Source organism: Myotis daubentonii, chromosome 10 (genome assembly GCF_963259705.1).
Source record: "Myotis daubentonii chromosome 10, mMyoDau2.1, whole genome shotgun sequence".
NCBI lineage: Eukaryota > Metazoa > Chordata > Mammalia > Chiroptera > Vespertilionidae > Myotis > Myotis daubentonii.
In genome coordinates, this window is record NC_081849.1 from 18,921,630 (window position 1) to 18,993,718 (window position 72,089).

At 41.8% G+C, this 72,089-nt stretch overlaps 2 protein-coding genes and 1 pseudogene across 2 annotated transcripts; all 3 read left to right on the top strand.

Annotated features, from left to right (window-relative positions):
* The first annotated feature begins 23,957 nt into the window (after positions 1 to 23,957).
* On the top strand, positions 23,958 to 34,967 carry HYAL4 (hyaluronidase 4). Its single transcript, XM_059656101.1, has 3 exons — positions 23,958 to 24,908; positions 32,560 to 32,649; positions 34,572 to 34,967. Exons 1-3 carry the CDS (start codon positions 23,958 to 23,960, stop codon positions 34,965 to 34,967), a joined length of 1,437 nt encoding a protein of 478 aa, XP_059512084.1.
* Positions 34,968 to 41,797: 6,830 nt separating this feature from the next.
* LOC132211646 (U2 spliceosomal RNA) lies at positions 41,798 to 41,933 on the top strand (annotated as a pseudogene).
* Positions 41,934 to 66,136: 24,203 nt separating this feature from the next.
* Positions 66,137 to 69,855, top strand: SPAM1 (sperm adhesion molecule 1). Its single transcript, XM_059656054.1, has 3 exons — positions 66,137 to 67,090; positions 67,707 to 67,796; positions 69,388 to 69,855. The coding sequence occupies exons 1-3, from the start codon at positions 66,137 to 66,139 to the stop codon at positions 69,853 to 69,855; spliced, it is 1,512 nt and encodes a 503-aa protein (XP_059512037.1).
* Positions 69,856 to 72,089: the final 2,234 nt, after the last annotated feature.

The window sequence follows — 72,089 nt, forward strand, 5'->3', positions numbered from 1 at the left end:
TCCCACCCAGTCTCTTCTTCCACAGTTTATAAAGCCTGCAGTTTTTTTGTGCCTCAATATCTCCTTTGATTGGCCACCATCCCCCTTTGATTTGGTCACTTTAGCAACTCCTGAGCTCAAAGATCAAACCTCACATGGGACATGTGAGGTCCCCCTTCTTTATTTTATAAATATAGACCTTTTGCTACTCCCAGTTTCCTTGTCTTATGGAAATGTAACTTCTGCCTCTCCCAACTCCCTTGTCTTATGGAAATGTAACTGCTGCTGGCTCCCTGCTCCCTGTCTTATGGAAATGTAACTTTTGCTGGCTCCCTGCTCCCTGTCTTATGGAAATGTAACCTTTTGCAACTGTGTAGCCCTGTGTTTTTTTCCATGGATCCCCCTGAATTTTAAAAATTCCCTAAACCTACCATATTTACTCCTAAAAATTCCTATTTCACTATGATAGAAATGTTCTGGGAGGAAAAACATATGCATACAGAGGCTTACTAATAACCTACTGTTGAACCTAGTGCACATATGAAATAACTATTATTTTTCCACAACTGACTTTGGACACGTCCTCTTGGTTGCCTGACGCACTGCCTAACTGAAATCCTGATACCACACAGGGGTCTACCCCCTGCTTTTGTGTGGGTATCCTTACTCAACAGAATTCTTGTGTTGAATGCAAGGAGGAACTGTAAACTGTGAAAGAGATTCCGTCTGGAACATGTGAGCAGAAAACAGGCAGGTTGGTGAGAATCCTCACAATTACCAAAGTAAGGGGGGAATTGTCATGGGAGAGGAATGCAATTCCCTCAAGAATTGAACAGACTTTCCTTTTGTATTCCCTCCATGCCCTCTGGGGAGATCCGGATAAATATCAGCTCAGCTCTTTCCTATTTTGTCCAACAGCCAAACTGTGAACCTCAGCTAGAAAGATCTTTCTCTGTATTTCAATGTCCTCGGGTCAAATGTCTCTGTTACTTGTCATTCTACAAACTTTTGGAAGTTGGATGGTCTGACTGGTTCTCCTGACTGAAAGCAATATTTTAATTGATTGCTCTGATAATTGGCCCTCCACGCACTTGCGGTTTTTTGGATCTGTTTTCTCTGGGCTTATTAAGGTAGCTATCTCCACTGGAAGGGACAGTTCATACCTCTGGAGTAAGTTTCTATTATTTAAAAATTTCTGATTCAATTTTATCTCTTTTCAGTCTTAGAATTGTGTCACCCTTCTTGTTTTCAGGATTATATTATACTAGAGGACCAGTGCACAAAAATTTGTGCACTCGCGGGGGAGAGGGGTACCTCAGCCCGGCCTGTGCCCTCTCGCAGTCTGGGACCCCTCGGGAGATAACGACCTGCTGGCTTAGGCCTGCTCCTGGGTGGCAGAGGGCAGGCCAAATCCCTAGGTGCAGCCCCTGGTCGGGCTCAGAGCAGGGCCGATTGGGGAGTTGGGGCGCCTTCCCCTGTCATGCACAGAGCAGGGCAGATTGGGAGGTTGCGATGCCACCCTCAGTCATGCTCAGGGTAGGGCCGATTGGGGGGTTGGGGCACCGCCCCCTGTCACACTCGAGGCAGGGTCCATGGGGAGGTTGCGGTGCCACCCCCTGTCACGCACAGAGCAGGGCCCATCAGGGGGGTTGGGGCTCCGTACCCTGTCACGCACAGAGCACGGTCAATCAGGGGGTTGAGGAGCTCCCCCCTGTCACGCACAGAGCAGGGCCGATCAGGGGGTTGAGGAGCTCCCCCCTGTCACTTACAGAGTAGGGCCGATAGGGGAGTTGGGGCACTGCCCCCTGTCACACTCAGGGTAGGGCAGATCAGGGGGTTGGGGCGCCACCCTCTATCACCCACAGAGCAGGGCCAATCAGGGGGTTGGGGTGCCGCCACTGTCACACTCAGGGCAGGGCCGATGGGGAGGTTATGGCTCTACCCTGTCACACACAGAGCAGGTCCCGTGGGGAGCAGGGGGGTTGGGGCGCCACACCCTGTCACACACAGAGCCACAGGGCAATCAGGGGGTTGGGGAGCTCCCCCCATCAGGCACAGAGCAGGGCAGATCAGGGGGTTGGGGCGCCTTCCCCTGTCAGGAACAGAGCAGGGTAGATAGGGAGGTTGTGGCCCCACCCCCTGTCACACACAGAGCCGCAGGGCGATCAGGGGGTTTGGGCGCTGCCCCCTGTCATGCTGATCCCGGTGCCAGGAGGCCTTGCGGCTCCTTTGATCCTGGTGCTGGGAGGCCTCGCGGCCCTGCTGATCCCGGTGCTGGGAGGCATATTACCCTTTTACTATATAGGGTAGAGGCCTGGTGCATGGGTGGGTGCCGGCTGGTGTGCCCTGAAGGGTGTCCTGGATCAGGGTGGGGGTCCCCACTGGGGTGCCTGGCCAGCCTGGGTGAGGGGATGATGGTTGTTTGCAGCTGGTCACACACCCTTCAGGGTGGGGGTCCCCACTGGGGTGCCTGGCCAGTCTGGGTGAGGGGCTGAGGGCTGTTTTCAGGCTGGGGGTGACTGAAGCTCCCAACCGCTCCTTTTTTTCTTTTTTGTTTTTTTATTCTGGGCCAGCTTTAGCTTTGAGGCTTGGCTCCAGCTCTTAGGCCTCCGCTGCTGAAAGTAGGTTTCTGGCCTTTGCTTACAATGTTGCGATCCTGCTGGCTGAAGCCCGGCAGACTAAAGCAGGTTTCTGGGGTTTTGTTTAGCTTCTATATTTGTTACATAGTTGCTTAGAGTTGCAGCTCAGAGGCCTGCAGCGTCAGGCGGGGAACGTTGGAGTCCTCCGTCACTGAAGCAAGCAAGCCTCATGTTAGTTTCAAGCTGCCTGGCTGCCGGCCACCATCTTGGCTGGCAGTTAATTTGCATATCGCCCTGATTAGCCAATGGGAAGGGTAGCAGAGGTATGGGTAATTACCATGTTTCTCTTTCATTAGATAGGATTATATTATATTATATTATATTTTATTATATTATACTAGAGGCCTGGTGCATAAAAATTTGTGCACTCAGGGGGTGGAGGTCCCTCAGCCCGGCCTGTGCCCTCTCAGTCTGGGACCCCTCGGGGGAAGACTAACTGCTGGCTTAGGCCTGCTCCCCAGGGAATTCGGCCTAAGCTGGCAATCAGACATCCCTCTGGCAACCCGGCAGCCCTCGGGGGATGTCCACTTGCCAGCGGGGAGCAGACCTAAGCTGCAGTCGGACATCCTTAGCGCTGCTGAGGAGGCAGGAGAGGCTCCCACCACCACTGCTGTACTGGCAGCCATCAGCCTGACTTGTGGCTGATCAGAGCTCCTCCATGTGAGAGCTCACTGACCACCAGAGGGCAGCTCCTGCATTGAGCGTCTGCCCCCTGGTGGTCAGTGTGTGTTGCGATCCTGCTGTTATTCCCAGTCATTCCCAGTCTCTGCTGTTAGGGTCAGTTTGCATATTACCCTTTTACTATATAGGATAGAGGCCTGATGCACGGGTGGGGGCAGGCTGGTTTGCCCTGAAGGGTGTCCCGGATCAGGATGGCGGTCCCTTTTGGGTGCCTGGCCAGCCTGGATTAGGGGCTGATGGCTATTTGCAGCTGGTCACACCCCCTTCAGGGTGGGGGTCCCCACTGGGGTGCCTGGCCAGTCTGGATGAGGGGCTGAGGGTTTTCAGGCTGGCCAAGCCCGCTGGCAACTGAAGCTCCCAGCCTCTCCTTTTTTTCTTTTTTTTATTATTCTGGGATTTATTTACCTTTTATAATTGAAACTTTGTTGCCACTCCAGCACTGAGGCCACGGCCTGCTGAAAGCAGGTATCTGGGGTTTGTTTAGCTTCTATAATTGATACTATGTTGCTTTCGGAGGTCAAAGCCGGACCACGGCAGGCGGTGAACCTTGGCTTCCTCCATCACTGGAGCAAGTAAGCCTCCTGCTCACTTCAGCTGCGTGGCTGCCGGCCGCCATCTTGGTTGGTGGTTAATTTGCATATTTCGCTGATTAGCCAATGGGAAGCATAGCGGAGGTACGGTTAATTTCAATTTTTGTCTATTATTAGATAGGATTATATTGTATTATATTATATTATATTATATTATATTATATTATATTATATTACATTACATTACATTACATTATATTATATTACCAGAGGCCCAGTGCACAAAATTCATGCATGGGTAGGGTCCCTAGGCCTGGCCAGTGATCAGGGCTGATCGAGGTCTTCGGGCTGGTCAGGGCTTCCCTTCCCCAGCTGCCAGCTGCTGGCTGGAGCCTGCCTTTGTTCTGTGCCACCCCTGGTGGTCAATGCACATTATACTGAGCAATCAAACTCCCGGTCTCCTGATCAAACTTGATAATTAGCATAGTATCCTTTTATTATTATAGAATTATTATAGATATAGAATGTATTGAAGATGGTGCAGTAAATACATGTGCTCAGTTCATCATCCTGAACCATTAGTTCTAGTAAATTAATATATATTTATTCAGGATGAGAGCTAATGCCCCATTAAGAGTTAATTATTCTATTACCATCAAGGATAACACATTAGGATCTATTTTAAAAATAATATATGTTATAGTGCTCAAAGACTTGACCCCTTTTTTTCTCTTTAATCTGGAAATCTTTTAAATATACCATTTTCTTTACCTCTCAATTTTCCAACTAAAGTCTTAATCAAAGCTTTCCTTCTTCCTTCTTAAGTCAGTGAATTTAAATTGGGTATTTTCAGGAAGCAATGGTCACTTATACCAACATACTTTTAAGAGAGTATGACTTTGGTTATAAAGAGATTTAATGCAAGCCTCCAGTTTAACTCAGAGGACTGAGTCACCCCTGTAATAACATGTTTCTCTGAACCACCACAAAACATCCTTTGCCACTCAACCTCTGCTTTGCATCAGGTGACTAAAGGACCAGCAGCAAACAAAAGCAAAGGTAAAATATACTTTCTGTTCTGTTTGAAAAATGTTAAGGACTGATTTTAGAAATATGCTTTGTTATATGGCATTGGAAAAAGACTAATTTTGTTAAATGTCTTGGAATGCCCCAATTTCTTTTTGGGCCTAACTTTATTAACTTTTCAAATACAATCATTCAAAATGTGAGCTTGCTTTCTAAACCTATAACCCTCAAAAATATATTAGTTACTGATACTTATGTTAAGTTTTGGTTATTTTTTATTTATTATAAGTTTATATTTGAAAATGATTCTTACTTTTATGACTATTTAAGGCTATTTATCTCTCCTCTACATGCACAATTTCTCTAAAAAAAAAACAAACCTCTTTTGCAGTAGTTGCAGTATGTTATCATAACCTAACACTTCATTTGCAATAGCTTTATAATTTATTTCATGAAGCAGGTTAGTAAATGAACTATAAATCAGTCATAGGGACATATGGCCTCATGAGAGAGCCCATACCTTAATATGTTTTTATAACTTATAATTGTGAAGAATTCCACAAGCTAACTTTATAGACATTAATAATTTTCTGTAGAGTATAAGTGTGTCCTTATTTGATAAAGATTTTTTTTTGCATAATCTTTAATAAAGTTTTTTTTTTAAAGATGTGGTCCATAGTTCTCATACCTACCATAATGGGTAATATTAGAGGACCATTATTTGAAACAAGTATTGCAGATTTCAGAAAACATGGATCCTTTCTTTTCCCATAAAAATAGACTTTAAATTATCATTCCAAATGCTAACAAAAAGACTGAATATTTAGAGATAAGAAAATCTCTTACTAATTGGGAAGAGGATCTGTACAGATAGATACACAAAGGTAGATGGATTTATATTTTCCAGAAAAAAAAGAAAAGTACTAAACAATATAAAAAAGCTAAATCTTAAATAATGTAATCAATTGGAGAGAGAAAATCTTAAAGGCAAGAAAAACAATGGAGAAAAAAAATGTGTCTATTTTAGTGGCTACCTATGTCAAAGATAAAGTGAAAGATTTGAAAATGGTAAGTTTAATAAGATAGTTTAGGCAATAAAACTTGATATCTCTAGCTCCTTTATTGCCAGCTCCTGAGTAATAACTTTATTCTAGAACCTCTTTTAATTGAGATACTTAATTTACTCATATATACTGTGTTATTGAATAAATATCTAAAGAACTTTAGTATATGATTTATTTAATCTTTGTCTAGAAATTAAAATTCAGTTTAATGATGGAAAGACGATCTCTTGTTAAAGTATTCATAGATTCTTAACATTTAAGTAGAGTCACAAGCAAAGGGTTGAAAAGGTGTTAAATGAAGAAAGTTTAAAAAATGTAACAAGTAATAAAAATTCAAAAACAGAGATTCAGGGTTCATATTCTTTTTTTTTTTGGACCCGAGGATATTTTTCCATTGCTCTTTAGGAAGAGTGGAAGAGAGAGGGAAAAAAAAGAGAGAAACATCCATGTGAGAGAAAGACATTGATTGGTTGCTTCCTGCAAGAGCCCCGTTAGAGCCTAGGCCAGGAAGGAGCCTGCAACCAAGGTATGTGCCCTTGACTAGAATCGAACCCGGGACTTTTTGGTCCATAAGCTGACGCTCTATCCACTGAGCCAAACCAGCTAGGGCCAGGGTTCATATTCTTTATAATTTTTTTGAGAATCAATATTATATAACATATTTCTTAACAATGAACTTCTATGAGACTCTGATTCTTTTTTGGGGGAGAGCTTTAGAAAATTCAGGAAAGTTATATTTATACTTACATCATCTTCTACAATTACTGTTTGTTGAAACCTTAGTCTACTTAGTTTAGAACATTCCTTGAATTTTTCTACATGTAATAGAATTGCAGGTGCTGTGAATTTCTATCAGGAATAACCTTTAGTTGTCATTTTCACCTAGACATAGCGCCAACATTTATAATAGATCCAAATTAATGAATCCCATGTCCTCTCTTACTAAATATATTTGAAAAAAACAAATCCCACTCTTCAAGGAACGCAGTTTCTTTGATGTGTTATATTGGGTGGTTCAATAATTGGCTATTATCCGAGGCTGCAATTGCTCTAACTTTATCATAGATATTCCAGAACAAATTTATTGCATCTTTAGTCTACCCAGAAACTACAATTGGGACATTTCTGAATTTCCTTAAAATTGTAAGAGACCTCCCAAGGTTACATTTGGAAATCAAAATCTATTTCAAAATATTGTCACCCTAGCTGGTTTTGCCCAGTGGATAGAGCATCAACCTGCATACTAAACAGTCCCAGGTTCGATTCCGATCAAGGGCACATGCTCTGGTTGCAGGCTTGATCCCCAGTGGGGAGCATGCAGGAGGCAGCCAATCAATGATTCTCTCTCATCATTGATGTTTCTATCTCTCCCTCTTCCTTCCTCTTTGAAATTAATAAAAATATATTAAAAAATGTTTTCAAGTTATATGGTTTACATAATTAGACTGTATGCAACTAATGGTCTCATACAAATAAACTTATTTTTAAGAAATTAAAAAGCCTTTGTAGGAATAAGTATTTACTTCACAGTTATGGTTAATATAACTACTGCAGAAATTCAGCTTTCTGATATCCAAGTGCAACATAGTTCTCATATTGTGTGAATGGGCAACCCAAGTAGAAAACAAGTTATCTAATTATCTGTTAAAAATGCATGCAAATTATTGATTAGTTAGCTACTATATTTGGTGTTTTAATAGTTTATTATAACAAAGCATAATTCATGTAGCTGCACAATGGTGCATACTATTTGTTATCAAAACCTGGTGGGGATTAGCCTAACTGGCAATCAGTTGCAAGATCAAGAACTTCCTTATTCATCCAGCCTAGAGGCATAGGAGGACATATATCTACGTAACTAATCACATATGATCTGTTGAGGAAAGACTGTCTAGCCTATAGAAAAGTTTTGCGAGTTTATTTGAGCCAAAGTTTTGAGGACATGCCTGGAAGCAAAATCTCTGTGGATTGAAAAAATGCTCTGGAGAATGGCATTTTTACAGCTTGTTTTATTAATTACTGAAGGCCTGATGCACGAAATTCATGCATTTGTAGGGTCTGTAGGCCTGGCTGGTGATCAGGGCCAATCAGGGCCTTCCTTCCCCTGGCTGCGGGCTCCTGGCCTGGACCTTTCTTCATTCCACGCCACCTCCTGGTTGTCAGCGCACATGGTAGTGAGCGGTTGAACTCCCAGTCGGTTGAACCCCGAGGGGACAATTTGCACATTAGCCTTTTATTATATAGGATAATCAAAGGAGAAGATATAAGGTGGTAGATTAAGAGTACAGGAGAAAGCAAAGCAGGGAAATCTCTAGGATTAAATAAGAGGCAAAATGGAGAAACATGTACTTCTTTTAGATTGGGGGGGTTCTAGATAGTTAACAATTAACATTTACAGCACATGGAGATGGTATGTGGGGAACAAGATAATAATGAGGGGTTCTATGCTCTCATGCTCTGGTGGCCTTGTGCTCTGGTGCCTGTGGGTTTTGCCCGCCTTTGCCTGCCAGCCAGCTGTCAATCTTCATCACTCAAAAGTCTGTTTCTGAAAGGGCTTTAGTCCAGGGAGGTGCTGTTCAGATTTCAGGGAATGTGGTGAGTGTTTCCCTGTCCCAGAGCTCCTCCTCTGCGAGTGGCCCCAAATATTACTCTGCCCTCGGCTGGGCAGAGATCCTTGTATGCAGCCCAGTGGGATCAGCTGGAATCCTGGAGTTTCTATCAGCTCTTCCATGCGGGGGAAGTACCAGTCATGTTCCCAGGATAGTGGGGGCGGAAAGGTCCTCTCCCAAGAAATCCCCTGAGACTGCTCAAACCCATAGGCTTGGCCTCTGCTTTTGTTTCCTCTGAAAAGGTCAAAATGCAGGTTGCGGCAGGCAGGGCTCCTGACGGTGGGGTGGGCTGTGTCACCTCGGTCAGGTTTTTTTCTCTTCCTTCCCTGCAGCTCCTGGGAGTGGCTAGCTCCTCTCAGGGTAAATGGCCATTTAGGTTTGGGGGCATACGCTTTTCCCTGCAATGCTGCCCACCCCAGCACCTCCAGTCTGCGTTTCCCTCCCTGCACCGAAACCTTGGGTGAGTAGCTGCTAGTGAAAACCCCTGTGCTCTGGGTTTAAAAAAACAAACCAGAGCTGTGACCTTCTCTTCGACCAGCTCCCGTTCTATCAGCTCCGGGGTCCACTTTGCCAGCAGCCCTGCCGCCTTTCACAGCTGAGTGTCACATGGGCTGCGTGTCTGGGCTCTGGCGCTCCGGCTGTGGAGCCCAGCCTGGTTCTGGGCCTCAATCTTCTGCGGTACTTAGGTGCTAACCACCCCATAGCAGGGAGCTTCCTCCTCACTCTCGGGGTGCCGCCCTGCCAGCCCTGGAAGCTGGGTCAGCTCTTCTCACGACCTTGCCCTTCCTACTGGTCTCCAGGTGTTTTCTTTCTTTTCCTGATATGTCTCCTCCTCAGCTGGACCTCAGCTGGTAATTCCAGGTGTATGTTCCCCCCTTTATTTTTATTTCCAGCCCCGGGAGGAGGTACAGGAAAGGTCTGCCTATTAGGCCGCTATTTTCTCTTTCTCTGGATCTAAAACAAATATATGTCCTAAAGAATAATTATATCTAGTGACTATCCTTATCAATATGTAGAGGCAATCTCGTCCTTTGTTACAGCTGCGTAGTATTCCATTGCATGGAAGTCCATGGTTTATTAAGCATTAAACATTCCCTTAATGATGGGCACTTGTTTCCAATATTAGTAATTATAGGCAATGCTTGACTGAATAACATAGAAGCAGAATTTCTAGGTAAAAGGATTTGTGCATTCGTAGTTCAGATAAAAATTTCCAATCTTCTGTTTTGACCAGGAATGCACCATAGTTCTTCACTCTTTCTTCATTACAAACAGTTTGGAGTCAGTGCCCACACATTTCACCTTGCTCAAATTTTGCACCTTGCAAAAATATGTATGCTTGCGCAGAGAGATGGGTATGATTTGCAAGGCCAGGTTAACCTCTTTTCCAAGCAATTGAGGCAGAATTCTAAATTAAGTCATGTTTACTTGAAACAAATCAATGTGATATGGCCACAGTCTTTGGCTTTTAAAGTGCTTGCTTTCCACTGTGTTCTTTTTTTAAATCCTCACCCAAGGATATGTTTTAATTGATTTTTTTTTTCTTAGAAAGAGAGGAAGGGGGAGAGAGAGAGAAATAGCAATGTGAGAGAGAAACATCCATAGGTTGCCTCCTGTACCACTCTGATGGGGGATCAAACCTGCAACTTGGGTATGTGCCCTGACTGGGAATTGAACCCACAACCTTTTGGTGTACGGGCAATGCTCCAGCCAACTGAGCCAACTGGTAAGGGCTCCACTCCATTTTTGTTCTCTGACATAAGATCTATGATCTGGAGAACTGGGTCAAAGAACATTCCAGCTTAGTTAAAAACTAAGGGAACATTTTATTCAAAACATAGTCCTAAGATAGTGTGCTTTTCCAAGAGAGATGTTAATCTTGACTGCAAAAACTTTCAAGTCTTAAAGGAGAAGTAATATTTTTTTTGACAAAGACTAAGTATTGTACTCTTATATAAAGACATTCACGTTTTCTTTCAGAGTGCAATTCTTAAAATGCAATTTTTTACTTATTTTATTATTTTTATTTATTTATTAATGTTTATTTTTAAATTACAGTTGGCATATATTATTATATTAGTTTCAGTTGTATGACATAGTGAATAGACATTTATTGTAACTTATGAAGTGATGACTCCAATGAGTCTACTTACCATCGAAACCATATATACTTACTACATTATTATTAATTATATGCCCTATGCTAACTTCATATCTTATGGCTGTTTTTATAGCTAGCAAAGCCCTACAATCCCATCCCATCTGGAAACCATCAAAATATTCTCTGCATCTATGAGTTTGTTTCTTTTTTGTGTGTTTATTTTGTTTATTAGATTCCTCATATGAGTGAAATCATATGGTATTTTTCTTTGTCTGACTTATTTCACTTAGCCTAGTACCCTCTAATTTATTCATGTTGTTGTATGTGGCAAGATTTGATTCTTTTTTATGGCTGAATAATATTCCATTGTATATATGTACCATCTCTTCTTTATCTATTTGTCTATCAATGGATACTTACATTGCTTCCACATCTTGGCTATTGTAAATAATGCTGCAATGAACTTAGGGTTGCATGTGTCTTTTTGAATTAGTGTTTAGGATTTCTTTGTGTAAATACCCAGAAGTGGAATTGCTAGGTCCTTCTTTGTCTCTTGTATTGCCTTTGTTTTAGTTTATTTTATCAGATGTAAGTATCGCTACCCCAGCTTTTATTGATTTTTACAGAGAGAGAGGAAGGGAGGGGGAGAGAGAAACATCAATACGAGAGCAAAGCATTGATCAGCTGTCCCCTGCATGTCCCCTACCGGGGATCAAGCTTGCAGCCTCAGTATGTGCCCTGACTGGGAATTGAGCCAGAAACCTTTAGGTGCATGGGATGATGTCCAACCAACTGAGCCACACTGGCCAAGGCTCCTTCTTCTTAAAGAAGTTCCTGTAACATTTCTTATAATACTGGTTTGGTGGTGATGAACTCCATTTGCTCTGTTTTGTCTTTATTTCTCCTTCAATTTGAAATTGTAGACTTTGTGTTTAGAGTAATCGTGAGTGTAGATTCTTGCTTTTTATCATTTTGAATATTTTGTGCCAATCCTTTCTATCCTGAAAAGTTTCTGTTGAGAAATAAACTAACATTCTTTTTTTTTTTTTATATCTTATTGATTTTTTACGGAGAGGAAGGGAGAAGGGCAGAGAGCCAGAAACATCGATGAGAGAGAAACATCCATCAGCCACCTCCTGCACACTCCCCAACAGGGATGCGCCTGCAACCAAGATACATGCCCTTGACTGGAATCGAACACGGGACCCTTCAGTCTGAAGGCTGACGCTCTATCCACTGAGCCAAACCAGTCAGGGCTAAACTGACATTCTTATAGAAGTTCCCTTGAAGATAACTAGCTACTTTTCTCTTGTTGCTTTTAAGATTCTCTCTTTGTCTTTAACCTTTGGCATTTAAATTATGATATGTTTTGACGTGGGCCGCTTTGGGTTCATCTTGTTTGGAACTCTCTATGCTTTCTAGACTTGTATGTCTATTTCTTTCACCAGGACAGGGAAGTTTTCCATTATTACTTCTTCATACAAGTTCTCATTTCTTTGCTCTTTCTTCCTTCTGGTATTTCTATTATGCAAATGTTGGTGCACTTGATTTTGTCTCAGGGATTCCTTAAACAAGCCTTATTTTTGAAATTATTTTTTCTTTTTGCTGTTCTGATTGGGTGTTTTCTGCTACTTGTCTTCCAAATATCTGATTCAGTCCTCTGCTTTGTCTAATCTACTGTTGATTTCCTCTAATGTATTCTTCATTTCAGTTGTATTTTTTATTTCTGACTGCTTCTTTTTTATGCTTTCTATCGCCTTTGTTTTTGTTTCTTATTTCTTTGTTAAAGTTCTCACTGATCATCCTTATAACCAATGTTTTGAACTTTGCATCAGGTCGATTGCTTGTCTCTATTTTGCTGAGTTCTTTTTCTAAAGTTTTGTTCTGGTCTTTCATTTGGGACATGTTTTTTTGTCTCCCCATTTTGGCTGCTTTTCTGTTTGTTTCTGTGTATTAGGTAGAACTGCTATGTATCTCGGTCTCAACAGAGTGGACTTACACAGTAGGTGTCCTGTGGAGCCCAGTCTTGCAGTCTCTCTGGGCACCTGAGCTGGGTGCTCCAAGTTTGCCCCTTGTGTGGATTGTGTGTGCGTGTTCCTGTTGTAGTTTTGCCGTGATTGCTTTTGGCCTGCTGGTGGGAGGGATCAAGCCTCAGGCTGATTGACTGTGGGCACTGGCTGTGACGATAGCAGAGGAGCTGACACCATGGAGCAAGGTTTGCTTTAGTGGGGCTCTGGTGCCTGCCGAATCTGCCTTTCAATGTGCCATTTGAAGAGGTGGTTGGGTGGTGCTCTGGTGTGGTCTGAAGCTGGCCCCTAGGTGTGTTAGTTTTGGGCCTCTTGGGAGGGCATCTGTTAGAGGCCGAGGTCAGTCACTGTCTTTGCTGTGTTCAGTGACTCCTGCTACAAAGTAATCTGCAGATCATTGCCCCTCTTGCTTGGCTTGGCGGTAACTGAGAGAGGCTAAGCTGTAAACCAAGGCTGGCTGCCACTAGTGCCCGACTTGGAATCACTTAGCATGATGAGGTCAGGTGCTGCTTGATTGGAGTTTGTGAACCACTGAGAGATTTTTTTGGAAGTCTGGAGCATGAGCCAAATAGACAGTTTGTATGAAAAATCCACTGTAAATGGCTTGGCTGGGCTCACAAGTTGGGTGGGTCAGGGTCTCAAGGATACACTAGGGCCAGGAAAACAGTGCTAGCCGTGTTGATGGAGATTCCAATATGGTACCTGCCTGCCCCTGCAGTAGGAGGGCTCAGCAAAGAAACAATGGCCTTTATGAACACTTCTGCCCGAGAGAAAGCTGTCCCCCCTCCAAGCTTTTATTCTGAAGCCCACAATTTAGCCTTTCCCTGTGTGGCCCTCAGGTTTTTGAGCTGCTGCTCTAGTACTGGAGCTCAGAGTGAGTGAGTCTGTCAGCAAGCAAGTCCATGTGCTGGCCCTTTAAGAGGAACACCTGGGACTCCAGCAGTGCTCTGCCTCACTTAGCTGCAATCCCTGCTGGTTTTCACAGCCAGAAGTTATGGGGACTTCTCCCCCCAGCACTGAAACCATGGGCTGGAAGCCTGGTGTGGGGATGGGGCCCCAGGCTCCTCAAGGGGAACCTTAGAAGCCAAGATAACTACCACACGTGAGTGTGGGCCAGCTTATTCTGCATCTCTGTCCCTCCTACCAGTCTTGACGTGGCTTCTTCTGTAATATATATATATATATATATATATATATATATATATATATATATCCTTAGTTATAGGACTTCTGTTCAGGTAGATTTCAGGTGGTTCTCAATGATGGCTGTTCTGAAGTTTAGTTGTAATTTTGATGTGTTTGTGGGAGGAGGCGAACCTAACATTTACTTATTCCCGTATCTTGACCAAAAGTTGTATATTATGGTTTCTGTGTGTCAGGAGTTCAGGAGAGGTTTTCCTGGGTCTTCTGCTTATGGTCTCACAGGGCTGTAATCCAGGTTTCAGCCAGGCGAGCTGTGTTCTTTTATTGAGCTTGGAGTCCTCTGCCACTCACGTGGCTGTTGGCAGAATTGTGATTAGCTGTGATTACAGGATGGAGACCCCTGTTTCCTTACTGGCTGTCATCTGCAGCCTGCTCTGGGCCTCGAGAGATCCCCCGTGCTTTCTGGCACGTGGCTCCCACTACACGGCAGCTTGCTTCTTCAAGGCCAGCAAGAGAATCTCTCCAAAATGTTCTTGCTTCATAAAAGAGCAAGGCCTTTCATAGTGAGGCGTGAATTTTTCATTAGCACCGTTGACACCGAAATAGTGTTTTTTATTTTATTTTTAAAATACATTTTTTATTGAGTTCAGACAGGAAGGGAGAGGGCGATAGAAACATTAATGATCAGAGAGAATCATTGATCGGCTGCCTCCTGCACACCCCCTGCTGGGGATTGAGCCCACAACCCGGGCATGAGCCCTTGACTGGAATTAAACCCAGGACCCTTCAATCTTCAGGCCAACATTCTATCCATTGAGCCAAACCAGCAAGGGCTGAAAGAGTGTTTTTTATATACTTACTAAACTTAAGCATATTTTTAAGAAGACTGGAAGGGAAATACTTTTGTACAATCACGATAATTCGGCAGTTCTAAAATTTGTTCAGCTGGAGGGACACCAGTGTTCTTTGATAATTAAATGAAACAGTTCTAATAAAGTTCAGTTCCTCATGATGAACTTTCCCCAGAACAAACCTTACTCCTAAGATGAAAAAACTAAACTCCTCACTCATCCTCCCCTCTCCAATATCTTGCCAACTCTTTCTAAAATCCCACTAATTAGGGATTTGTTTAAATAAGCAAACCTTCCTGGAAAGATTATGAGAGGGAGGAGGGAGAAAAAGAAGAAGGTTGCTATTGGTGACTCACAGTTAAGTGTGGGTAATTGCATAGGTTGCTAGGCTGTGGTAACTAGTCAAGATACAGGTACAGCCCTAGCCGGTTTGGCTCAGTGGATAGAGCGTCGGCCTGCAGACTGAAGGCTCCTGGGTTAGATACAGGTCAGGGGCACATGCCTGGGTTGGAGGATCAATCCCCAGTAGGGGCCGTGCATGTGGCAGCCAATCAATGATTCTCTCTGATCATTGATGTTTCTCTCTCTCTTTCTCTCTCTCTCTCTCTCTCTCTCTCTCTCTCTCTCTCTCTCTCTCTCTCCCTTCCTTTTTAAAGGTAGAGCTCAGCAGGCGGGTGGATTTTGATGGAGTGAATGGGATGAGAGAAAAAGGTCTAAGCAGCGGTTCTCAGCCTGTGGGTCGTGACCCCTTTGGCGGTCGAATGACCCTTTCACAGGGGTCGCCTAAGACCATCCTGCATATCAGATATTTACGTGACGATTCATAACAGTAGCAACATTACAGTTATGAAGTAGCAACGAAAATAATTTTATGGTTGGATCACAACATGAGGAACTGTATTTAAAGGGCCAGAAGGTTGAGAACCACGGGGAAAAATTCTGAAGCAAAGAGTACTCTTGGGAAAGGCAGGCCTGGGGAAGGTCCAGGTGAGGGAAAGAGATTAGGAGAAGCAGACAGCTAACGATTGCCTGGTGTGGGGGTGGGACTGAAAAAGGTGTCTGGGAGGTACCAAGTGAAGGGATGTCTTCCAGCGAGGCAGGATTAAGAGAGGGCTAAAGGGTTCACCAGCACTATCACCTGCCTTAAACATGAGATACCCACCAAACAGGAGACATAGGCACAGCATTTGACTTATTTATTTTGCCGGTATTCTTTGTGCAACCTCACATTTTATCAGGAGCTCTGCCTGTCACCTGCTATGGAATGTGTACCCTCCACTAAACAGAATTAGGGGAATAATAATGGCCCAGGAGAGAAGAAAAGAATCACTTGGTAACTTTGTAATAAATGAATGAGGACATTCTGTGGCAGTATGAGGGGGTTGACCAAAGGCAAATGATACTCAATAAAAAGCTATGTGCTGAATAAAACCGAAAGCAGGAAGGATTTTGGAAGAATAGACTTTTTTTTTTTTTTTTTTTTAACACAGGTAGAGCCTTCTCTAACATGACTGAATTTTAACTTGTTAAAAAAAGCTTCCCACCTATTAATGAATATGTATGCAGATTCATTTTTCTTACCCTGAGGCAGAATAAACTAAAAAAATCAAAAACAGTGTTGAAAACCACAATTTCTATTGTATTCATAAAATTATATTTCCTTAAAAATACTGTTCTCTTTTTCATTTATATATTCAGTGGAATATATTTCATGCTACTACGTGAAGCCATCTTATTCATTTTATATTGTGGAAGAGTACATATATTTATTCAATGAATGGATGAAGAAAATATTTACCTTCATAGCTCTTAAAAACTAATATTTTTTTGTATAGCCATTTGCTTAGGACTTTTTAAATGTCTTTGAATAACATTTTATAAATTATTTTATTTTTTCCGTTTAAAATAGTTTTTAAATTTTTTCAATTACAGTTGATAGTCAATATTTTATACAGTGGGGCCTTGACTTACGAATGTCCCGACTAACGAGTTTTTTGAGATACCAGCTGTCTCTCTGCCGATTTTTTGCATTGAGTTGATAGAGTAATTTGAGTTAACGAGCTCCTTAACGAGCTTTGTCTCGGGATGAATTAAACTCGTAAGTCAAGGCCCCGCTGTATTAATTGCAGGTGAACAGCTTAGTGGTAAGGCAAATATATATTTATGAAGTGAGCCCCTCAATAATTCTAGTACTCACCTGGCACCACAGTTATTAAAATATTATTGAATATATTGCCTGTGCTGTACTTTATGTCCCCTTGGCTATTTTATAACTACCAGTTTGTACTTCTTAATCCTCTCACCTTTTTATCCAGCCCAACAACCCCTTCCAGTCTGGCAATCCTCAGTTTGTTATCTGTATCTGAGTATGTTCCTGTTTTGTTTGTTCATTTATTTTATTTTTTAGATTCCACATAAGAATTAAATCCTATGGTATTGGTCTTTTCTGTCTGACTTATTTCACTTAGCATAATACCCTCTAGGTCTGTGCATGTTGTCACAAATGGTAAGATTTCATTCTTTTATATGGCTACATAATATTCCATTGTATATACACACATCTTCTTTATCCAGTCCTCTATTGGTGGGCATTTGGGTTGCTTCCATATCTTGGCTATAGCAAACAATGCTGCAGTGAACACAGGGGTATGTATGTCATTTCAATTTTAGTGTTTTGGGTTTCTTTGAATATACTAGAATACCCAAGAGTGGCACTGCTGGGTCATAGGCAGTTCTCTTTTTAATGTTTTGAGGAACTTCCAAACTGTTTTCTATACTGGCTGCACCAATTTGCCATCCCACCAACAGTGCACAAGGGTTCCATTTCCTGGTCACGGCACATTCTGGGGTTGCTGGCTCTATCCCCAGTAGGAGGTGTATAGGAGGCAGCTGATCAATGTTTCTCTCTCATTGATGTTTCTCTCTCTCCCTCTCCCTTCCACTCTCTCCAAAATCAATAAAAACATACTTAAAAAATAAAATAAAGCTTAGATCACTTTATTTTAAAAAAAGGAGAAGATGTGTGTTACATGAAGCCTATTGGTGATAGATTAGGGAGGTGAGAGAAAGCAAAGTGGGGAAACCTCTGGGATTGAATAAAAAGCAAAATGATAGACATGTGCATCTTTTACATAGGTGGGTACAGGATAGTTAACAGCCAACAATTAACATGATAACAATAGCAATGATAGGACTTATAGTGTCCGCTCTGGCAGGGTCGTTGTGCCCTGAGGGGTCTAGAAAAAGAGAAGTTACCTTTACATTCTGAAAGTATGTTATCATAGATGCAAAAGATAGTAGACAGGGTCAATTAAAATAAAGATTAACTTTCTCAGGGAAGATTCTAGCCTAGGATATGACTACCCATTATAAACCGCTTTCAGTTCCAAAGTTTTTATTTCAGACCATCCTATGTGGTTACTTTAGGTCTCTGAGTTTGTAAGGCCACTACACTGGCCTCCCCTGAGCTTATCAGGTTTAGTATGTGGCCCTTTTTTGTCCACAATCCTATTGTTAACTCATGCATTGTTTAGTAACATGTTATTTAGCCTATGTCTTTGTGTGTTTTTCAGTTTTTTTTCTAGTGACTGATTTCTGGTTTTGTACCATTATGGACTTGATATGATTTTAATTTTCTTAAAATTATTGAGACTTGTTTTGTGTTCTGACATGTGTCTTATTCTAGAAAATGTTTTATGTGTATTTGAAAAGAATATATATTCTGCTGCTTTGGGGTGAAATGCTCTGAAGACATCAATTAAATCCATCTGATCGCATGTGTCATTTAAGACCGCTGTTTCCTTGTTGATTTTCTGTCTGGAAGAGCAGATATCAATGGGGTATTAAAATCCCCTGTTATGACTGTTTTACTCTCTATCTCTCCCTTTATGTCCATCTAGATTTGCTTTATATATTTAGGCGCTTCTATGTTGATTGCATGAATGTTTACAAGGGTTATATCTTCTTGTTGGCTTGCTCTCTTAATCATTATGTAGTATCTGCCTTGTCTCCTATTATAACCTTGGATTTAAAGTCTATTTTTTCAGATATAAGTGTTACTAGCCTAGTTTTTCTTTTTCATTTGCATTTGCATGAAATATCTTTTTCCATCCCTTTGCTTTTAGTCTGTGTGTATCTTTCATTCTGAGGTGGGTCTCTTGTAGATGTTGTAATGTACCCCGCGAATCACAGAAGGACGCCTCATGAAGTCGAATTAAAGAGTCACATTTATTGCAATCCGGGACTATGAAGGGCCATTTTACTTTCCCAAATCTCATAGTGCTAAGATGGCCGCAACACCAGATTTATATAGGCAAAAATCACAAAGGTATTGATTACATCCCAGGGTTTGGAATGAGGAACCTGGTTCGCAAAAAAGCAGTTTACAGAAGCAGACTTAAGCATGTTAATTATAGTTTTGGGTCTCTGGATCACTGAGTTGACAGAAACACATTATCTGGGACCACTGGGTTGACAGGAACACATTATCTAGAGCCCTCGGGTCTTGAGACCACTGAGTTGCCAGGAACACATTATCTAGAGCCCTCGGGTCTTGAGACCACTGAGTTGCCAGGAACACATTATCTAGAGCCATCGAGGCAATTTAGAGTAATTGCGCTGTCCTGGTCTTGGGACCACTGAGTCAACTGGAACCCATTATCTGTGGCCACTAAAACAATTTAGGATAATTGTGTTGTCCTATTTCCCAGGTACAGAAGAATGTGCTTCAATAACCAGTAAGATCACAATCAGTGTGTTATTCACTTTACAGTTAATAAGGTATTCAGTCGAGTGGGATGATTTATACAGTTCAGGAAATCAAAATAACTTTTCTATTGTTAAACAACGCAACTAAGTACAGAAGCCAAACAGCAGGGTTAAAGTTAAACTACAGTTTCTACCTGAGATGACTGTTACCATACTTCATAGACAGCACATATATGGGTACTGTTTTCTTATCCATTCAGCTACCCTATGTTTTTTTATTAGAGCATTTAATCAATTTTAATTTAAAGTAATTATTGATAGGTATGAAATTATTGCCATTTAATTAGTAATATTTATGTTCTCTTCCCCCCTTGCCCCCCTTCTTCTTAAAGAAGTCCCTGAAACATTTCTTATAATACTGGTTTGGTGGTTATAAACTCCTTTAACTCTTTCTTGTCTGGGAAGCTCTTTATCAGTCCTTCAATTTGAAATGATAGCCTTGCTGTTTAGAGTAATCTTGAGTGTAGGTCCTTGCTTTTCATCACTTTGAATGTTTTTTGCCAGTCCCTTCTGTCCTGAAAAGTTTCTGTTGAGAAATCAGCAGACAATCTTATGGGAGTTCTCTTGTAGGTAACTAACTGCTTTTCTCTTGCTGCTTTTACAATTTTCTCTTTGTCTTTAACCTTTGGCATTTTAATTACAAAGTGTCTTGGTTTGGGACTCCTTGGGTTCATCTTGTTTTGGACTCTCTACTTCCTGGATTTGTATGTCTCTTTCCTTCACCAGGGCAGGAAAGTTTTCAGTGATTGTTTCTTCAAATAGGGTTTCAATTCCTTGCTTTCTCTTTTCTCCATCTGGTACCCCTATGATGCAAATGTTGGTATGCTTGATCTTGTCTCAGAGTTCCCTTAATCTATATCTTGTTTTAAAATTGTTTTTTCTTTTTATTGTTTGGATTGGGTTTTTTCTGCTACATTGTGACCTAAATTGCTATTTTGATCTTCTCCTTCATCTAATCTCCTATTGATTTCTTTTAGTCTGTGCGTATCTTTCATTTCGGTTATTGTATTCTTTATTTCTGACTGCCTCTTTTTTATGCACACCACATATTTTTTTCATTCTTAATATCTCTTTGTTAAAGTTCTCACTAAGTTTCTTGAGCATTCTTATAACCAATGTTTTGAAATCCATTTCTAGTGGATTGCTTGTCTCTTTATCATTTTATTCTTTTTCTGGAGATTTCTGCTATTTTTTCATTTGGGACATGTTTCTATCTTCTTATGTTGGCTTCTTTTCTGTGTTTGTTTCTATGTACTAAGTAGATCAGTTACATCCTGCAGTTTGGGCAGGTGGTCTTATGTAGTAGGTGGCCTGTGGGGCTCTGTGGCACAGTCTCACCATTCACCTGAGCCAGGTGCTCCAAGAGTGCCACTCATGTGGATGGTGTGTTTCCTCCTGTTGTAGTTGAGTATCAATGGCTGTTGTCACATCAGTCAGTGGGATTGACCCTCAGGCTGACTGACTGTGAGGTTTGGCCATGACCACAGTGTATGAGCTGCTGTGTAGGGCTGACCCCATGGAGCAGAATTTGCCCTAGTGGGACCTGGTTTCTGCTGAGATTACTCTTTGTTGTGCCACTTGTTGAGCTCATTGGACTGTGCTCTACAGTCAGCTACTGTGTGTGTTGTTTCTGGGATCTCTTGGGAGGGCCTCCAGTGCAGGTCAATGTTAGATGCTGCCTGTGACGGGCCTGGGCTACCTATTAGGCTCTCAGAGCGATCTGTGGTTGGTAGCTGCCTGTGCTTGGCCTGGACATCCACGGAGAGGCCACAGTGAGAACCGAGGCCAGCTACTATTTGTACTGTGCCTGGGACAGGTCAGCAAAGGACTCAAGCACCTGAGACCTGCTGTCACCTGCTGTCACCTGCTGGCTCCCTATAAAGCTCAGCTTCTGAAAAGCCTTGGAGTTTGAGCGAATTGGGTGGGGCCGGGCCTCACGGGGCTGCCAGGGGAAAGCCAGTGGAGTTTACCCAGCTAATGTAGCTTCAGATTTCACGATGATGGGAGAGGGCTCAACACAGGAAATACGGAGTCCATTGGCCATCCAGAATAAGGGCTGAGCACACGGGCTGTGGCAGCCAAACCTCCAGTCCTCACCTTGAAGCCACACCTGGCAGGTTCTCCCTGTGTGTCTGTGGAGCCTCCTGACCTGAGTGGAATTTCCTGAGATTTTTTCAGAAAGACAGTCATGGGCCCAAGCTGGCTGCCCGTACGTCTGGGCCGCTGAGACCCCGTGTAAGGGCACACGCGTTGGGTGAAGCAGGTTTGAGGGAGTAACCAGGATGGGGCAAGTGGTCTTCCCCAGGTTTGTTCAGGTTCACATTGGACACCATTGCTGAGCCCGAGGTCCCTCGGCTAAAGTCTCAGGGCACTCTGCAGCGAGCCACCATCTGCCTTGGGCTTTCAAACCTTCCCGGTGGGGCAGGGTCCCAGGGAGTCAGCAGGGTGGAGCTAGGGGAGGTCAAGCTAATGCAGATTCAGATTTGGATGGGGGAGGACTCAACACAAGAAAGATGGCCCCTGGCTGTCATGAAGAAGGAGGGCTCCACATGGGGACAATGGTGGGTGCATTTCTATCACTCGCCCCGAAGCTGCACAACTCAGTTTTTCTCTGTCTCTGATGCCCCCAGAGCCACTCACTGTCACTCTGACGGAGCCCAGGGGAGTGCCTGTGAGTGAGAGAGTGTGTGTGCAGGCCCTTTAGAGTCCCCCTGGGTGTTCAGCAGCCTTCCTTCAAGCTCAGCTAAACAGATGGAATCCCCTCTGATTTCACAGCCTGATGTTATGTGAGTTCCTCTTCCAGACTGGTGTTCTTGGCTGGGGAGCTCTGCCTGGGGCTCAGACCTTTCTCTCCTTCGAAGGGACTTTCGTAGCTGAGATATCCCTCCAGTTTTGCAACTGACACACATGGGTGTGGGACCAGCCTGTTTGTGTCTCTTTATATCCTTAGTTATAGGACTTCATGTAAGTTATTTTATTTATTTATTTATCCTCACCCAACAATATTTTTCCATCGATTTTTAAGGAAAGTGGAAGAGAGAGGGAAAGACAGAGAGAGACATCAATGTGAGAGAAACGTATTGATTGGTTGCCTCCTGCATGAGCCCCGACTAGGACCCCAGGCCGGGGAGGAGCCTGCAACCAAGGTACATGCCCTTGACCATAATCAAATCCAGGACCCTTAGGTCCACAGGCTGATACTCTATCCACTGAGCCAAATCGGTGAGGCAAAGACCTCTTTTTATTCATTTTTGTTTTCTGGACACAGGGCCCAAGCATAGATGAGGGCCATAGAAATTATTTTAAATTTTTGTTCACTTCAGTGCCCAGGCATGAGAAGGCCATACGGTTTGGCTGGTGACGATGGTATAAAATGATAATGACATATAACGGAGGATCAGCTTGGTTAAAGGAAATGCTCAGACAGCACACATTCCAGGGAAAGATCTGCTGTGAAACAGTTCCCCGTGTTAAGCAACCAGGACAAAACCTCTCTGACTTGAGCAGGAAAGGGCTGCCCCGGGAGGACAATGCTGCCATTTAGCATTAGCACCTTGGATGCAGGTTCAGGAAGCCGGCAGGCACTGCCACTCCCGATCACGGAATTTCTTTCACAACCGGCGCTGCCACCTGTCAGACTCTTGATTCCCAAGATTTCAATTCCAAGTCTGGAATAGGATGCATCTAACTGGCCGGCCACGACACATACCTTCCTAGCTGCAAGGAAGGCTGGAAAAGCAGCTGGACATTTTGGCTTACTTAATGAAATAATCAAAAAGTGTTTGCAAGATTAAATGAGATAAATATAGAGGATTTAAGCACCGTGCCTAGGATTTGATGAGTTTTCCAATGAGAGAGATTATATTTTACATCGTTACTTGATCATGAGCTTTTTTGATGGCAAAGACCTCATTTTATTCATTTTTGTATGCTGGACACAGGGTCTGATCTCAGTGAATGTTTGCTGAATTGCATTGCTTGCCCTTGAATAGAAGCTAGGTTACTACACTTGCTTCTATATCTCAATTTACTTACAGGCCTCTTTAAAACCTTTAAATAAAACATACAGTAGGTCCTCGGGTTACGTCGGAGCTCCGTTCCTAGGCGTTCAACGCGATTTTCACTGTAAGTTGGAACCCACCTACATAAGCACCTATGTCACTCACATGGAGCACACACACAGCAGTAATGAAGTGAAACAGTAAAAAACATTTAAAAGAAAGATAACAATTCCTCACCTTTACTTTTGGTAAATAAATAATAAAAAACATAAAGCACATATATACATACGTTGAAATGACAGAATTTTTTTTTTTTAATAAGTAAATGGGAGATGGCGACGTAACCAGGAAATGATGTACGTCGAGTCCGACGTAACCCAAGAACTGTCTGTACTTTAAAATATAAATATGTAACAACAATAGTAATATCCATCCAACGTTTGAGTCTTTTTCCTCAAAATTACCACTAACAGAATATTAAATTTATCCACAGGTCTTCGAGAGCGCATAAAAGCAGAAGACAACATTTTCATCTTATCATGAAACGATTACCTGAAGGACAATTAAAGTTCTGTGTCCAACCGCTGCATCTCACCTCATGGCTGCTCCTATTTTTCTTTCTGAAGTCTCTCTCTTCTCTAAAGCCAGCCCTGCTTCCAATTTATCAAAGGAAACCTTTTGTAGCAGCTTGGAATGCTCCCATCGATCAGTGTTTGATAAAATATAACATCCGACTAAACCTGAAAATGTTTCAGATGATCGGAAGCCCATTTGCCAAAGCCAGGGGGCAAAATGTTACTATATTTTATGTGGACAGATTGGGATACTATCCATGGTACACGTCACAGGGGGCTCCCGTCAACGGGGGTTTGCCCCAGAATACAAGTCTGCAAGTTCATCTGCAAAAAGTTGACCAGGATATTAATTATTATATCCCCGCTAAAGATTTTAGTGGACTCGCTGTGATAGACTGGGAGCACTGGCGGCCCCAGTGGACCCGGAACTGGGGGGAAAAGAATGTCTACAGACAGAAGTCACGAAAGCTTGTTTCTGACAGCCTGAAGAATGCGTCCGCTACGGACATTGAATGTCTGGCTAAAGCAACCTTTGAGCAAAGTGCAAACGCTTTCATGAAGGAAACCATCGAACTGGGGCTGAAGAGCAGACCCAATGGGCTCTGGGGTTATTATTTATATCCCGATTGCCACAATTACAATGTTGAGGCCCCCAACTATACGGGGTCATGCCCAGAAAAGGAGGTGCTGAGGAACAATGAGCTCTCTTGGCTTTGGAACAGCAGTGCTGCTCTGTACCCTGCCATCGGTGTCAGGAAATCTCTGGGAGACAGCGAAAACCTCTTGCACTTCTCGCAGTTTCGGGTGCATGAATCCATGAGGGTCTCCGCCATGACCTCCCGAGACTATGCGCTGCCTGTGTTCGTCTACACGAGGCTAGACTACAGAGACGAACCTTTATTCTTTCTGTCCAAGGTGAGACCCCCCTCCCCTCCTTGCCAAAGACAGGGGACCTCCTCCCTATCTCTAAAAGAGCCATTTCTTCGTTAATTCAGTTCTTTGAAGAATTCCCAATTCGTGGTCCGCTAGAAAGGAGCATACGTCCTCCTTTGACTAGTCACCCGCCTAAGTTTTTAGGTGAGCGGCATCAATTTTGATGATCTGATTTATTATTATTCTTTTAAGGAATGGAACAAGGAGGGACCAGGGTAAAGTGCAATGTCAGCCACTCGTGCTCCCTGCTCCCCGACTTTGTGCTCCCTTGCGATTGGCCCGTTGGAAAGGGTATTGAAACGGCTGGTGGTAAACAGGTTGAAGATCAGAGAGGATGTGTGAAAATGGAGTCGTTGGCTCACACATGTGGAAGTGCAAGGGAAGGCGCCATCTGAAATGTCAAGAAGGAAGAAAAGTGGGTTTTTTTTTTAATGTATAATGCCAGCTCTGAGGAAAGGTGTAAATGAGGCACAGCAATGTGAATACGCTTAACACTACTGAACTTTATACACTTAGACATGGCTAAGATAGTTAATTGTATGTATGTGTTTTTTAACCACAATTAATTTTCTTATTTAAAGGCATAAGGGAGTTGCAAATCTGCTAAAAGTAGGTGAATTTATAGATTTAGCCATCTGGTTTATTCTCCCCCCCCCCCCCAACTTCCATCATAATTTATTTTTCCTAGAATTTGGATACAATTAACTATAGCAAGACAGTACTCTATACTATTTAAGCCTCACTTTAGATTCTTAAACTACCTCAGAATTTGTAAATGTGAATTCATATTCCAGTAAAACTAGAAAACTAAAAGTTGCCATACCAATAAATTTACTCAGTATTGATGTAACTGAAAAATTTTATATGTAAAGGTGTACTTTATACAATTTAGCCTTTATTTTTAAATATATTTTTATTGGTTTCAGAGAGGAAGGGAGAGGGAGAGAGAGATAGAAACATCAATGATAAGAGAGAATCATTGATGGGCTGCCTCCTGCACGCCCCCTACTGGGGATTGAGCCTGCAACCCGGGCATGTGCCCTTGGCCGGAATCAAACCTGGACCCTTCAGTCTGCAGGCTGACACTCTATCCACTGAGCCAAACTAGGGCTCGATGGTTCTTTTGTCAGCCCCACCACATTTGTAGATCAGGTGGCCAGTAGTGATAGACTTGCCAGAATCTATGTGACCAATGATGACAATGTTGATAGGAGCCGTCTCCTTTCCCATTGTGGGTTTGATTTGGCGGTGGTTTTCACGACACCTGTGTTCTGGTGGCAAACCCTTTGTGAAAAAGCCATCTGGTTTATTCTTGACTTTATGACCACAACTAATGGAAAGTTGGTAAGAGCAGTCTGAGTTTCTAAAATTCAGTCATAAATGTCATAAATTCATTGCAAGTAGATGGTTGTGTGATCCTAGGTTAAAACTTACAAATAGAAGTTTTATTCTGTTTATTTTACTTAAGTCATACATGTCGCCAAAGACCTCACACAAACCATGAGGTTAACTTTTAAAATAGATAAACTTTCAGCCTAATTTCCCCTCCTCTTTTTCCCCTTGGCTACTCTAGTCACTTAAATGAAAAATTCTAGAAATAAAAACTTAAAAGTAAATGACACCCTCACCTTTGGCCTTGAATAATTCTACCCAACTTTTCTGTAATGAGACTTGCTCATGTCTCCCCATTTGTGATACGATACGGTGGTGCTCTAAGATATTACGGGTTCATCACACTTCTTCTCTGTCTACCGTTACAGTTTCAGTTCTCCAGCATGTTTGAAACATACAAATCTATAGAGATGTTCTGAGTGTTAGGCATCGTCCGAAGGCAGAGACTCAGGAAACACTCAGGTGAGGGCTCTACCATAGCCGGTAGGTACCTGTGGAGCACGGAGAGTAGGGCTTACTCCTCAGAGGAATGGAACAAAGGTATGAGGACTTAGTACATGCTATGCCTTTGGCACATGAATGAAATGAGGAAGAAAAAAACCCTCTGTTGTGAATTGATATCTGTATTACCCAGGAAAATTAGCAACAAATGACAGACATCGTATAGGGAGGCTTAAAAAAGTTATCTAAATCTTTACGAAATAGTGTTGACTCTGGGATTGAAAGTTAACTACCACCTTCTTCTCTGAAACTTGTTTTCCTTTTCTGTGTTTGGCTTAAATAAGTTCCTTTCTTTAGTGATAACACATTCACTTTAGGAAGAAACAATAAACTTCAAGGGACAAAGTGTTCATTTCAGTGAGGCTATTTTAGACGACTGGCACATTCTCCACATTATCCAGGCGTAGAGTAAGCTACTGCATGAGCAGCTACAGCCTCAGAAAAGCACATGTTCTCTTGTGGGAAAGAGGAAGCAACAGGCAGGCTTCTTATCTAGAAGCCGTTTTCTTTGACCGTCCCACGGGATCATTCTGTATCATTTGGAAAACTTTCTGAGTGGCAAGCTATTTTCAAATGTTTGAAGCCATCAGCTGAACCACCATTTTACTCTATCCTCCATAAAAACCTGCCCACAAATTTTTAGAAACTTGATAGTTATTTATGCCAACACATAAGTGACCAGGCATGGCTTCCATTTCTGATCTTCTCAAAGATACCTGCATTTTATAAAGTGTGTGTGTGTGTGTGTGTGTGTGTGTGTGTACACACGTGTAGTTAGGATTAGAAAAAGGATTAACCACCCTAGCCAGTTTGGCTCAGTGGATAGTGTTGGCCTGTGGACTAAAGAGTCCCAGCTTTAATTCCAGGCAAGGGCACATACCCGGGGTTGGGGGCTCGATCCCCAGTAGGGGGCATGTAGAAGGCAGCCAATCAATGATTCTCTCTCATCATTGATGTTTCTATCTCTCCCTCTTCCTTCCTCTCTGAAATCAATAAAAATATATTAAAATAAAAAGGATTTACCAACAAGTAGCAAAATGGGGCAATATTACGTGCCCTATCTACATAGCAGAAGTCTTATGAAAGTCAAATGAGAAAATAGATGTGAGAATTTGAAACACTACAGAAATGCATGTGGTAAAGCTACCACTTTTTATCAAGCGTTCAAGCCTTACATTTGGGAGGGGGACACCTAAGAATGGGATCCCTGTCAGTAGCCACAGCTTGGGGGAAGGGTAAAGAGCAGTAACATGTCACATCACACAGAAGACTGCCTGCATTACTTACATATATATACAACCTAGATATCATTTGATGTCTGCATTAAATAATAATGCAAGAAGTTCTCTTGACTGTAGATTTCAAGATGTTTTTTCCCTGTAGACGGTTAATATTCCAGCTGGTAACACACAAAGGAAGCTTATTAGTGATGCTCCAGCTGCCCACAGTGGGTACCTTAAGCACTTGTGCTGTGGTTTACCAGGGACAGAAACCTGAGTGTGGGTTATGAATCCTCTGGGTGCCCATGTGCTCTACTTCCAAAGACCAGGAGCAGGGCAAAACAGTCCTATACTATGCTAGGACCTGGAAGATTTGTTGCTATTATGTCCTTTGCTTTTTCTCTTTGAGAGAGAGAGAGAGAGAGAGAGAGAGAGAGAGAGAGAGAGAGAGAGAGATGAAGGGAGAGGAAAAACATCAATTTGTGTGCATTCATGCATTCATTGGTCGATTCTTGTATGTGCCCTGACTGGAGAGCGAATCTGTAACCTGCATATCAGGACAATGCTCTACCAACTGACCCAAGGCTTTGCTTTTTCTTTATTTCTTTAATTTCTTTATTTCTCCTTTCATGTGACATCACTCAGGTGGTCCCAATCTACTCCCAGAGGCACCTTAACTATGACTTCCCTGAGTAGTGCCCTTGCTTTTTTGATCCCCAAAACAGCTATTCTCTGACTCATTCAGAACCCTGCTCTCCACAAGGTGATGGTAAGCTAATTTGGTACAGAAATTTCCATTAACTTCTGCTACTTCCTCCTCATCTCCAGTCAACATGTGCATGAAGACTTGCCATTTTGAATAAGCCCCAATAAACTCTCTCTGATAATGACACTAAAGAGAGAAGAAATAGTCTCTCCTGATAGCAACTTCTCAAAGTGTGTCTTTCATGACAAACTTCTGCAGCTTCCTTACTTAATATGGATCAATAACCTATAAATACAAAATGTAAATGCTGTGTCTCCCTCCTCCCTCTAACGACAATGCCACAACCCAAAAGGATTCATGGGAGATTTCTGGTTTTTAGTCCAGCATGTAAGAATCTTGAAAGCTATCACTTCATCTTAACAAAATGAAAAATCAACTCCTCTTGGGGTCATAAGGGCTGTGTTCTTGGAGGGCTGTCCTCAAAATTGGAGAGACAGACAGGTGACTGTAGAGAATCACAACCCACCACATCAAAACCTGTGAGCAGAGACTTCTGCAGGCACCCCTGCTGTATGGAATAGGGAAAGCTGAACTGTGACGGATAATTGCTGGGGGTTCTGTGCGGACAGGCCTGAGAGATTAAAAACTCTGGGGACTCAAGCATGGGTCATGGGGAGAGGGGTACACTTATGAGTATTACCTCCAGGAGCTCATCAGGTCCTCACCATGAACATCAGACACAAATCCCCACATGCATCTGTCAGGCAGAGGAGAAATGGAAACATGTTGTGCGTGTGTGTGTGTGTGTGTGTGTGTGTGTGTGTGTGTGTGTGTGTTTGTTTTCTATGTCTCTGGATCTATTTTATTCATTAGTTTACTTTGTTCATAGATTCCACATATGAGTGAGATCATGTGATACTTGTCTTTCTCTGACTGGCTTATTTAGCTTGGCATAATACTCTCCAGGTCTGTACTGGAATTTTTATTTTTTTTAATTTTTATTTTATTTATTATTATTTTAAAAAATAATTCCTTATTGTTGAAGGTATTACATATGTCCCCCTTTTCCCCCCATTGACCCCCTTCAGCCCCTCCCTCTCCCCTTCCCCCCAGGCCCTCACTAATCCATTGTCTGTATCCATGGCCCATGCACACATGCATTCAAGGTCCTGGTTGATTACCTTCCCCCCCACCCCCAACACACACACGCCTATACACACCCTTTTCCTTGGAGTTTCTGCACTCTAATGGAAACATTTTGAATACTCCAGAGCTTTCTGTTCTTAACAGAGTGCACTCTCAGGAGAAACTATTCAATCAGAGCCAAACCTACCTGGGTCTTATCAGAGCCTAACTGATCTGGGGGAAGAGAAATACTCACCTTCAGCTGGCTCTAGCCTTCCCCTTAGAAAAAGGGAAATACCAAACTCCAGCCCCATTTAGCCAGCCTGTCCCACCTAAGATGGGGAAAAGCATTTGTGAAGTTCACAATCTAGAGATAGTCTCACTAAAGACAGACCTAATCATAGCACTGTAAACCCTTCCATTTCCCCCACACCTTACTAGCACATTACTAAAGCCTGTTCATCATAGCTCCTTTTACCCAGTGTGAGCTATATGCCCATCAAGAAAACTTAAATCATGTCTAGCTATCAAGAAAAAAAATTACAAGACATACTAAAAGGCAAAAGCACAAAGTGAAGAGACAGAGCAAGCCACAGAACCAGACATAGATGGCAGGGTGTTGGAATGAGTGGACCAGGAATTTAATATGCTGAGGATTTAAATGCTAAGGATTTTAATGGATAAAGTAGACTGCATGCAAGAACAGATGAACCAGGTTAGCAGAAAGAAGGAAATCCTAAGAAAGAACCAGAAAGAAATGTTAGAGGTAAAAAACACTGTAGCAGAAATGAAGAGTGTCTTTATGACTGAGAAAAGAGTCTTTGTGCTTCAGGGTATCTGAATAGAAGCTTCCAAAACTGAAAAGGAAAGCAAATAAAGACTAAAACAAAACAAAACAAAAAAAGCAGAACAGAATATCCAGGGTAGCTGAGATAGCTGAAAAAGGTGTATCATACACTTGACAATTCATAGAAGGCCTTTGGGGGATTTGGGCCCCACAGATCACATCATGACATCATGCGAGTATGGCATCACTGTATTCAGGGAAGCTTCAAAGTGAGTAAGAGAAAAGAACTCTGGCCTCTGATGTCTTTGCCAAAAAAGGCCATGGACAGGCTTCATTCGGGGCACTTACACTATCTCACTTGAGCCTCACAAAATCTGCCCTTCCTGTCATGTGAGTGCTGACCTATTCAGCAGACGCTATGGTCATTGCAAATGGAAATGGATATGAGCCTGAAAGGCAAATTACTTTAAACCAAAATCATTTTTCTTTTTGAAAATTTCCAGAAAATCGTCCAGAAAAAAAAAAAAACTTTAAAAATTGAGATTGCAAAACCATTAATTTGAATGGTATCAGATAAAAGTATCAGATAAGGAGACTTATTTTTTAAGTATTGATCCTATGTAATAAAAGCCTAATATGTTAAGTGTCTGGTCATCCATTCAACCAAAGTGTAATATGCTAATGATATGCTAAAGCTGCTCAACTGCTCGCTATGACATGCACTGACCACCATTAGGGCAGATGCTCTGACTGGTAGGTTAGCTTGCTGCTGGGGTCTGGCCAATTGGGACTGAGTGAGATGGGCTGGACACACCCTGGAGCCCTCTTGCATTCCGTCCCTGGCCCCGATCATGCACTGTTGGGGTCCCTCAGCCTGGCCTGCACCCTCTCTCAATCTGGGACCCCTCGGGGGATGTCGGTTTCTGCCTGATCCCACAGGCCAGGCCGAGGGACCCCCAACTGGTGTACAAATTCGTGCACCGGGGCTCTAGTATTAATATACAATGTCCCAGGCAAAATATTAAAGTTCTGCTTTTCTTTGCCACCAAATCACCGAATTACATCTTCCAGCATATATAACTGATGGGGACCATTTTATAATTTAACAAACTTATTTAGGAAACCTGCTGTAGGAACTTCATTTAGGAAACCAGCTGCATACATTCAACTCTGAATTTCCCTCAGAGATCAAGGGATCCGTGTTCATCTTTAAACACTAAAATGATGATCATTTAGCGTTACAAAAACACATTCTCCCTGCTGAAATTCAGTTTTCATCTATCTTAACCATATTGATAAATCTTTCGGCAGGCCTACTAGAACTTGAGGAGTCATCAGTAAAGTTTATTGAGACAGGTACTCTGATATTAAACACAAATGATTTCAGGGACCAGATAGAAGGGACAGACCCATCAGATCCTGCAGCTCCTCCACACTGCGCTCCTTTGCCTGATCCTGGGATCCAAATGATGCAAAATCCTCCCAGTCACTGCAGAGTCAACGCTCTCAGTGGAGTGTTGCAAATGGAAAAGGTAGCTTAGCGAAGAGAAAGCTGAGCCATTCCTCACATTTGGAGAAGGAAAACTTTTGGACTCTGTTTCTGGATCCTATACATATAGCAGGTTCCATGAAACCACCTTTGGCGGCTGTTTACAGGCTACTTGCCTTCAAAATAATATCTTGTTGGACTAAGTGTAAGTGTTTCTTTAAAAATAGTTAATAGGTTTGTCCACAGGCTTATAGAGTGTTAATTTCTGAGCGTTGGGTCTTTCAACATTTTCATTATCCTGAGAAAATAGAAAATAGTTTCATCCTATAAGACTGAACTCAGCCTCCAATCCTAATTCCTGGCAAGTTGTCTTATATTCAATTGGATGATGAAGTCTACTCTCTTCCATCTAGCAAGATCTAATCAGGACCATTGGAGAAAGTGCTGCCCTGGGAGCTGCAGGCATTGTTATTTGGGGAGACATGAATTTAACTTCATCCAAGGTAAGACAGTACCTCGAAGGGCTAGTTCATGTTGTTTAAATAATTTGCTCTGTTTTCCTAACCTCACTAATCAGAGGTCTCATGCCTTTCCCAGTAAACCGGCTTTAGAAAAAAAGTCCAAACTAGTGCCTGATACACAGAAGGAGCTCAATAAATATTAACTTATATTAAAGACAAGAGGCCCAGTGCACAAATTTTCATGCACTGGGAGGGGGGTGTCCATCAGCCCGGCCTGCCCCCTCTCACAGTCCGGGAGCCCACAGGGGATATCCTACTGACGGCTTAGGCCAGCTCCCTCTCTGCGGGAGGTGACCGGGATGATGAAGGGAAGGTGCTGCCCCCATCACCCCACTGCTGCCGCCACTGCCTGCGGTGGTGGCTGCGAGGCCTGAGCTCTGGGCCTCGCAGCTGCCAGGCTCACTGCTGCCTGAGTCCATGGCCGCTGTGAGCCAACAGCTGCCTGAGCTGTTGCCACTGTGGCTTTGTCCAGATGGACATCCAGATGGATGTCTGGAAGATGTCTGCCCTAATTTGCATATCACCCTTTTATTAGTATAGGTAGTAATAAGGAAGGTTGGGGAGGGTGGGTGGATGGAAGGTAATCAATCAAAGACCTATATGCATATATACATAACCCATGGACCTTAGGGTGCTGAAGGGGTGGGTCAGTAGGGGAAAAAGGGGGCATATGTAATACTTTCAACAATAAAGAATTATTTTTTAAAAGATAGTAATAAAAATACTGATATTTGTTGAATGTTTATTATGTGCTAAGATTGTGCTAAGTGCTTTTTTGTTTTGGCTTGCTCACTTATTAGTCATAATAACCTTTATGAGGTAGGAGCTACTATCCTTATTTGCAGCTGATGAAATAAGAAGAAATCTGAGGTAATAGCTAGTTATTCTAGTTAGTGGTGGAGCTGGCATTAACCACACAGTGTCACTCTGCATTCAACAATCACATAAAATATGTTATATCTTATTTTGAGAAATAGAAACAGATGGTAACTTTTTAATCCTCACATAGAACTTATTTTTCCTGTAGGGAGAAATCAGCTGAAAATTAATAACATTTAAAATAAGACTTACATGGCTCTTCAAATTTCTCCCAGCTCAGACACTATTTACTCCAAGAAGTCTTCCTACTTTTTCCTAATCCACATTAATCACAATCTCTTCTGTATTTCCAGATGTTGTGTGTTTATATCACTGTAGTGCAATGTATTTTGTCTTAACTTGTATCCTCAGCAATTTTTGTTAAACTGAATTTTTTGAATGTTCACAATCACCTGATATTCTTCAAATTTCATAGCCTCAACCTGTTGCTATTAATATATTGTCCATAAAAGTATTTGTGACAATATAAGGTTAAAAGTCTCCTCTATCCACATATGAGAACTAGGTAAAAACAGACAGAACTAATTCCTGTCTCTCCAGGTATGACATTTCCCCTCCAGCCCTGTGGCTCACGAGAAGAGCTAGATAAGGAAGCTGACTGCACAAACCAGCTGGCCTCTACTTAGAACCATAATAGGAGACACACACACACACACACACACACACACACACACACACACACACACACCCCTAGTCAGCTTCAGGCTTTGCCCTATTTGAATTGTGTACAGACAACTAGAACCCAGGAGAACAGATATTTGAGCATCATTAACAGGAGCATCCAGAAAGGCTAGACGGTAAACAATAAATTCATAGAATATGATGCTTCAGGTTCTAACACAACCACGAAAGGTACCACAGACCTGAAAGGTGCAGGAGAACAGCAGTTGTGGCGTGGTTTCTAATCTAGGTCTGTTCCTCTTTTTTTCACACCCATCAAGTTGAGAACTTGGAGGAAGAAAAAGGGTATAAACTGGAAGAAGGTGAGGCCACACACTAAAAGCCGTTTGTTTCCACATGTCTAGGGCAACTGTACAAAGGTGAAGCGGTTTGTGAGTTCCGATTTAGGGAGCTACATCGTCAACGTGACCAGAGCCGCTGAGATGTGCAGCCTTCACCTCTGCAGGAATAACGGGCGATGCATACGGAAGGCGTGGAAAGCGCCGGATTACCTCCACTTGAACCCTGCAAGTTACCACATAGAGGCCTCTGAGGACGGGGAATTTCATGTGGAAGGGGAAGCATCCATTGCAGACCTGGCAAGGCTGGCGGAGAAGTTCTCCTGTCATTGTTACCAGGGATACGAAGGGGCTGACTGCAGGGACATGGAGGCGGCTGGCACCTGCTCTGGGGTTTCCCCTTTCCCGGGCTCGCTGGCAGCACTGTGTCTGCTGGCTTTAGCGGGTTTTTCGAGCATCTGACTGTGAGAGAACTGAGGGTAAAGGGACTTGTGTGGTCTCTAGCGCAGTCATTTAGGAAAGAGATCAAACCTACAACAATCTTTCTCTTGTGAAATCCACTGAGAGGTATTAAAGGTAGACATGATGGATGTCACTTAACAGAAATAGTAATATTGCACTCACTCTCTTTAGCTTCACTTTAGCTAAGAAACCAGACCCAGGAGTAAAAATCAACGCACCCTTTTTCCTTATGGGAAAAGTTTAAGTTGTTTTTAAACTAGATTTAGTATATTTTAGTCTTTATATGAACATAATATATATGTAAAAGTATACCTATACATATTAAATTACTGATTTCAAAGACGGGTTTGCCACCTAGCAATTTAGAGGAGAGACAGATGACTAGGTGATCATCTGATTCAACAAACAGTGTCCCCTCAGGCGTCACCTGGCCATCTGGTCCCAGGAAGAGGTCAAGTGAGAGTCCCTGGGCAGTCTGCGCTTCCAACAAGGCTTCTGCTCCCTCCTGGGCTCCTGGAGCGAAGAGCCAGCTCCTGGTGTGGCTTCTCAGGAGGGTTCAGGGACTGAGGCAAGGGGAGCTGTTCCCAACATGATGCACAGTCATCGGTTCCAATAGGGGCCCCTCTTACCCACCGGAGCCCCTCCCTCACAGACCCTGGCAACCTAAACTCTGGGAAAGGCTTTAGGGCGGTGGTTCTCAACCTTCCTAATGCCGCGACCCTTTAATACAGTTCCTCATGTGGTGACCCCCAATTTCGTTGTTACAAATTGAACATAATTAAAGCATAGTGATTAATCACAAAAACAATATGTAATTATGTGTTTTCCGATGGTCTTAGGCGACCCTTGTGAAGGGGTCATTCGACTCCCAAAGAGGTCGCGACCCACAGGTTGAGAACCACTGCTTTAGGGTACTATTCATGCTCACCCAGGCTGACCTTGCCTAGATCCGGAAGCTTGAGTCTTATGAATGAAAATGCAGTTGGTGTCTTTTGCAGAAGACTTATTTGCACCAAATTTCTTTTAAAAAGAAATATATATATATCTATATATCTATATCTATCTATCTATCTATCTATCTATCTATCTATCTATCTATCTATCTATGTATGTATGTTATTGATTTTAGAGAGGAAGGGAGAGATAGGAACATCAATGATGGGAGCGAATCATTGATTGGCTGCCCCCGACACACCCCACATAAGGGACTGAGTTTGCAATCCAGTCATGTGCCCTGACGGTGAATCAAACCGTGACCTCCAGGTTCTTAGGTTGATGCTCAACCACTGAACACGCCAGCCAGGCTCTTTTTACTGATTGACATAGAATCATAACCCACAAGTACAGTGATCCTGGTTTTAGGCAGTCAGTGCTTTTTTCTGACTGCATGGAACAAAAACTGTTAATTACTTAACTAATCTACTAACAATGTAGCCTGAGCTCTCCTAATCTAAATATCATTTACCCTTAAAAATACCAAGGTCTCTTAGGAAAACCTCTGATTCCTGGCCTGAGAGAGGGAAACCTACAAGATGAGTCTTGTAACATCTTTTTATTCCATACAGCAAGGATGCTATCAATGATCACTAAGACTGTACAAAAATGCTCACTCGTTAACTTACAGTCAGTCTTCTACTGACAGAGAGGAAAAATTTGAAAAATAACTAAAGAAATCACTGCAGTGGGTTGAAATGCGTTAATTATAGTAAAACCATGAGGTCAAAATGGTACAAGAGGAAAAACCTTGATTGACCACCTTTGAAGAATCTTAAGGAACCAACTCATTACTCTGAAAACAGGTAAATAAAAGAAAAGAATCAACCATTTATCATACACTTTCTATATGAACTATATCTCAGGGTAACCAAATAGTGGAGGAAGGGAAATTTCTTCTTGTTGAAACCAATGACTGAAGAAGGTATGACAGAATATAACCATTTTGCAGTTTCTATGAATTAATGGATCTAGGCACTGATTCTCAGTGGCTGCTAACATCACACAAAAAGATAAAACCAGACATTACAAACCACCTAACTGAAGTAGCTGTCAGCATCAGTTAAGAAGAAATCCTTATAAAAATCAAACTGAAATCTGATCTGCCTCTACCAATTCACAGAAAACATAAGAAACAAAGAAATATATAAAACAACACATCAAGGGTGTAATGATCAAAATTCAGATCTTAGGGACCTCTACAGGACAAATAAGAGCTGTTGCCCTAGCTGGTTTGGCTCAGTGGCTAGACTGTTGGCCTGTAGACTGAAGGGTCTTGGGTTCGATTCTGGTCAAGGGTGTATATTCGGGTTGCGAGTTTGATCCCCAGTAGAGGGCATATAGAAGGCAGCCAATCAATGATTCTCTTTCATCATTGATGTTTCTATCTCTTTCTCCCTCTCCCTTCCGCTCTGAAATCAATATATATATATTTTTTTAAGTTGGTTTTATCAACAAACAAATGCAAAAAAAATCAAGGAGAAATAAAGAACCTTTATGTATATCAACATGGGGTTTGCTAAATAAATTATAGTACATTTGTACAAAGAGATAACATTTAGTTTTAAAAAGAATTGAGGAAGTTCTCTATATGCTGATGCCAAAAGATGTTTTGCCCTGGCTGGTGTGGCTCAGTTGGTTGAGCGTTGTTTTTGCATGGAGGGGTCGCTGGTTTGATTCCCAGTCAGGGCACATGCCCAGTTATAAGTTCAATCTCCAGTCTGGGTACATATGAGGGCAAACGATTGCTGTTTCTCTCTCAAATTGATGTTTCTCTCTCTCCTAAAAAAAAAAAAATCTATAAAGACATTTTAAAAAGTTGTCTAAAATACAATTATTGTTTAGATGTTATTGTGACTAGTACTTAATATTGAGGAAAACTCCTAATTTAATACATTAGAAAAGTATTTCAAATCTTATTTTAGAACAATTTCCTGGGTATGGCTAAACAAATCTAAAGTTTCTTAAGCATCTACTGCAGCGGTTCTCAACCTGTGGGTCGAGACCCCTTTGGGGGTCAAACGACCCTTTCACAGGGGTCGCCTAAGACCATCGGAAAACACATATATAATTACATATTGTTTTTGTGATTAATCACTGTGCTTTAATTATGTTCAATTTGTAACAACGAAAATACATCTTGCATATCAGATATTTACATTACGATTCATAACAGTAGCAAAATTACAGTTATGAATTAGCAACGAAAATAAGTTTATGGTTGGGGGTCACCACAACATGAGGAACTGTATTAAAGGGTCGCGGAATTAAGAAGGTTGAGAACCACTGATCTACTGGTTATGGAACTCTAAGGGATACTGATACAGACACCATAAGCGATTGACCAACTATAGCCTCATCAAGGAAGCCACTACTAAGCCATGCATATGACACATAAAGTCATGTATAATGCTGTCAATTTTTAATATATTTTCTTATTCTGAGCTTTGAGCAGCAGCCCTGTTATGTTATTATAATTTAAAATGATAGAATAAAATTTAATGGGAAAATAAATATTGTTTCAAAGTGAATGTTAGTGGTATGCTTTTTGTTTCTACCAGAGAATTAAATATATAAACTTACTGCTTCCTTTGTCTTTAATGCTAACCCTAAAACACTGAAAATTTTTTAATGTTACTGAACATTCATCTATGAACTTGACACTGTGTTCTTCTCTGTGTGACCAGGAACCGTCAATGTTTCACTTTAAGTTTCACTTTAATTGTAGGAACTTGGAATGGAGTACTCTGTTCACTGGGCCTGGGAAGTAAAGGTCTTAGGTCATCATTGAGACCACTCATCGCATTTGTTCTGTTCAGACACTGAGAAAAGTAATTTTCTGCAATGAAATTTATTGCTACCCCAAAGTAACTAACAGTTCTCTTGTCAAGGAAAAATGGATAGAAAATGTTGTATTCCTAACGTACTACCTGTTGCACTGTTTGTGCACCTAAATGTAACAGGGTTCTATACGCTTTCACTTAGGAACATTTGCTGATTTTAATTTGTGCGTATACTTACAACCTATTTTCCCTTTGGACTTAAGAAATGTGCCATTATTCCCTACTTAAAATTGTTATTTTGCCCTCTGGAGGCAGATGGTCCTAGAAAACTCTGCTCTACAAAGAATGGAGATTGTCAATCTCACTATTTGATGACTCCTCCACCCCGCCCCCCCACCCCCAACCCTAGGGAAACACTAATACATACATGGGCATGCCTGGGGTGACAACTGGGAGAGGGCAGCCTTAAATTAGGTAGTACTCTGTGCCAGAGAAGTGTTAGTTTTTAAAAGGACCATAAGATTCTTTCAAATGCTCTCAGCTTGTCACTTACCTTACAGGATTAAAGGTTATTTCACAAGAGGATTGCGAAAGACATTTCCGTAGTGGTGCTAAAGCATCCTACAAGAAGAAATAGACCGAGATGCTAACGAGAGTCACTATCAGGGGCTAGTTTCCAGTTATGCCAGAAATATGATAAAGGCATCCCTTAGTAGTAAGGATGAAAGACTAAATTCTGTGTTCCTTAACCAAGACCAAGTGTCCCCTTTACAATCCATTATCTCTTTCCACAGACTCCCAAGATATACATCTACAGATACTTCCTTGGCCTTCAAATTTCTGAAAATGGACTTTCCCAATAACTGGCACCATCAGGCCTGACTATGTAAATCCAGAAAGAGGTGAAGGAGAGGAGAAAACAAATTATTCATGAGTGATTAGGTCAAATGCTGGGTTTGAACTTCTCTATTTTTTCCCTTCATTGACCCCTGACTCACAGATTGTTAACAGCCACCCGATCCCCAATGTCCCTCTATTGTCTGTTGTACACCCCTTTCCCAGCTTCCTCTCTTCCCTCCCTCCCATTCATTCAGCACCCTTTGCTTCTAGTGGCCTTCCTTGGAAACCCGGTATGATCAGGCAAACGCTGTCCTCTGCAGGACTTTATGTGAAATTGCAACCTTTCTTGGCTTCCTGCCCTTCTCCTGCTTCTTTAATTCTCTTATGAGTTTTTTCTGGTAAAACTTCCTTAATAAATCTCTTGCACATGAAACCTCATGTTAGGGTCTACAACTGGGGAACCTGACCATTTATTCTCCAAATATTTAGAAACAAACATAGAAAAGTTTGTGTTTTGCACGGAAACAATAGCCTGGACAAGTCAAAGCACAAATTGGAAAAAGATGTTTGGTACTTATAACAAAGGGCTAATTCCCTTAATATGTAAAGAGTTCTTAAGCAAATCAATTCAAAGTGACCCAAACCTAACATGGGAAAAGGACATGAACATTAAAATCACAGTAAAGAAAGTATGACTAGCGTAATTTCTCAAAATAAAATAAATTATGATTAAAATGACAACGAGATACCATTTTTAGATTACTTAACGAAGTATGATAATAGAGTATCAGCTTGGTTGGGGGAAATAAAACTCAACTTGTAGAGGAAGTGTTAACTGATACAATCTCTTTGAGAGTTAGCATTATATTTTATACTTTAAAGTGGAAATGGCTTGCCTTTTCAACACTAATTGCTCTTTTTCTCACTCTTCATTTTAAATTCTGTAATGACATTTGCTAGTGTCTGAATGTTTGTGTCCCCTCAAAATCCATAGGTTAAAATTCTAATGCCTGATGTGATGGTATCAGGAGGTGCGGCCATTCAGAGGAACCTTAATGAATGGAATGAATACCTTTCTCTTTGTTTAAATATATTTTTATTGATTTCAGAGAGGAAGGGAGAGGTAGAGAGTGATGGAAACATCAGTGATGAGAATCATTGATCGGTTGCCTCCTGCACACCTACAACTTGGACATGTGCCCTTGACCAGAATCGAACCCCGGACCCTTCAGTCCACAGTCTGACGCTCTATCCACTGAGCCAAACCAGCTAAGGCTGGAATGAATACCTTTCTAACGAGGCCCCAGTGAGCTCCCTAGGCCCTTCCACATGAGAAGGTACAACAAGAAGTCTGCAGCTCAGAAGAGGACCCTCACGGCTGTTTCTAAGTCACCCAGGTTGTGGTCTTTGTTACAGCAGCCCAAGTGGACTAGGACAGCATTTGTCACTCTGAAATTATTCATTTATTTGCTTATTTTCTGTTTCCTAGGATGGAGGCTCCAAAAGAGCAGAGCCTGGTCTATGTGGTGTCATCCATGCCGACACTTCGCATGCAATAAATACTCCATTTACAATGGCTGAGTCAGTAAATTAAGTGGTTGGAACCTGTGGTATGGTTTGAGATGCCCAGCGACTCTAGCACATCTCTTTCATATTGTTCTGCAGTGTCAGAAATTCTCAATTAGGCAATCAGTGAAGACAGTGAGGGAGCCATTGAACAATTATACCATCAAATCTAAATAGAAGTAAATTACCTAAGGAATTGGAGTGAGAGAGAAGTAAATTTTAACAGAGACATGGTTCCAGCAGCGAAGGCCTCTGGGAAATGTTGTATCAACTCTCTGTAGCCCTAGGCTTGGCTGACTACCCAGAATGCTGCCCAACATTAAATGTCACGCCCCCAGGAAAGTGGTCAATGAATGTATAGAGTGTGATCATGCGTGATGTTATCTGTTAACTTAGGAATGTATTGTTCTTCCTGGGGTTCTACCTGACTATCCCCCATGTGGGTTCACTGTAAGCCCCTATAAAACAGAGAAGCTGTCCCAGGCGGGGTTTGGATTCCTCCTTCAGCCACCACTAAGAGCAGCTCCTTTGCCCGTGTATGTAAGTTTCTCCTACTAAAGCTCTTATACTTTGCCTATGTTCCTTGAATTTAGACTTTTGGGGCTTTCCCCCAACATCCAGGTAAGATCAGACTCAGAATCAATTTTAATTGCTTCTCGGCCTTTTGGCTAAGATCAAGTGTAGAATCAGTTTTAATTGATTTCGAACATGTGTATGGCAGACCTCGGTAGTCGTGTGGGGAGACTTACTAGGATTATAGAGATTATAGCCCAGAGAAATCTTAAGATCAAGTACAGAGAACAAAAGGGAATCAAAACCAAAGCAGGCGGAGTACTACTGGTTACCAGAGTGCTTTAAGCGGATAAGAGAAAAAGCAGGGCACAGAGAAAAGTGAAGGCATCAGGACAGATTGAGAAATTAAAAAACAATGGGTTATAACAATAGCCTAGAGCAGTGGTTCTCAACCTGTGGGTCGCAACCCCTTTGGCGGTCGAACAACCCTTTCACAGGGGTCGCCTAAGACCATCCTGCATATCAGATATTTACATGACGATTCATAACAGTAGCAACATGACAGTTGTGAAGTAGCAACAAAAATAATTTTATGGCTGGGTCACAACATGAGGAACTGTATTTAAAGGGCCAGAGGGTTGAGAACCACTGGCCTAGAGAGACTAGCATGCCCCATAGTTGCAGAGGAATGATAGGGAATACGTGGCATTATTTTTGGGTAAAGTGGGGAACATTTGTGGTGCCAGTCAATTTAGGCAGAAATACAACAAATAATGGAGACTCCCCAGTTTTGCCAGTAGTAAGAATATGAAAGGAGGTAGGGTTGGGGTGTGGAACAATCTCTGTCCCTCCTGCTAGTACTCTTGTCAGGTGCCAGTGGGGGCCAGGTGTAGGCGGTCACTGGAAACAGAGTGAGGCAGTTGACTAGAAGTCGAAGACCAGGCCATTAATCATGAAACCTACAATGAGAATAACAGGAAAATTGCCAGGAGGGGCAAGAGCCCCCAGCAGGGCATAATGGAGCACAAGAGTGCCTAACAATTGGGATTTAATGTGTCAATGTGTTATGTTAATACGTTATGTATAAAAGGAAAAAAATTGAACTGTTCATGACTGTTTAACTCTTCCCCCCCTCCCGGGAACTGGCTTTTCAGGTCATTTCACCATAGACATTCACTGTGCTGAGACCACATTTCGCTTGTGGTGACCACATTCCATTATCTCCCCTCTGGGTATGCATAAAGAAGTCTCCACCCAGAAAAAGCCTGCCACAAGTCCTTTAAAAGCCCCTGACTCCTGTCACTAGGGGCTGGAGCCATCCAGGCTCAGCCACCTGGTGTGCGGATGATTGAATAAATTTGCAGTCCCTCACCATTCTGGACTGGTGCGTTCCTCCTTCAGTCACCTAACATTTGGTGCTGAAACCCGGGAGGGTCCCACTGGGATGGGGAGCCATCTCCCCGGCTTCAGTCACCCTGAGTTTGCTACTCAGAGAGCAGTAGGCAGCGGCAGCTCGTCCTGGGCTTACCTCTGAATCCAACTCGGGTGACTCGATTGCCGGCCTCCATCAGGCCTCCCTCTCTCACAAGCCCTCCCGAACTGGGGAAGAGGAGCCATCGTCCTGGCTTCGGTCACCCCGAGTTTGCTACTTGGAGAGCAGTAGGCAGTGGCAGCTCATCCTGGGCTAATCTCCGAATCTTACTCAGGTGACTCGATTGCCGGCCTGGATTAGGCCTCCCTCCCTTAAGGGGTCCCCCACACCCGCCCTGCCAGCCACGGATGACACTGGACCGGGAATCTCTCCTTCTCTATTGCTGACCCTCCGTCCCACACAGGCCAATCTTCTCTAGGTGAGTGATGTTCCACAATTCCCCTCGTCTCGAGTCTTCTGCCCACTCTCTCTCTCTCTGACTTCTCGCAAATCTCTCCTCTCAAAAGTCCTAGCGCTCGGCCAGAAGACTCCTCAGCCATTGAGCTTTGGGTCCTTCTGGATTGGGGACGCCCAGTCCAGAGGGTCACCTCTTGTTTTTTGTGGTGATTTGTTTAGCAGCAGGGATGCCTGTCCTAGCAGTCACCTTTGGATTTGTGGTCTGTCACTTACCCTTCCTCGCTCGTGGGCCACACCACACTTCCTCTGCACACTCTTGGGGGAGATCATGACCAACTGTTTAGCCACAACATAAACTAGATAATAAGTCTCAATGGCCTGAAAACAGCACTTCCAATTTTAACACACTGAGTAATTTACATAATTGCTGTCACTGCAATGGAAAATGGTCAGAGATTCCCTATGTCCAGGCCTTTTTCACCCTTCAGTCCCAATCCTCTCTCTCAGTCCTGCTCTACCCATCAAATCTTTTTCCTTCACACAAAACATCTTACCCCTAACACTTCTGATTCCGAATCTACTTTTGACCCAGGAGACCACTGACCTCCATCCCCTTACACATCCCCTCCCTCACCTGCAGTAGATTCCCAAAACCCAGACCTTCCTAACCAGCAACCACCCTTCCCCGGCCCCTGAGAGCCCAAAGACCAAGAACACAAGCTCCAAAACAGCCTTTTCCCACCTAACACTTGCTCTCGGGCCACCCAAAGACCACCCTCCTCAACAGCCTCTTTTATTCCCATGCCAATTCCACCCCTGAGGGAGGCAGCAGGAACTGAGGGCATAGTCTGAGTCCACGTCCCATTCTCTATGTCCAGCCTCACACAGGTTGAGAAGCATCTCATGTCTTTTTCCACTGATCCAACCACCTTAACTAAGGAATTTGAGTGCGTTACCCAGTCCTATGACCTGACTTGGCGTGACATCTGTGTCCTCCTGTCCTCCTCTACAGAAATTTACCACCTTAGACCCCACTTCCCCAAAGGGAGCCCTTCTTCTGAGCACCCATTTATATCCCAAATAGCCCTCGACACCTACCATAAACTTCAAAAAATAGACAGAGGTCCACAACCCCCTTAAAAAGACCTCGTTAACCTGGCTTCTAAGGTCTTTAATAATAGAGATGAGGAGACACAAATCCACAATCAAAAGTGAGATCAGGCCAAAGCTGAGGCCCAGAAGGAGGCCTCCCAGCTCCTAGCATTGCTCTCATGAACCCCAAATGTAGTGCTAGTCCTCCAACCAAGGGTAAGTCAGGGGCGAAGCCTCCTCTGGGCCCATGCTTCAAATGCAATGAGGAAAGACACTAGGCCAAGTCCTGCTCAAACCCTAGACCCCCCCCCCCCCCCCGGGCCCTGCCCAAGGTGTGGAAGGGAAGGCCACTGGAAATCAGACTGTAGTCTGGCCCTCCAGGTCAGACCTCAGCCAGTCCAGCAAGGCCACCCTCTGGATCCAGTTTGGAGCTCCCAGACCTCCTGGGACTGGCCACTGAAGAAGCTTCCCAGGCCCTAACAGGGCCCCATCACCAGGACAGAACCTCAGGTAATGACTGTGGTGGCAGGTAAGCTGATCTCTTTTTTAAACAGACACTGGGGCCACTTATTCGGCCCTCTCCGAATTCGCTGGGACCCTTGTACACTCCTCAGTCTCTATTATGGGGGTTGACAGATTAGTCTCACAGCCATTAGCCACCTCACCTCTACACTGCATCTTACTAAATACCCCTATTCATTCTTTTCTCATTCTCACTCAGTGCCCGGCCAGGGCTACCATGCATTTCCTGATAAAACCCAGTTGTCCCAAACGATAGTCAACTACCTCAGTTTCACTCACCCCACAAAGCCATGCCATTCCTTGAACTGTAAATGCCTTATCTCCTTAGCTTCTCCATGACTGTCCCTTCTCTGAACAAGAGATTTTCTCCTTTCTCAGGCTCACTGCGTACTCTCACCTCCAGGTTCACAATTTTAGTCTTCTTGCAAAGCTCCTCTATGACATGACATGGCAAAGGGACCCTCTCACTGAGCCTTTAGGTCCCACGGTCAATATTTTCACCCCTTTAATGCTCTGAAAACTGTTCTGACCTCAGCGCCTTTTTACTCCCCCACCCCCACTCCACCTTTCCCAAAGAACAACTTGCTTTACTGCACATGCTTACTTAACAGTCTGGCTATTATCAGAAGCTGAGCTCATTATCTCCCAAACCTTAGCATGTTATCTCTAAGGAAAAATCCGACAGTTTTGAATCTAAATAGCTAGAGGCCTGAGAACAGGCTGTGGGGCCTGCTCCCTCCTCCCCCTGTCTTTTCTCTAGCCTCATATGCCTATACATAATTTTCCAAAGTCTTTATTAACTTAATGACTTTGGAGCATTGCTGGGTTAAATGATAAACGTCTAAATATTTAAAAATAGCATACAATACTGAAACATTGATTGCTAGACACGTATTAATTCGCCTGCTCTTAGTTTTTATTACAGAAGGTCTCTTGCAATTTGTTGATTGTATATTTTCTTGAAAGTACAATCTAAGAAATATTGGCTGTTTACTTTTTGGTTATCATTGAAAAATTAAGGTTTGTAAGAGTGAAGGATTCTAATACATTTAAAAAAAGAAAAGGTCTGTACAAGTTGCTAAAGGTATGGTAGAAAGAAAGAATATCAGAGTAGAAATACTTTTTTTTAATTAAATCTTTATTGTTCAGATTACATTTGTTCCTCTTTTTTCCCCCCATAACTCCCCTCCACCCAGTTCACTCACTCCCTCACTCCCTACCCACTGTCCTCATCCATAGGTGCACGATTTTTGCCCAGTCTCTTCCCGCATCCCTCACACCCCTTTCCCCCCCAAGAATAGTCAGTCCACTCCCCTTCTATGCCCCTGATTCTATTATGATCACCAGTTCATTCTGTTTATCAGATTATTTATTCACTTGATTTTCAGATTCGCTTGTTGATAGATGTGTATTTGTTGTTCAAAATTTGTATCTTTACCTTTTTCTTCTTCTTCCTCTTCTTAAAGGATACCTTTCAGCATTTCAAATAATCCTGGTTTGGTGGTGATGAACTCCTATAGCTTTTCCTTATCTGTGAAGCTCTTTATCTGACCTTCAATTCTGAATGATAGCTTTGCTGGATAAAGTAATCTTGGTTGTAGGTTCTTGGCATTCATCACTTTGAATATTTCTTGCCACTCCCTTCTGGCCTGCATAGTTTTTGTTGAGAAATCAGCTGACAGTCGTATGGGTACTCCCTTGTAGGTAACTGACTGTTTTTCTCTTGCTGCTGTTAAGATTCTCTCTTTGTCTTTTGCTCTTGGCATTTTAATTATGATGTGTCTTGGTGTGGTCCTCTTTGGATTCCTTTTGTTTCGGGTTCTCTGCACTTCCTGGACTTGTAAGTCTATTTCTTTCACCAGGTAGGGGAAGTTTTCTGTCATTATTTCTTCAAATAGGTTTTCAATATCTTGCTCTCTCTCTTCTTCTGGCATCCCTATAATTCGGATGTTGGTGCGCTTGAAGCTGTCCCAGAGGCTCCTTACACTATCTTTGTATTTTCGGATTCTTTTTTCATTTTGCTTTTCTGGTTGGGTGTTTTTTGCTTCTTCGTATTCCAAATCGTTGACTTGATTCTTGCAATCCTCTAGTCTGCTATTGGGAGTCTGTATAGTATTCTTTATTTCAGTCAGTGTATGCTTAATTTCTAGTTGGTTCTTTATCACAACATCGAGGGTCTCATTAGATTTCTTGTAGATCTCATTAAGTTTATCGGCAGTTTCTAGAAAATTATTGAAAGACCTTAAAAGTGTGGTTTTGAACTCTATATCCAGTAGTTTGCTTTCCTCCATTTCTGTCATTTGTGTCCTTTTTCTTTGTCTCTGCATTTTCTGTGCTAAGTGTCCTCTAGGGCCCAGTGGTTCAGCCTCCCCAGTTACCTGAGGAGGACACTCTTGGTGCACCCCCTTGTGGTCTTTGTGCACAGTCTTGTTGTAGTTAAGCCTTGATTGTTGTAGTTATCACTGGGAGGAATTGGCCTCCAGGCCAATTGGCTGTGAGAATCAGCTGTGTCTGCAGTGGGAGAACTTCTGTGCTGGAGACACCTCTCTGGGGCAAGACTTGCTTCAACGGGGCTTTGGTGCTCTCTGAGTCTGCCCCCTGAGTGTGTCCTTTATGTTTCCACGGACCTGCAAACTGGATGGTTCCACTTTGACCTCTGCACTTCCTGGCTCCTAGATCTCTAGGGAGGTGCTAATCTAGCCTTTGCCTGAGGCTATCCAGCAAAAGCCTCCCTGCAGGGCTTGGGCGGGGCAGGTACCATGGGATCAACAGGGTGGGGCTAGCAGTTATGGCTGCTCTCAGTCCTGCCTTCAGAGGCTTTGCTTCTCAATGTCCCGGTAATCGCTGCAGGCCCTTTGGAGAGAAAGCTGCCCTTGAGTTCCGACCGCTGCCAGACAGTCCCGCTTCTCCCGTATGAGTCTGGGTCCCTAGAGACTCTCCCGGAACTGGAGCTCAGAGCCTGAGACAACCGCACCCTCAGCCGCCAGCCAGCTCCGCATGTACCTCCGCACCTTAGTATTTTACTTCCGCACTGCGCCTCCTCTGAGTCTCGGTATGCTTTTCTCTTTCCTTCTAGTTGTAGAATTTCCACTCAGCCAGCCTTCCTGTGGTTCTGGGTGATGTCCGTTCCATCTTTTAGTTGTATTTTTGAAGTGGTTGTGCGAGGCAGCAATCTCCGGTGTTTACCTATGCCGCCATCTTGGTTTCTCCCAGAGTAGAAATACTTAATGGAAGGTCTGAGGAATGGTTATGCATTTTTGAAGGACATAGAAAGAAGGTTTGAAGGCTAATTTGAAAGTGTGAAATTTGTGAAGGTTGGGTATGTAACGAGAAGGAAATGAGAAATGTTGAAAGAAAGAAATAAGTTCTAAAGTTGACTATAATAATAAAAGCATAATATGCTAATTAGACTGGTTGCCCTTCCAGACGAAGCTGGGGCTCCCTGGGTCCTGGGTGACTGCTGGCAGCTGGAGGGAAGCCCAGGTTTTGGGTGCTAGAGGGAAGCTGGTGCCGGCAGTGGGGGGGGGGGGGGTTGGGGGGAGGCGCAAGGAGGGGAGAAAGGCCTACTCTTGCACGAATTTTGTGCATTGGGCCTCTAGTTTACAAGAATTGTAAAAGGGCCATTTTACTCTGAGCAAGAAAGCTTGAGGTTTCAGTCTCCAAGCCTGGCAGAACAAGGTTGCTGGATACTTCTTAAGCTAAACCAGAATATTCAAACAGTGAAATTTTAAGACAGGAGTGTACATAATGCCTCAGACCCCCACCTAGCCTGCTCTTCAGATTGGCTTGGGGGGAGGGTTGGCATCTGTACTTCATGGGTCAAATGTATAGGTTTGCTTATTACTTGATAAGTTAGTTTTTCACAATATAATCAAGGTCTCATATAAACTCATTCTTATGAGAAGCCAATATTTTATGAGCAACTTGTTTTAGTAAAGTCCAAAGTAAAATTTGCATATATATGCAAATGAGCACTAGCCAAAAGGAATGCTGTTTAGAAGTAAATTTAAGCTTAAAAAGAAGGAATTAAAAAATCTCTTCCACTACTACTTATAGAATAAACTAAAAGTTATTATTCAAGCATTAAATCTCACCATTAATGAGACACCATAAGTAAAAAGAAAGTTACTTTTACTTGAGATATATGCATTGCAGTATTGGCCAGCATGTCTCTCTCCTACCTGTTTTTTCTGGAAAGCAACCAAGTTGGTTGTTCTGTTTGAAAGAAAAGTAAAAGTCTCTAGCATAGCAGTTTAAAGTTTAAAAGTAAAAACAGCAAGGGTTAAGGTTCAGTAAAAATAAGAAGTTAAGCCAGTGAGTGGGAGATTATAACCTCAGGAAATTTTAAATACTAAATTTGGCTGATCTGAGTGCAGTGGTATCTTACAACTAATTGATCACAGCCAGTCTGTCTTACTTCTAATCCAACCCTCCAGGTCCCCGGCTTCAACTACTCCTTTCCTTCCCTTTCTCTTTTCCCTTGAATAACATCCTAGTCTAGCCTTCCTGCCCACTTTCACTGCAATAAAATCTCAAACCACTCATCTGTCACCCCTAGTTGGTAGTGCCATGGTGACTACTCTCTCAGCTTGGAGCCTGGAACCGGGAAAGGGAATCTCATACCCTTTAGTCTACTTCTTCTCCTTACACCTTTCAGCTTGTCTCCACAATCATGGATTTTTCTTCCTCTGTGGGGAAAACACATACATCTGTCTCCCCATCAGTTGGACAGGAACCTGTATACCCAATATAGATGTAGCCGCTGATAATCAGTCTTTACCTGTCCTCGTAACCCATCATATCTGACACACAAGAGGAGTCCAGGTAATCCCTCTCCTAATAACCCTGGGCATCACAGCAGGGGTTGGAACTGCCACAGGGAGCTTAACCACTGCTCTACCTATTTGGAAACCCAGTCTCAGGACCTACAAGAAGCCTCTGGATGCCCAGCAAGAGGCAAAACTGGGAAAACAAGAACCTCACCCCCAGGGGAACCCATTGACCTCTTTCATATCACCAGTCCGGCAACTGAGACCTCTAATCTTTCCCCCCCAAAGATAACATCTAGGTCTCAGTTGTATTTTAGCTCCAGACCCAGAAAAGCAGCAAAACTAGGCAAGTGACGCTGTGGCAGCCTCAGGACCAGCTTTCACCTCCCAAGTCACTCAACAGGTCCACTTCCGAGCCGTCACCAACCAGCCTCTTGGGGAAATCAGGCTGCTGCACCCCTCGTCCAGCCACTAACATCAAAGTCCGTTCCCCTGTGATCTTGACATCCCACCTCAGTCCCTATTCCATGAAACAAAAAGGCTGGAATGTTAGGTTTGATGGAGCGATTGAGTTGATACCGCTCCCCCGGGAACTGGCTTTTCAGATCATTTCACCATGGACATTCCCTTTGCTGAGATCGTATTTCACTTGCGGTGACCATATTCCATTATCTCCCCACCGGGTAGGCATAAAGAAGTCTCTGCCCAGAAAAAAGCCCGCCACAAGTCCTTTAAAAGCCGCTGACTCCTGTCACTGGGGGCTGGAGCCATCCAGGCTCAGCCACCTGGTGTGCGGATGATCAATAAATTCGTAGTAATCCCTCATGTGTTCCTCCTTCAGCAACCTAACAGGCTAGGCTCAAGCGAGTACCTTTTGTCCACTGTTTCCTCAGTGTATCTTATATCACTAAAATATGTGGGTTCAGTAATTTGAACCCCGACTTTATCCATCATCCCCATTGTACTTTTTAAGGGAGTTATTAAGAAGTCTATTCTTCAATTAATCACTGTTGGTAAAGTTAGAAGGTGTCAGGGAGGTAGATGACGAGGTCAGGTGCATTCAAGGTGGTGGGGCCAGGTGGACTATAAGAGGTCAATTGGAGAAAAAGGGGGACATACAGTATGTAATACTTTCAACAATAAAGATTTTAAAAAAGGAAGGCATCAAGGAGGAAGAAATTTTACACTACCTTCTTAGTAGTGTAGACCATCTTCTGGACGGTCTAAGAATTAAATTGACACATCTAACTACACAGGTACATACTGAGGCTGGATAAGAATTCGGGGCCCATTGGCAAATCGGGAGATGGGGCTGATAGCTGTCTTGAGCTAAGGAGAAGGGCACAGTGGTTTAGGACTTCAAAGTGGAGGAAGGCACTTGACATGGAGATAGACATGAAGATAACAGATGTTTGGGAGCACAGGTTACCTGGGCCACACAGAGACAATGGCCCCCAAGGACACTCCCATCTCTAGACCCTGCAGAGTGTCTGTCCCTCACCACACCTGGCCCAGATTCTTTGTAGATCCCCTATGACTGTTCTGTTCTAGAACACGCCCGTTATTCTTTTAGGCAACAAAGGGGGAAGTAACAAGAAACACTTTCCAAGTTTTCTGTTTCTTAAAAACACTCAACCTAAATTAATCCTCGTGCCAGAGAGACACATTTTGGGGTGGCACATCTTGCTCCCCTACAGTTCCACCATCTCATTGAACCAGTGAGTCCTGACCATTGGTCAGGGCAGTTCATTTCTTTTCAGGAGGTGGTGATATAGGTGGGGTTCCAAGGTCAGGCCTTTATTATATAAGCAAGCAGCCAGGTATTCAATAAGAGGCATTTCTATGGAAACAGAAGATAGACAAAGGTCAGTGTCAGGAGCAAAGTATAAACCAGTTTCTGGGTCTTGGTGGTAGCCAGTCAAGAAGTTTTCTTGATATTAGAATTGAAGCAACCTTTGCAGTTTGGAATGTCTCCTATGATGTCATTGGGTATTCAGGTAAACTTTCTGAATGGCTTACACGATAGGCATGAAGGTCGTCTAAGCATGCGCTACTGCGGTGATTGATCTCTTTTAAGATTGTATCAGGTTGTTCAGCTTCAGTGTGTAAGGCTTCAGAGAAAGGGCAGCCTTAGTTCTCAATGATTCCAAGACAAAAGTAGGAGAAAAATTGGAAACATCAGTTGGATAGTTGTAGCCAGATATTTGAGGAATATAGAAGAATTTAAGTTCCAGTCCAGTTTACAGGTTGGAAACAAAAACTTAAAGACAATGAACAGAACTTGAATTTAATCCACAAAGGAGTATTATATTTTCTATAAAAACATAATTTTCTTTCTCTCTAATATCGTCCTAATTTTTAATCAAATATAGCCACATTAAGACTAATTTATTTGTAAAACAAGTTTAACTTCAAAAACCTTGCCCTGATTATATCCCTGCAGCAAGAATAGCAATTGGTCAGATAGGCTCTTATATTTATTTATCCTATATAATAAAAGCCTAATGTGCAAATCAACGGAATGGCAGAATGACCGATGGAATGACTGGTCACTATGATGCACACTGACCACCAGGGGGCAGATGCTCAATGCAGGAGCTGCCCCAGTCTGCAGGCCCCAAGCCAGCCAAGGTGGGTGCCAGTGGCTCCCCCGCCCCCGATTGCCCTGCTGGTCGCCCCACAGAGGGAGGTGACCAGCGGCATCAGTGGGGTGATCAGGGGGCAGGGCTGGCTGGCGAGAGGGCGGCGCTGCCCCCCCCAATCGCCCTGCCAGTTTCCTCCAAGGCAGATGCCAGTGGGGTCCCCTCATCATCTTGTCGGTTGCCCCGCAGATTGGCCCTGATCACCGGCAAGGCCTAGGAACCCTACCCATGCAAGATTCCCTGCACAGGGCCTCTAGTTTTTAAATATATTTAATTGATTTCAGAGCAGAAGGTAGAGAGAGAGATAGAAACATTAATGATGAGAATCATTGATCAGCTGCCACTTGCACACCCCCCGCTGGGGCTGGAGCCTGCACCCAGGGCATATGCCCTGACTGGGAATTGAACCATGACCTCCTGGTTCATAGGTTGAAGCTCAACCACTGAGCCACACCAGCTAGGCCAGATAGGCTCTTTTAAATCATCTTTCTAAAAACTTTTCATAAGGAATCTCCAGGTTGGACTTTTAACAGCCTCTATATGTTAAGAAGCCAAGCCAAATATTTGCCATCAGACTTCACCTGGAAGACTTTTAGAGATGGGTAAGTTCCTCTCTCCTCCAGGTCCCCAAAATATCCTGAGGTTTTTGTGCCTGCAAGGGAGTGACCTTCCTTACTGACCTGGTAATGCTGCTGGAAACCCTGTAAGCCATGTACCAGGCTGATTAAAAAAATATACATACATATATGTATATATATATGTATACACACACACACACACATATATATATATATAAAGATACATGTTATATATATATATATACATATATATATATATGACATGTATCTTTATATATAAAATTGATTTCAGAGAAGAAGGGAGAGGGAGAGCGAAACATCAATAATGAGAGAGAATCATTGATCTGATGCCTCCTGCACATCCCCTACTGGGGATGGAACCCGAAACCTGGGCATGTGCCCTTGACCGGAATCAAACCCAGAACCCTTCAGTCTGCAGTCAATGCTCTGTCTACTGAGCCAAACCAGCCAGGGCCAGGCTGATGTTTTCCAAGGTCACTTTATTAGCATCCATAAAGTTAGTGTTTGTTCCGTGAAATTGTCTGGTCATACCTGAGTCTATGCATGTGTCTCTCAAACATGATATTCCAGTCAAAGGCTAGTAATATAGACACTGTTTCTAATTCTCCTATTAAAAGTGGAACATATTCTTAGCAAACTTATATGAATAACTATATTGAAATGAAAATAGGAATCCTTACTAAAAGTTTTAAAATTCTGTATAAATCAGGTAGGGAGACAAAGATACATGTTTTAGGTCTGCTTACAAACTCAATTAACCAAATTGCTCTAGGTATAGCAAGTTTAGGAGAAAGAAAATATCCTTATAACTGGACAAGAAAAAAAATGAAAGAACCACTAATATTTCAAATAAAAAGTGAAAAAAAATGTCACCACCTTCATTAATTCATTTAGTCCCATATAATTATTTAATTTAGAATTTGATTTTGGGGCAGTTTGTCGGAAATATCAAAGAGGTTCCTAAACACTTGGTCAAATAGGATCATAAGTTATTGTGAAACAATAATTACCCATTTAACCATGGTGACAGTTAAAAACTTCACAAACAAATAATAGAACATTAAACAGTTGTAAACGAAACTTAGCTTTTTAAATATTAAAAACTGATGAAGACACAAAATTTTGCTTTCTAGGAAAACAACTTTAAAATATAAAGAAAAACCTGTTACAATCTATTATCAAAAGTGGATGGAAGTCCAGGAAAATTTGTCGTTTTAGCAGATAAAAGAAAATTAAGCTTTACTTTTTCATAAGTACACCATTGGTATGAACACTTATTTTTTAAAACCCTTGTAATGATAAATTCAACTTTCACAGCTTGATTAAACAAGGCAAAGTTCTCATTTTCTCTCTTTCCATTCTGAGACAACCAAGAAAAAATTACTTCCCCCCTTTAAAAATGCATTTCCATTCCTCATTCCATCCCCCCCTCCACCCCCTCACCCCGCCCCACAAACATATCTTACTTTCCTTGTATACAGAGTTGTTTCCCTTATTCACTTTTAGCAACTTTAATCACATATATTAATTATAATTTTTAATCCTTAGGAAACTTAACTAAGAGGTAAACCATGAGCTGTCTGTACATTATATTTTGTGGCTTGGCAAACTTGTAAATTTTCACAATATCTAAAATTATATGCCCTTTTTGATCTTTTATTGTAATATAGGTGTTGTTTATTAACTGATTCAAAATTATATTTAGTTCCTCTGTAATAGAAAGCCAAAAGTAGATAGATCCTACTTTCAGTAATTAATGTTGCATTATTTTATTCAAAAATGATGTAGATATTCAATAAATTCCCATCATTTAACTCAACTTAGCGAAAGTCTAGCTTCATGTTACCAAAAGACTTTGGAAGCTACTTTTAAGTACATGTACCATAAAATATCATTATACCTTAACATTATCTTGTTTATTTACTTCTTAACAATTATATATACATTATTTATGAAAATTTTATCACACCAAGGTATTTTTCTTGCCAACAAATATTATAAACAGAGATAATATGAACTTATTTGACTTATAGTAAACCTAGGTAGTATAAAATATTGTATTAAATGTGGATAACTCTAAAGACATGCCTGTTTTAATTAAACCAATAAACCCAAACAAGCTTTAGTGCCAAATATTTTCCAGATCAGCTCGGGAACCTGAAACTTTTTTGGGTTAGTTTTTATTATGTTTCTTAATTAACATAAGTGATTAATTTTAAGCCAATTAAATAGCACTCTTTATAAATTAATTTTGGCAATACCACTCAGAAGTAGAAGATATTATGCATTTATGATACACATATGTATACATATACATATATACAGAGTTTTTTTTTTATTGCTTAAAGTATTACAAAGGGTATTACATATGTGTCCTTTTTTTCCCCCGCCCTTGACAGTCCCCTAGCCTCCCCTATCCCCCAGTGTCTTATGTCCATTGGTTATGCTTATATGCATGCATACAAGTCCTTAGGTTGACCTCTTACCCCCCTCCCTCCTGCCCCCCAACCCTCCCCGGCCTTCCCGCTGTAGTTTGACAATCTGTTTGAGGCAGCTCTGCCTCTGTATCTATTATTGTTCAAAAGTTTATAATGGTCTCTATTATCCATGAATGAGTGAGATCATGTGGTATTTTTCCTTCATTGACTGGCTTATTTCACTTAGCATAATGCTCTCCAGTTCCATCCATGCCATTGCAAATGGTAAGAGTTCCTTCCTTTTTAGAGCAGCATAGTATTCCATCATGTAGATGTACCACAGTTTTCTAATCCATTCATCTACTGATGGGCACTTAGGCTGTTTCCAAATCTTAGCTATGGTGAATTGTGCTGCTATGAACATAGGGGTGCATATATCCTTTCTGATTGGTGTTTCTGGTTTCTTGGGATATATTCCCAGAAGTGGGATCACAGTGTCAAATGGGAGTTCCATTTTCAGTTTTTTAAGGAAACTCCATACTGTCTTCCATAGTGGCTGCACCAGTCTGCATTCCCACCAGCAGTGCACAAGTGTTCCTTTTTCTCCACATCCTCTCCAGCACTTGTCGTTTGTTGATTTGTTGATGATAGCCAGTCTGACAGGTGTGAGATGGTACCTCATTGCTGTTTTGATTTGCATCTCTCGGATGATTAGTGACTTTGAGCATGTTTTCATATGTCTGTTGGCTTTCTGAATGTCCTCTTTTGAAAGGTGTCTATCTAGGTCCTTTGCCAATTTTTTGATTGGATTGTTTAACTTCCTTTTGTTAAGTTGCATGAGTTCCCTATACATTTTGGAGATTAGGCCCTTATCAGATATGACATTGGCAAATATGTTTTCCCACACAGTGGGTTTTCTCATTGTTTTGTTGATGGTTTCTTTTGCTGTGCAGAAGCTTTTTATTTTGATGTAGTCCCATTTGTTCATTTTTTCTTTAGTTTCAAGTGCCCTAGGAGCTGTATCAGTGAAGAAATTGCTTTGGCATATGTCTGAGATTTTGTTGCCTTTGGATTCTTCTAGAATTTTTATGGTTTCCTGTCGTACATTTAAGTCCTTTATCCATTTTGAGTTTATTTTTGTGTATGGTGTAAGTTCGTGGTCTAGTTTCATTTTCTTGCATATATCTGTCCAATTTTCCCAACACCATTTATTGAAGAGACTATCTTGGCTCCATTGTATGTTCTTGCCTCCTTTGTCAAATATTAATTGAGCATATTGGTTTGGGCCGATTTCTGGACTCTCTATTCTATTCCACTGATCTATATGCCTGTTCTTGTGCCAGTACCAGGCAGTTTTGAGAACAGTGGCTTTGTAATACATCTTGATATCAGGTATTGAGATCCCACCTACTTTGTTCTTTTTCAGGATCGCTGCAGCTATTCCGGGTCTTTTTTTATTCCAGATGAATTTTTGGAGAGTTCGTTCTAGATCTCTGAAGTATGCCATTGGTATTTTAATGGGAAGTGCATTGAATTTATAGATTGCTTTGGGTAGTATGGACATTTTAATGATGTTGATTCTACCAATCCATGAACATGGTATGTTCTTCCATCTGTTTGTCTTCTTCTATATCTTTTTTCAACGTCCTGTAGTTTTCTGAGTAGAGGTCTTTAACCTCTTTAGTTAAGTTTATTCCTAGGTAGCTTAATTTTTTTGGTGCGATGGTAAATGGGATTGTTTTTATAATCTCTCTTTCTGAAAGTTCACTATTGGTGTATAGAAATGCCTCAGATTTCTTGGGGTTAATTTTGTATCCTGCTACATTGCCAAATTCATGTATTAAGTCTAGTAGCTTTTTGATGGAGTCTCTAGGGTTTTGTATGTTATATACAGAGTTTTTAACATTTGTTTAAAATTTTTAGTTATGAGATAGGTACAATGATGCAAAACTCATTAGTTTATAAGGAACTGTTTGAATAGGTTAAGTTTCTCAACTGAGATGGCTACAGTTTTTTACTATTTGTGGAGAAGGTGCTTAATATTTCTACTTGTCCTTGACAAACAATTTTAAGGGAGCTGCAGGGTAAATTTAGGCTAGGGAGCCTTTCGGCTATACTTTTATTTATTTTTATTTTTTTGTTAATCCTTGACTGAGTATATTTTGTTCATTGAATTTTTAGAGAGAGTGGAAGAAAGGGAGGGAAGGAGAGAGAGAGAGAGAAACATTGATGTGAGAGACACATTGATTGGTTGCCTCCCACATGCACTGACTAGGGCTGGGATTGAACCTACAACCCAGGGGTCTGCCCTTGACCAGAAATTTAACCCGCTACCCTTGGTGCCAGGGCCGATACTCTACATTAAGAAACACAGGCCAGGGCTGTAATTTGTACTTTTTAAAAAAGCCCTTCTCCCTCCCCCCCCTCCCCCTTCTTAGATTTCAAGTTCTAGTAATTGAATTAGCTGGGCTCAGTCTTAGGCAACTGTGGGCTGTGTTTATATAACCTGATTTTGTAGAGATTTACAAGACAAAAACAGTTGCTTCTGTTAGCCCTTGAACATTGGCTTCCAGTTGATCTATTTCCTCATTCCTTGGGGACTGATGAAGAAATGGGGCAGTTTCTGAAAGGGGTTCTTTATGTTAGATTTTTGCTTTAAGTCTTATTTCTCTTCTTTCATCTTAGGCTTGCTGTTATACTTTTTTATATGAGAGCCCTCTAATTCTTTTTTCCTCTCAAGCATAGTCAATTCAAAAAAGATCCACTATCTGGCCACTGATAAGCAGGATCTATTAACCAATAATCCTCTTCATGGCTTAACAAAGGGCACAAGAAGCATCCAACATGAGATTTGGGGGGGGAGGGGGGGGGAAGCAGCCCTCACAAGATCCAGAGCTAGCCTAAGAAAACAGAGACCTTTGTTGTCCTAGGCGGAGACAATGAAAGTTGACTGTATAAGGTTGGCCCCTTAAACTGAGACACCTTATAATAAATTATCCTGTTAGCTGGCACGACTGGACAAAGACATAAATCAATGCCAGTCACAGGCCCAGCTTCTTACCTGTGCTTCTGATCAACTGGCTACAGTTGCTCAGAACCTCAGCCTCTTTGACTGGCTGCAAAATGCACATTGATATGTGGACCTTCTGGATGGCACAGTATTCTTACTGACCAAAAAGCCCAGCTCTCAAGACAGAGAACACCACAAACGAAATGAGAGACAAAAAACAGTGACCACTTGTGGGAGAAAATGGATCCATAAAGCAAAGAGTCCCCTGCCAAATTTACCAGTCACTAACACCCAAAGATATAGTTTCATAGGTATGTTATCAGGCTAATTAAAATTTAGAAAGACAGAAAAACGATTCTCAACAGGTTAGCTTCCAATGGACCATGCAGGCAGAGATCTGGGAGGCTGGCATGGTAAGAACTCTTACTTCCTATCAGCTTTCTGGGTCAGATATACCAGGGTCTCTCAGTTGCAGCAACCCCAAAGTGCAACAACGGGCCATATGTTGAGTGCCAAGTGATGGAAAGAAAGGTTCCTCTACTTTTTCTGGCTAATTCTTAGACCATCCAGAACCTTCTTCTGGATGGTCTAAGAATTAAATTGACACGAGACAGCTTAACAGGAGAAAATAACCAAATCTAACTACACAGGTACATACTGAGGCTCGATAAGAATACGGGGCCCATTGGCAAATCGGGCAGATGGGGCCGATAGCTGTCTTGAGCTAAGGAGAAGGGCACAGTGGTTTAGGACTTCAAAGTGGAGGAAGGCACTTGACATGGAGATAGACATGAAGATAACAGATGTTTGGGAGCACAGGTTACCTGGGCCACACAGAGACAATGGCCCCCAAGGACACTCCCATCTCTAGACCCTGCAGAGTGTCTGTCCCTCACCACACCTGGCCCAGATTCTTTGTAGATCCCCTATGACTGTTCTGTTCTAGAACACGCCCATTATTCTTTTAGGCAACAAAGGGGGAAGTAACAAGAAACACTTTCCAAGTTTTCTGTTTCTTAAAAACACTCAACCTAAATTAATCCTCGTGCCAGAGAGACACATTTTGGGGTGGCACATCTTGCTCCCCTACAGTTCCACCATCTCATTGAACCAGTGAGTCCTGACCATTGGTCAGGGCAGTTCATTTCTTTTCAGGAGGTGGTGACATGGGTGGGGTTCCAAGGTCAGGCCTTTATTATATAAGCAAGCAGCCAGGTATTCATTAAGCGGCATTTCTATGGAAACAGAAGATAGACCAAGGCCAGTGTCAGGAGCAAAGTATAAACCAGTTTCTGGGTCTTGGTGGTAGCCAGTCAAGAAGTTTTCTTGATATTAGAATTGAAGCAATCTTTGCAGCTTTGAAAGTCTCCTGTGGTGTCATTGGGTATCCAGGTAAACTTTCTGAATGGCTTACACAACAGGCATGAAGGGTGTCTAAGCATGAGCTACTGTGGTGATTGATCTCTCTTAAGATTGTATCAGGTTGTTCAGCTTCAGTGTGTAAGGCAAATTGGAAACATCAGTTGGATAGTTGTAGCCATATATTTGAGGAATATAGAAGAATTCAAGGTCCAGTTCAGTTTACAGGTTGGAAAACAAAACCCCAAAGATGATGAACAGAACTTGAATTTAATCCACAAGGGAGTATTATATTTTCTACAGAAACATAATTTTCTTTCTAATATCACCCTAATTTTTAAATCAAATATAGCCACATTAAGAGTAATTTAGCCCAGGGGGTGTGGCTCAGTGGTTGAGCATCGACCTTTGAACCAGGAGGTCACAGTTGGATTCCTGGTTAGGGCACATCCCCAGTGTGGGGGGTGCAGGAAGCAGCCGATTAATGATTCTCTCTCATCATTGATGTTTCTGTCTCTTCCTCTCCCTTCCTCTCTGAAATCAATAAAAAAATTATTATATAGTAATTTATTTGTAAAACAGTCCAATATCAAAAACCTTGCCCTGACTATATCACTGTAGCAAGAATAGCAATTGGTCAGATAGGCTCTTTTAAATCTTCTTTGTACAAACTTTTCATAAGGAGTCTGCAGATTGTACTTTAAATAGCCTCTAGACCAGTGGTTCTCAACTTTCCTAATGCTGCAACCCTTTAATACAGTTCCTCATGTTGTGGTGACCCCCAACCATAAAATTATCTTTGTTGCTACTTCATAACTATAATTTTGCTCCTGTTATGAATGTAATGTAAATACCTGATATGCAGGATGTATTTTCATTGTCACAAATTGAACATAATTACAGCATAGTGATTAATCACAAAAACAATATGTAATTATATATGTGTTTTCCGATGGTCTTAGGCGACCCCTGTGAAAGGGTCGTTCGACCCCCAAAGGGGTCGCGACCCACAAGTTGAGAACCGCTGAACTAGAAGCACCTGATTTCCCTCCATGCCTCCTGATCTATGGTAAACGGGCGATTCAATTGTAAATGCAACTTTTACTGCATTCTTACAATTTGAAGTGAATTTTTCTTCTTCCTATCTTCCCTTCTTCACTGACCACATTCTTTAAAGGAGACTTAGACTACTGCTATTACACCAAAACTTCTCTAAGAATATCATATCTATGGCAAATATTTTGTTGGTGTTCTTGGACTAGGATTTCACAATCCCTAAATTTTTCTAGAGAGACTTTTTTTTTTTTAATTTTATTGATTTTTTTACAGAGAGGAAGGGAGAGAAATAGAGAGTCAGAAACATCAATGAGAGAGAGAAACATTGATCAGCTTCCTCCTGCACATCCCCTACTGGGGATGTGCCTGCAACCCAGGTACATGCCCTTGACCAGAATCGAACCTGGGACCCTTGAGTCCGCAGGCCAACGCTCTATCCACTGAGCCAAACCGGTTTCGGCTAGAGAGACCTTTAATCTAATTACAGATTGGCTTTTATGGTGCTATAGGTTAAAAACAACCCTCTCCACACCTTATGACAGCTGTCTCTCATAATTTGGAGTAAATGCGAATGAACCGTAATAAGCAAGATTTAATAATGTAGGTGGTCCAGGGGAAGTGACACTGCACTTCAGATTTACAGAGCTTCCTAGCCAGCACTGCACGCCTCATCCCAGCATCCCTGGGAGTGAAATTGATTTAGGTATTACCAATGTATTTTTAGAGTTAAGTGATACCTGAAGATTATATAATTTTAATCCTTCAGCTTTCACTTAATACAGCTAAAAACAGAAATAAAGCCTCAACCCTTTTCTAAACCTGAGCTCCTAACCCTTTTGCCAGGAGTTGGAGCCATGAAGTGGAAGATTCTGTTAAGATAGAAAAAGGTTAAAAATCAATGTAAAAAGAGCGGGGGGGGGGGGGGGAGAAACTGTAAAGGGTGACACCAATGAATATTTCTAGTACTGCTATGGGGCACTAGTATTGGACTGTATGCACCATTAGCTAAAGAAAGGGCAGCAGTTGGGGGCAGTTCTGAGAAAATAAGAATATATTAGATTATGTTACCTTTATAGTCCCTGATAATTTGTAACTTTTAAAATGCATCTTACTGGTGTGGCTCAGTGGTTGAGCAATGACCTATGAACCAGGAGGTCACGGTTTGATTCCTGGTCAAGGCACATGTCCAAGTTGCAGGCTTGATCCCCACTGTGAGGCGTGCAGAAGGCAGCTGATCAATGATTCTTTCGTGTCATTGATGTTTCTATCTCTCTCTCCTTCTCCCTTCCTCTCTGAAATCAATAAAACAACAACAACACATCTTACCTTCCATAGAACAATGTAAGGTCAAAAGTAACTATTGTTACTTAAAGTTGATAGTTGTCACCTCTTCAATTTTTTTTTAATGGGTAGCATAAGATAAATTGGATTTTTCTAATAGTTGAACTTGTGCTTTAAGAGAATGATTGAAACTGGGGAAAAGGAAGAAATTATTTGATGAAAGGATTAATGATGAATAGATAGATTCACTCATTCACCAGTTCAATTAAGTACTCAGGTACTAGGCACAGTCCTGGAAATTAGGGACACAGTGGTGACCTTACAGTCTAACAAAGGAGACAGACATTTCAAATTGGAAAGCAAACTGTCTCACCTGTCAGAATAGCTACCATCAACAAATGATTAAAAAATGACAAGTGCTCGTGAGGATGTGGAGAAAAGGGAACCCTAGTACACTGCTGGTGGGAATGCAGACTGGTGCAGCCACTATGAAACAGTTTGGAGTTTCCTCAAAAAATTAAACCTGGAACTGCCATTTGACCCAGTGATCCCACTTCTAGGAATATATCCTAAGAAACCTGAAATACCAATCAGAAAGAATTTATACACCCCTATGTTCATAGCAGCACATTTACAATAGCTAAGATCTGGAACAGCCCAATTGCCTATCAGTAGATGAGTGGATACAAAAGCTGTGGTCCATTTACACCATGGAATACTATGCAGATATAAAAAAGAAGAATCTCTTACCCTTTGAGACAGGATAGAGGGACCTCGAGAGTATCATACTAAGTGAAATAAGTCAGTCAGAGAAAGACAAGTATCACGTGATCTCACTCATATATGAAATCTAATTAACAAAATAAACTGATGAACAAAGTGGATCCAGAGACATGGAAGCATGGAACAGAGTGTGGAATCTCAGAGGGAAGGTGGGGGAGGGTGGGTGGGTGAGAGGTAACCAACCAAAGACCTCTTATGTATATATGCACAACCCATGGTCAGTCAGGTGGTGAGGGCCTGGGGCAGGGGGCGGGGGCAGGGGTGAGCTGGAGGGGGCCGATGGGGGAAAAGGGGACATATGTAATACTTTCAACAATAAAGATTTTAACAAAATGATTCCATAAAAAAAGAAAAAAGAAAGCAAACTGGGAGTGGTGTTAAGTAATAAGTGCAATTTTTGTGAGGGCCTTGATACATTTAAAGTAGCCTTGGTGGCAGTCAGAGATTAACACCTCCACAGTCTGAGCCGTTGGGCAAGGCTGTCCAGTAGAACAGTCTCTGAGAGACGTCTCTCTGGGCTCAGAAAGGAGGCTAAAAAGTGTCCAAAGCAAAGAGGGTTACACCAGAGGTGCAAGGTAGGGTCCGCAGAATGAGATACTTACTCCTTCTGCCCATAAGAACCTGTAACCACATAACCCTTCTTCTTCAAAGAAATAGGACTTTCATGTGAATAATAAACGATTTGGGTTGTATTTTCCTTTAGATCCTGGCTAAAAATTGACCTAGACTGAGTCGCCGTTCATTCCTCAGAAGTGGAGGAAGAGATGAATATGCTGGGGAAATACTTGGTTGCTTGAGACTTCAGCCAGAGTTTTGCTTTCACAAAATGTGCATTCCCAAGCTCAACCACAGAACAAAGCTTTTTAGAAAGATAACTCACAAATCACTTAAAGCTGATGAGATTTTTGAACCAGTTCTCTATCCTAAAGAAGAAAAAAACAACAGTCTGCATCCTAGGTGGTCATTTAAAAGCCAGGTATCTCAAGTAATAAGAGCAAATATACCTGTTGCATGTTCTTATGAAGCTGAGCTCATATAGTTTTCTTTAGTGGCATTTATCTTCAGCATTATTAAATGTGCTTAGTTATGTTGGTGCCATTTGGGTCCCTATCACCTTTGGACAAAAGTAATTTATGAATTACTGGTTTGGCTCAGTGGACGGAGCACTGCCCTGCAGACTAAAGGGTCCCGAGTTCAATTCTGGTCAAGGGCACATACCATGGCTGTGGGCTTGATCCCCAGTAGGGGGTGTGTAGGAGGCACCCGATCAATGATTCTCTCTCATCTTTGATGTTTCTCTCTCTCCCTCACCCTTCCTCTCTGAACTCAATTAAAATATATTTCTTTAAAAAGTAATTTATGAACAGATAGGTGTTTTCTGTTTGTGTTAGACTACAGTGGCCATTTGTATCCTTGATATAATCCCCTATGTAGAAGAAGTAATTATGATATTGATAATTCAAACAAAAGTCATCTGACTGGTCAAAGGAAGAGAAACACTGGTTATTGCTAATAGAACAGGTGCAAACCCATTTATCTTATGATAGTTCACTGATAGATGTCTTAATACAAATGGCTTCTGTGACTTTGCCATTATTTTTATTTTCAAAAAAGTTTTTACTTACGCCAGATATAAGTCTTACTCTTCTTGATTTTTTGAAAGTATATATATAAAATTTGTCCCTAATATATATAAAGAGAAAGTGAGGCCAAAGCTTTAAGGTTGATCTAATGTCTTATATAAATTTACTGATAGTTAATATACCTCTTGACAGACACATGCATATATTTATGCTGTATATAGTTTATCAGGTATCCAAATTCTATAAATAGATACTAAAATAATAATATCTTTGATTGCTAAATTTGGGTAATTGGAACACGTGCTATAAAGGGATTTCTTCTCCAGTGGAATTTTGTTGAAACCACATCATCAAAATGGTTTCTTGTTGAGACAAGAAAATTTCCTCACATTGAGTGGGAGGACATTAAAGACAAAATTGACCATGTAAAATTCTGTAGGGGAGGTGATTTTGTGACTGGGCTTGAGAATTAAACTGACCAAAGGGAGATTTAACAGAAGAAAAGCATAAAAATTTTTATTTGGTGTTAATATTTTTATGTGGCTTGGGAGACTTTATGGAAAAGAAATGAAATACCAAGCATAGGGCCTGAGAGCTTATATATCATTTAAAGAAAGAATGATAAATTGTGCAGGTGTGGCAAGACAAAGGGAAAAAGGGGGTTGAGCTAGGGGTGGTAGATTGTGAGAAAGTGATGAGGAATTATATGGGGGAAGATATAAAGTCCTAAAATGTTTTATTAACTTTAAACATGAGAGTAAATTACTTTGAGATCCAATAAAGCTCTGTTCTAAATAGCACTTCAATAGGCCATTTTGACTGTGTCAGCAGATTTAGGCAAAACTTTTGACTTACTATTTCAGAAGTGAATTTTGCCTTTTCTTGTACCTGCCCCCCCCCAATAAAATAAAATAAAATCTCACAATTCTGAGAGGTTGTTTTAAATTTTGGCAGAACACTATAAATTGGTCTTTAAAAAATAAACAGGAAGGAGAGGTTCAACTTAGAAGTTATTTTTATTTAAGGGGCTTTTGCTAAGGCATTGATCGATACAGCATTCTGCACAACGGGGAAGGCAAAAGGAAAAATAGCTGCGTACACCTGTCGCAGCTGCACAGTCATGATTTGGGGAAAGGAGACAAATGTTAGCGATTATAGGGGTTGTATCATACATACGAGGAAATGACTTCATTAATTCAAATACAGGAGTCTTCCATCTTCAAAGATTGAGTTAAACTCCCTGTACTCAAAGTTAAGAATTTGGTAAAGCTTACAATCTCTGATACAGAAATGCAGTATAACCACAGATTCGATATTTCTTCCTTTTTCAGTTATAGATGCAGCAACTTGCAATATCTCCCTGAAACAGGAAGCAGGAAGAATAGTATTGAAAAGTAATATCGTTATATACCTTTACCCATCAAAGAGGCTTCATTCCACGAGTCTGTCTCCCGTGCCTAAATCTTGCATCAAACATTGGATAAACCAAAGTGTGTAGGAAGAGATGTGATTCTTGCAGTCATTCTCTTTGCCATGGGAGTGCCAAGGTTCAAGTATATCTTCTTTAGGAGCTTTGTTGGGTCCAGTGGAGCATTTCAGGTTGTGTTCCTCTTCCTTCTGATCCCATGCTGCTTCACTAAGGACTACAGAGCAACCCCTATGCTCCCCAATGTTTCTTTCCTCTGGGCCTGGAATGCCCCAACTGAGCCTTGTCCTAAGAAGTTTCATGTGTCGATAGATTTGAGCCTCTTCTCTTTAATAGGAAACCCCCAAAAAGATGCTGTAGGACAACCGGTCATATTATTTTATGTTGATAGACTTGGCTATTATCCTCATATAGATAAGAATGGCAAAAAAGAGCACGGAGGAATCCCCCAGATAGGTGACACACAATTGCATCTGGCTAAAGCTAAGAAAGACATTGAGTTTTACATACCAAAGGACCAGCCCGGCTTGGCCATCATTGATTGGGAAGAATGGAGGCCTATCTGGGCAAGAAACTGGAAACCTAAAGATATTTACAAGAATGAGTCTATTCTGCTGGTTCAGCGACACAATCCAGCATTTACTCTCGAAGAAGCCACCGATAAAGCCAAAGAAGAGTTTGAAAAAGAAGGAAGGAAATTCATGGTACAGACTTTGAATTTGGGAAAAAAACTTCGACCGAAATACTTATGGGGTTTTTATCTTTTTCCTGATTGTTACAATCATCAATATACTAAACCCAATTACACTGGGGTGTGCTTTGATATAGAAAAGAAAAGAAATGATGAACTCAACTGGTTGTGGAATGAAAGCACTGCCCTTTTCCCATCCATTTATTTGAATACCCACTTAATTAATTCTCCTAAGACTGCACCCTTTGTCCGGAACCGTGTTAAGGAAGCCATTCGGGTTTCTGTAGTACCCAATGAAAAAAGCCCACTTCCGATTTTTATATATACTCGCCCAGTTTTTACTGATGATTCTTCAAAATACCTATCTCAGGTAAGCAAATCAAGGCATGAGGACTATGAAATAGAGCCCACAAATAGAGTGTGATGGAATTTAACATCATTAAAACATTTTTTAATGAGAATTTGAGCTAAACTGACAATGATATGCCGGAAGCAAAATATCAAATGCTCTGGAGAATAAAAGTTTTGCAGCTTAACATCATTTTTGAAGGGAATGAAACTTAGCTTTTAATATCCTTTAGGAATATGCACATATATAGTTCTGCATTATCACATGCATGTAAAATAAGAATACATTTCATTTTAATGCAAGCATCTTAGCAATCATGGGAGATTAGGTAGTATAGGCCATATATTTTCTCAGTTTTTTTTTTCTTTCTTTCATGGGCCTGCTCTGCTGTCAATAGAAGTAACTAAAAATAATAGAATACCTGTATTTTTTAATAGTAGGGTAGTAGTAGTGTGAAAGATGGAACTATATAGTGGGGAAAACAAAAGAAAAATTGTATTTCATAATACATGGAAATTATGTAAAATTTAAATTATTATTGTTGGGTCATCATTCTTAACTTTGGTGTTATTATCCTACGTATAACACTTTTATTTTATTATGCACATCTGCTAACTTTTTCTGTCTCATTTGCCAGGAGGACCTTATACATACACTTGGTGAAACCATTTCTCTAGGTGCCTCTGGACTTATAATCTGGGGGAGCCTCAATTTAAGCCACAGTGTGGTAAGTTGAATTGATAAGACATAGATGCAAACATTTCTACTTTTAATGTTTTTGAGGATTGTTGAGGTATTAAGTAATAAAATGAGCACTATACTTGGCACACAGTAGGAGGTGCTTAATACTGGCTGACTAAATCATACTACCATTGTGCGGTTATTTTGGGGAGCAGAAAATATTGTACTTGTTTTTCAGTGAGAAAACAGAAATTCAGTGAGACTAATTGAAGTTCTCTAGGACTACAGTCCCAGTCTTCAGACAGTGTTTGGTGTGTGTGTGTTTTTTTTCTTTTCTATTACACCATGCTATAGCTCTTTTCAAAAGAATGAATGCATTTATTCATTCTTTCACTCATTCAACGACTCTTCATTAAGCACTGCTTTATCCACTTAGTCATTTAGTGATTTGGTGACAGTTTTATTGCAATGGTCAGCAAGCAATGTCCATAGGCCAAATCTGGCCTACTGCTTGCTTCTTCCTGTACATGAGCTAAGAGTGATTATTTTTTTAAGTATATTTTATTGATTTTTCACAGAGAAGAAGGGAGAGAGATAGAGAGTTAGAAACATCGATGAGAGAGAAACATCGATCAGCTGCCTCCTGCACATCTCCCACTGGGGATGTGCCTGCAACCCAGGTACATGCCCTTGACCGGAATCGAACCTGGGACCTCTCAGTCCACAGGCCGACGCTCTATCCACTGAGCCAAACCAGTTTCGGCTAGTTGTGTATTTTTGAAGTGGTTGTGCGAGGCAGCAATTTCCGGTGTTTACCTTTGCCGCCATCTTGGTTTTTCAAGTCTCTCCTATGTTTTTAAAAAGACAGTGTCCCAGTTTTAGAATGCACTAATATCAAGAGGAATAATTTAATTCCTCATCACTCATACTCGGCGAAATAAGTATATTTGGAAAAGAGTTGTTATAATGCATCCATAACCCGAGCTATACATAACATTTAATGTAAAGAATACTTAGTTGCACCTTTGTAGTTGTTTTGACCTAGCAATTAAGAAGTCCCTCTCTCCAATGCTGTTTAAACTTATCTGACAAGTTTTAATAAGTGGTACTTATTACATTGATTTATAATTTCTTGAAGGCTAACTAATAATATGCTGGGCCCTGGGTTAAACACTTTTATACACCTCATCTCTTTTTTATCTTGGGGTAGATGCTATGATTATTCTTATTTTACAGATGATGAAGCTAAAGCACAGCCAGGTTAATTCATTTGCCCAAGGTCACCCCGATAGGAAACTAAGTTCACTGGGAGTCCAATCCAATCAGGGAAGACGGGCTCCAGAGCAGATTCTGCCCCCCCCCCCACTAGTTTATAAATTATTAAAGAAGACCAAGGCTAAGGTATGTTAAGCCTCAATCAGTCAATTATTTCAGTGGCATGAAATAACATGTGAAACTTATAAATGTTAACAAAAACCAGAATAATTTTGTTAGTCAAGGTAAAGAAGATACAATAATTCTTGATGCTTGCTGGGTCTGTTTTTTCATGTTTCCTTAGCAATTTCCTATTGCAGTGAATAAATTCACATATGAACTAAGTTGGATTTTGATATGCTGACCTTCTTATAATTTTACAGGACACCTGCAAAAAACTACACGATTACATGGTTACAACAATGAATCCTTACATAATCAATATCACCCTAGCAGCTCTAATGTGTAGCCAGGTGTTTTGTCAGGAGCAAGGTATGTGCACAAGGAAAGATGCAGATTCCAGTGAATATCTCCATCTGAACTCAAAGAATTTCATTATTGGAAGTTTCGGAAATGGAACATTTGGAATAGTAGGGACACCCACGATGGATGACCTGAAACAGTTTGCTGAACATTTTCAATGCAGCTGCTATTCCAACACCGACTGTGAGAAGGAAGTTAATTTCACACAAACAATTACTGTCGATGTATGTATGATAGAAGATGTTTGTATAAAAGCCATTGTAAAGTCGAAAAATGAAATATTCCATTCAAGTGCAAGTTTAGTGCTCTTTTTATTATTTTTAATTGTTTTGGAAAACGAATACTCTGGCATGCCAATAAGACTTTGAAGGTATCAGAGAAGAGTTTTGAGAGTGGCATGGAAGAGATCATAGGTTTATGGCTTTGAAGATGAGTAACAGTGAGGTGTGTGGGAACATGAGACAGAAGGAACTTCAGGAGGAACATTGAGTGTGGTGTTGACAGTGGTGTACAGAAGATCATGGCCAAATGATGACTTTACAATAAAGGCACTCTCAAACCTCTTGACCTGCTCTATTTTTTTCCATTCACACATATCATAACATTTTACCCCCCACCAACTCTGTAATGTGAGCATCATGAGGACAGGTTTAGGTCTGTCTGACTTGCTGCTATATCCACAGTGTGATGAACAATATCTGGGTCTTAGTAGGTGTCCACTAAATTTTTGTTGAACAAATGAAATCCAATGGGGAACGACTAGAGAATTTTAAGAGTGGGAGTTGTCATGACCACTCTTCACAATTTGGGTCCTCTTGGACCAATGCTGCCCTTTTCCTTAGCTCTGTTCTTCATTCTCCACTCCAATTATGATTCTACTGTCAAAGCCATCTTTGCATAAGAAAGCCATGAAGCCCTAACCAGTTTGCTCAGTGGATAGAGCGTCAGCCTGTGGGACTGAAGAGTCCCAGGTTTGATTCCGGTCAAGGGCATGTACCTTGGTTGCGGGCACATCCCCTGTAGGAGGTGTGCAGGAGGCAGCTGATCGATGTTCTTCTCTCATGGATGTTTCTAACTCTCTATCCCTCTCCCTTCCTCTCTGTAAAAAATCAATAAAATATATTTTTTTAAAAAGCCATGAAAAGGGACAATTTGACATTGACCTGAAAAGGACACTTTATATGGACTAGTTTACTTAGAATTTATTATTGGTTGTCAGATGATCAGGATTCAGAACAAACAGAGGCAGCAAGGCAAATTGGAAAGAGCATGAATTGGACAGTTATAAAAACAAATCCCAGCTTCCAACATTTCTAGCTAAAAGAGCCTGAGAGAATTAGTTAACCTGACTCAGCTTCCATCTGACAAAATGACAATGATATATACTTTTTAGGGTTCTTGAGAGGATTAAGTAGCATCATACATGGAAAGCATTTGGCCTTAGAAATAACTCAATAAGTGTCTGTGGGAAAGAGATGGATACATTTTTATTGCATACACAGAGGTGCTTCTATGGCTGTTGTAAGATGGAATGCCAAAACAGTAGACTTCTGCCATGCAGACTTGGCCATGAACCCAGTAAGATACCACTAAATAGTAAAAGACACTCAGCAGGAATAGTTGATATAATACATAACTGATTTGATTAGATTTGTAAAAGCAAAGTTGTATTTCTATTTAGATCAAATATTTTTGTCAGGGATCATGCTTATAGCTCAGGCACAAAGAAGATAATATAGTACCCCAGCTCTTCAGGAGGGTGTATGATGCTGGAGATAATGGACACATAAACAGAACTTGCCCATAGTGTGTGCTATATACATAAGGTGTAAACATTAAAGAGCTCTAAGAGCACAGGCTCATCCACTTGATCCACACAAAATACTAAAGAACGACTGTCCACTTTTCATCAAACCTAGCGTTAGATATTAATGAAGGAAAGGAGCAAAGGGAGACATCATTAAGCATAATCAACTAGGGAGCATCAGCCTATTTCATCAGCATCACACACCCCGGGGGACGGCAGCATTGCCCTGCCAAGGGGGTGTACACCCCTCTCTTCCCCCATGTAGGGAGCACCCTGCCCTTCCATACCAGATTGTGAGGGGAGCAGGAGAAGGTAAGCAAAATGATGTCGGGGGAGGTGCTCCTATGAGACATGTGCAATAGGAGTCAAGATGATGACTATAGAGGCCCATCAGTGTCTCCCGGGGAAAGAATGGATTGGTTAGAAGGTGGACCCAGTACAGGCCTGTGGATGCTTGGGAAATTGATTGCTTATTTTAAAAAAGCCGCTGGTCCTTTCCAACACCGAGATAATTTACTCCCAGCTAAGAAAGTCATTCTCTGTCTCCCCCAGTAATACACCCTTGCCCAGTAACACGTACTCACCCCATTCCTTCACATGTTCTCTCTATAGCAACCAAAAGTCTAGCAGCCATCTGGGACCCCACCCCCGCCCCTACTCCCACGACAGACTGCCCAGGCTCCAAAGGACTAAGCTTTATTATGAAACAGAAACTCTAGTCACTGGCCTTTGTTTTGCCTCGATGAAGACAAATTGGATTCCTTCCATGACGGGGCAGACAGAGAGTGGGCATTG

Coding starts and splice junctions, on each gene's coding strand:
- SPAM1 (XM_059656054.1), top strand. CDS start 66,137: ATGGGAGTGCCAAGGTTCAAGTATATCTTCTTTAGGAGCTTTGTTGGG. Junction 67,091..67,706: donor CTTCAAAATACCTATCTCAG/GTAAGCAAATCA, acceptor CTCATTTGCCAG/GAGGACCTTATACATACACT. Junction 67,797..69,387: donor TCAATTTAAGCCACAGTGTG/GTAAGTTGAATT, acceptor ATAATTTTACAG/GACACCTGCAAAAAACTACA.
- HYAL4 (XM_059656101.1), top strand. CDS start 23,958: ATGAAACGATTACCTGAAGGACAATTAAAGTTCTGTGTCCAACCGCTG. Junction 24,909..32,559: donor CTTTATTCTTTCTGTCCAAG/GTGAGACCCCCC, acceptor TCTTCCATCTAG/CAAGATCTAATCAGGACCAT. Junction 32,650..34,571: donor TGAATTTAACTTCATCCAAG/GTAAGACAGTAC, acceptor CCACATGTCTAG/GGCAACTGTACAAAGGTGAA.